Source organism: Lolium rigidum, chromosome 3 (genome assembly GCF_022539505.1).
Source record: "Lolium rigidum isolate FL_2022 chromosome 3, APGP_CSIRO_Lrig_0.1, whole genome shotgun sequence".
In the NCBI taxonomy this organism is placed as follows: domain Eukaryota; kingdom Viridiplantae; phylum Streptophyta; class Magnoliopsida; order Poales; family Poaceae; genus Lolium; species Lolium rigidum.
Genome location: NC_061510.1, coordinates 154,224,069 through 154,296,157, shown reverse-complemented (window position 1 = coordinate 154,296,157; position 72,089 = coordinate 154,224,069). Strand labels below are relative to the sequence as shown.

Here is a 72,089-nt window from a genome sequence, read left to right as displayed (position 1 = left end):
GGATATGTTTCTTTGTTATGGAGGTGACCAAGAGCTCGTTGTAAATGGTTACACCGATGCAAGTTGGAACACTGATCCTGATGACTCTAAGTCACAGCCTGGGTACGTGTTTATATTGAATGGTGCCTGCAGCAAGTCGGGCAAGTTCGAAGCAGTGCACGTGGCGAAGTCTTCAATAGAATCGAGTACATAGCGGCTTCAGAGGCTTCATCAGAAGCGGTATGGATGAAGAGGTTCATTGTAGAGCTCGGTGTGGTTCCTAGTGCATTGGACCCATTAATCATTTACTGTGATAACATGGGTGCCATCGCCAATGCACAAGAGCCAAGGTCACACAAGAGGTCGAAGCATATCAAGCTGCGTTACCACTCGATTCGCGAGTACATCCAAGATGGAGAAGTAAAGATTTGCAAAGTACACACCGATCCGAATGTAGCAGATCCGTTGACTAAAGCTCTCCCTAGGGCAAAGCATGACCAACACCAAAATGCCATGGGTGTTAGGTATATTACAATGTAATCTAGATTATTGACTCTAGTGCAAGTGGGAGACTCGAAGGAGATATGCCCTAGAGGCAATAATAAAGTGGTTATTATTTATATCTCTATGTTTATGATAAATGTTTATATGTCATGCTATAATTGTATTAACCGAAACATTAGTACATGTGTGATATGTAGACAACAAGAAGTCCCTAGTATGCCTCTTAAACTAGCTTGTTGATTAATGGATGATTAGTTTCATAATCATGAACATTGGATGTTATTAATAACAAGGTTATATCATTATATGAATGATATAATGGACACACCCAATTAAGCGTAGCATAAGATCTCGTCATTAAGTTATTTGCTATAAGCTTTCGATACATAGTTACCTAGTCCTTATGACCATGAGATCATGTAAATCACTTATACCGGAAAGGTACTTTGATTACATCAAACACCACCGCGTAAATGGGTGGCTATAAAGGTGGGATTAAGTATCCGGAAAGTATGAGTTGAGGCATATGGATCAACAGTGGGATTTGTCCATCCCGATGACGGATAGATATACTCTGGGCCCTCTCGGTGGAATGTCGTCTAATGTCTTGCAAGCATATGAATGAGTTCATAAGAGACCACATACCACGGTACTAGTAAAGAGTACTTGTCGGAGACGAGGTTGAACAAGGTATGGAGTGATACCGAAGATCAAACCTCGGACAAGTAAAATATCGCGTGACAAAAGGAATTGGTATTGTATGTGAATGGTTCATTCGATCACTAAGTCATCGTTGAATATGTGGGAGCCATTATGGATCTCCGGATCCCGCTATTGGTTATTGGTCGGAGTGAGTACTCAACCATGTCCGCATAGTTCACGAACCGTAGGGTGACACACTTAAAGTTGGATGTTGAAATGGTAGTACTTGAATATGGAATGGAGTTGGAATATTTGTTCGGAGTCCCGGATGAGATCCCGGACATCACGAGGAGTTCGGAATGGTCCGGAGAATAAGATTCATATATAGGATGTCATTTTATGTGAATAAAATGTCGCGGAAGGTTCTATGGAAGGTTCTAGAAGGTTCTAGAAAAGTCCGGAAGAAACCACCAAGGAAGGTGGAGTCCACATGGGACTCCACCTCCATGGCCGGCCAACCCTAGTGGGGGAGGAGTCCCAAGTGGACTCCCCTTAGGGGCCGGCCACCCCCCATATGGGAGGTGGAACTCCCACCTTGGTGGGAGTCCTAGCTAGGCTAGGTTTCCCCTCCCTATGGAAGGTTTTTGGTTCGGGTCTTATTCGAAGACTTGGAAACCAACTCTTGGGGATCCACCTATATAATGAGGGGCATAGGGGAGGGGCCGGACACACCAAAGCCACAACCTGGCCGCCCCCCTTGAGTGGCCGGCCACCCCCTCCCAAACCCTAGCCGCCCCCTCTCCTCCATAGCTCCCGCGTGCTTTAGCGAAGCTCCGCCGGAGTTCTCCACCGCCACCGACACCACGCCGTCGTGCCGTCGGATTCAAGAGGAGCTACTACTTCCGCTGCCCGCTGGAACGGGAGGTGGACGTCGTCTTCATCAACAACCGAACGTGTGACCGAGTACGGAGGTGCTGCCCGTTCGTGGCGCCGGAACCGATCGTGATCAAGATCTTCTACGCGCTTTTGCAAGCGGCAAGTGAACGTCTACCGCAGCAACAAGAGCCTCATCTTGTAGGCTTTGGAATCTCTTCAAGGGTGAGACTCGATACCCCCTCGTTGCTACCGTCTTCTAGATTGCATCTTGGCTTGGATTGCGTGTTCGCGGTAGGAAATTTTTTGTTTTCTATGCAACGTTATCCTACATGTTGGGCCTCCAAGAGCAGAGGTTTGTAGAACAGCAGCAAGTTTCCCTTAAGTGGATCACCCAAGGTTTATCGAACTCAGGGAGGAAGATGTCAAAGATATCCCTCTCATGCAACCCTGCAACCACAAAGCAAGAAGTCTCTTGTGTCCCCAACACACCTAATAGGTGCACTAGTTCGGCGAAGAGATAGTGAAATACAGGTGGTATGAATAAATAGTAGCAGTAGCAACGGTGCCAGAAAAGTGCTTGCTGGCGTGTAGTTGATGGTGGTAATATGGCAGCGAGTAGTAACACAGTAAAACAAGTAAACAAGCAGCGATAGCGATATTTAGGAACAAGGCCTAGGGATCATACTTTCACTAGTGGACACTCTCAACATTGATCGCATAATAAATAACTCTTTCTCATATGTGCTACATACACTCTTTTGTTGGATGACAAACACCGGTCGTTGTGTAGGGCTACAAGAGCACCTCAATGCCGGAGTTAACAAGCTCCACAACATTCGATGTTCATATTTAAATAACCTTAGAGCATAATAGATCATTGCAAAATAAACCAAGAACTAACATAGCGCACACACTCGTCCACATTACACTATGAAGGAGGAATAGATCACATCAATACTATCATAATGATAATTAACTCCACAATCTACAAGAGATCATGATCATAGCCTACGACAAGAACCACACGGTGCACACACAAGTCACCTTTACACCATGCAGGAGGAATAGACTACTTTAATAACATCACATGAGTAGCACACAACTAGTAGCGATACAAAGCTCATCATATGGATCTCAATCATGTAAAGCAGCTCATGAGATCATTGTATTGAAGTACATAGGAGAGAGATTAACCACATAGCTACCGGTACAGCCCCGAGCCTCGATGGAGAACTACTCCCTCCTCATGGGAGACAAGCAGCGTTGATGGAGATGGCGGTGGTGTCGATGGAGGAGCCTTCCGGGGCACTTCCCCGTCCCGGCGGCGTGCCGGAACGGAGACTCCTGTCCCCGCGATCTTGGCTTCGCGATGGCGGCGGCTCTGGAAGGTTTCTCGTACCGTGGCTTTTTCGTATCGAAGTTTTAGGTCGAGGGGCTTCTTATAGGCGAAGAGGCGGCGTCAGAAGGGGTCTGGGGCCACCAGACAATAGGGCGGCGCGGCCAGGGCCTAGGCCGCGCCAGCCCCATGTGTGGGCCCCCTGTGGGTCCACTCTGGCGACTCTCGGGTGTTCTGGATGCTTCCGGGCAAAATAGGAACCTGGGCGTTGATTTCGTCCGATTCCGAGAATATTTCCTTACTAGGATTTACGGAACCAAAAACAGCGAGAAAACGAAACCGGCCCTTCGGCATCTCGTCAATAGGTTAGTTCCGGAAAACGCATAATAATGACATAAAGTATGCATAAAACATGTAGATATCATCAATAATGTGGCATGGAACATAAGAAATTATCGATACGTCGGAGACGTATCATCAACCACAAAAGTAGTTGGAAGATTGTTGTGGGTGTCATTACATCTAGCTTGATCTAGTGGCGGACATCGCAGTGGACAATCGGGATGTCAAGCGAGCGACAGATACCGATATCGAGCAGATAGATAAATTGCGGCGACCTACTCAAGCCAGAGAATTTGGGATTTATTTTGGCTGAAACTGGCGCGGTACGATTTATTTTGGCGAAAGGTTGGGTATTTTCACCGTGGTTTTCGTACTGTTTGGTTATGTTTCGTATCTTTTTTCAGAAAAATCAGCAAAACCATACGTTTGATCAAGTTGGTAAAGTTTAAAGTTTCTTTTGGACCAAATGAAACATTTGGGATCAAAAGTGAACTTGTGTGAAAGTTGAAGGACGAAAAATGGATTTTTTCAACTTCATCAAGCAGTTCCTTTTCCGATAGTTCGGCAATATTTATCCTAGTCTCATGATAACCCACAAGTATAGGGGATCGCGGCAGTCTTCGAGGGAAGTAAAACCCAAATTTATTGATTCGACACAAGGGGAGGTAAAGAATACTTATATGCCTTAACAACTGAGTTGTCAATTCAGCTGCACTGGAAAAGCACTAGTAACAGGGGTGATGTGAAAGCAGCAGTAATATGAGAGCAAGTAGTAACAATAACACAGCAGCGATAGCAGTAATATGAGAGCAATGGCACCGGAAGATAGTTGATACTACTTCCAATGACATGTAGAACGAGTATATAATGATGAAAGATGGACCGGGGTTCCCAGCCTATCTACACTAGTGGCAACTCTCCAATAACAAGTGTTGGGTGAACAAATTACAGTCGGGCAATTGATAGGATTGAAATAGCATTAAGACGAGAATATCAAGATCATTAATCATGTAGGCATGTTTTCCAATTATAGTCGTACGTGCTCGCAATGAGAAACTTGCACAACATCTTTTGTCCTACCAGCCGGTGGCAGCCGGGCCTCAAGGGAATCTACTGGATATTAAGGTACTCCTTTTAATAGAGCACCGGAGCAAAGCATTAACACTCTGTGAAAACATGTGATCCTCACATCAGTACCATCCCCTCCGGTTGTCCCGATTTCTGTCACTTCGGGGCCATTGGTTCCGGACAGCGACATGTGCATACAACTTGTAGATACAATCTAAGCAATAAGTATAGAGCTTAAATCTAAGATCATGCCACTCGGGCCCTAGTGACAAGCATTAAACACAACAAGATTGCAGCAACAATAACTTCATAAACTTTGTAGATAGACAATCATAACGTAACAATCCATCGGATCCCGACAAACACAACACCGATTACACCATATGAATCTCAATCATGTAAGGCAGCTCATGAGATCATTGTATTGAAGTACATGGGGGAGAGAATACCAACTAGCTACAGCTACAACCCGTAGTCCATGGGGGAACTACTCACGGAGCATGGTGGAGGCGATGGCGTTGATGGAGATGGCTTCCGGGGGACTTCCCCGTCCGGCAGGGTGCCGGAACAGAGACTTCTGTCCCCCGAATTGGAGTTTCACGATGGTGGCGGCGCCCCTGGAGTCTTTCTGGAGTTTCGTCAATTGGTATCGCGTTTTAGGTCTCCAGGGCTTAAATAGGCGGAGAGTCGGAGTCGGAGGGGCCACGGGGCCTCATCACACTAGGGTGGCGCGCCCCCCTCCTGGGCCGCGCCGGCCACACGTGTGGGGCCCCTGTGGCTCCCTCTCGGTCCCCCTTTGACTTTCCGGAAGGTTCCGGGAAAAATAGGATGCTCGGGTCTTTGTTTCGTTGAGTTCCGAGAATATTGCCCGAACAGCCTTTCTGGAACCAAAAACAACAGAAAACAGAACTGGCACTGTGGCATCTCGTTAATAGGTTAGTTCCGGAAAATGTATAAAAAAATTATAAAGTGCAAGCAAAACATGTAAGTATTGTCATAAAACAAGCATGGAACATCAGAAATTATAGGTACGTTGGAGACGTATCATCTCATCCTTCGGACCCGAATATAACCACATCGGATGAGCCCTGGCCATGATTGGCTGAACCCGACGCTTCAAAAACACAGCAGCTACCTCTGTGCCTATCATGGTCTGGCAATCGGCTTCTTTGATCCGAAGAAATTTGTCAAATAACTCGTCGACTGCTGGTCTTTCATCGGGAGAAAGGATGTTCTTCCAAGAGTGCTTAGGTTTGGCTTCGAGAACATCGGAAAAGCGAGGAAGCTGGGATTCGATTGTTGAAGAATCCTTAATGTAGAACCACTTTAGTCTCCATCCTTGCACGGATTCTCTCATCGGAAAGTTGAAATAATTGACTTCTGAGAGGGCGACAAACCCGACTCCCCCAATGACAAAGGGTCCGCTACTACTGCTGTATCTCTTTACGAAGAAGATTTTCTTCCACAATCCAAAGTGAGGTTCAATGCCCAAAAATGCTTCGCAAAGGGTGATGAACACAGCAAGGTGAAGGATTGAGTTGGGGGTAAGTTGTCACAGTTGGATCTCGTAAGACCGCAGAAGGTGATGAAGGAACTTGTGGGCAGGGGGTGAGAGACTGATACGTCCCAAACATATCTATAATTTCTTATGTTCCATGCTACTTTTATGATGATACTCACATGTTTTATACACATTATATGTCATTATTATGCATTTTCCGGCACTAACCTATTGACGAGATGCCGAAGAGCCGATTGATGTTTTCTCGCTGTTTTTGGTTTCGAAATCCTAGTAAGGAAATATTCTCGGAATTGGACGAAATCAACGCCCAGGGGCTTATTTTTCCACGAAGCTTCCAGAAGACCGGAGGAGATACGAAGTGGGGCCACGGGGAGCCGCCACACTAGGGCGGCGCGGCCTAGGGGGGGCCCGCACGGCCCTAGCGTGTGGGGCCCCCGTGACTCCTCCTGACCTGCCCTTCCGCCTACTTAAAGCCTTCGTCGCGAAACCCCCAGTACCGAGAGCCACGATACGGAAAACCTTCCAGAGACGCCACCGCCGCCAATCCCATCTCGGGGGATTCAGGAGATCGCCTCCGGCACCCTGCCGGAGAGGGGAATCATCTCCCGGAGGTCTCTTCATCGCCATGATCGCCTCCGGATCGATGTGTGAGTAGTCCACCCCTGGACTATGGGTCCATAGCAGTAGCTAGATGGTTGTCTTCTCCTCATTGTGCTCGATAGTGGGTTCATGCCTCCATTGAATCTGGGACAGTGACAGAAAGTTCTAAGGTTGTGGATGTGCTGTTGCCACTAGGGATAAAACATCAATGCTTTGTGTAAGGATATTTGTGTTGATTACATTACGCACCATACTTAATGCAATTGTCTGTTGTTTGCAACTTAATACTGGAGGGGGTCGGATGATAACCCGAAAGTGGACTTTTTAGGCATAGATGCATGCTTGGATAGCGGTCTATGTACTTTGTCGTAATGCCCCGATTAACTCTCATAGTACTCATCATGATATATGCATGTGCATTGTTATGCCTTCTTTATTTGTCAATTGCCCAACCGTAATTTGTTCACCCAACATCTGTTTATCTTATGGGAGAGACACCACTAGTGAACCGTGGACCCCGGTCCAATTCTTTACATCCGAAATACAATCTACCGCAATTGTTCTTTACTATTCTTCGCAAACAAACATTATCATCCACACTATACATCTAATCCTTTGTTTACGGCAAGCCGGTGAGATTGACAACCTCATCGTTACGTTGGGGCAAAGTACTTTGATTGTGTTGTGCAGGTTCCACGTTGGCGCCGGAATCCCTGGTGTTGCGCCGCACTACACTCCGTCACCAACAACCTTCACGTGATCCTTGACTCCTACTGGTTCGACAAACCTTGGTTTCTTACTGAGGGAAACTTGCTGCTGTACGCATCACACCTTCCACTTGGGATTCCCAACGGGCGTGTGCTTTACGCGTATCAGAGACCTCGATACAAGAATGACAAGAACATCACGGTAAAACCAGCGGGAGGATTAGGCTGAGAAATCGCACCTGGGAGAATTACATTCCCCCTCGTCGGAAGAGATTAGACCAAGGCTTCGAGCCCTCTTTTCATCACGCTTCGTGACGGAGGACGCTAGCCAATCTCCGGGGTTGGTCCCAACCATGGAGCTTGACGGCGCTGGCGGCGCCGGAGCTGGAGGAGGAGCGTCTGGAGCGCTTCTCTTCGGAGGATTTGAAGAAGCCTTGGCGGCAGCACCGCTGCTCATAGAACTGGCGGCGGCGATGGGGTTCTTCTTCTTCACCATCGTTGGATCTGGAGAAGATCTAGAAGCGGCAACGGCGCAACGGTTATGAGAGAAGAAGATGGAAGAAGGAAAGGAGGATGCGATGATGATGTGTGAGAATGGGAAGGACTTGTTCCAAGATATTTTAAGCATGGGGAAACCTGAGGATTGCGTGGGCACGTGTCATTGTTTCCAATTCATTAAGAGGACCCTCTTTTCATCGTTGATTGCGGAAATCGAGGAGGCTTCTTGGTAACTGTACGAAAATAGCGGATATTTCTTAAAAACAGAGCCACGCAGAAGTAGGATGGGCCCAACGGGTCGTGTCTTGTCAGTCAGATAACGTCATCAGTGACGTCGTGAAGACCACCGGAAGCATTCGAAGAAAAATGAAAGAGTATCGGATGGTCGACTTTAGTCTACACACGAATCGCAAGCATCCGCACCTAGACTCGAGGGCTACTCCCATCGGGAGCGCTGGGCGCGCATCCGATAAAACGTGAACTCGAAGTTTGTATCATCCCAAAAATTTCAAAACAAACAAAATGAATTTCTCTAGTTCCAAATTTTGGAACCAACAAAAACTTTTATTAAATTAAGTTTGATACTTAGAGATCTTGTTTAATTCTTGTTCTATTGCCATGATTGCTTGTTTAATTAGATTCTTAAATATTCTTAAACCCTAAAACCTCCCACCCCTTTTTACCATCCAAGTTAAAATAAAATAAAAAGAATTTAAAAAAGAAAGAGACATATGTGCTTATGGCTATTTTTATAAAACTTTACCCTAGGCCTTTCCACTTTGTTTAGAGGTTTGGAAAACCTTCCTAAACCTTATCTAGTACTTATCAAACCCACTCCAAGTTGAAACCAAAGAAACTAAAAATGCCATAGAGGCATATGAGAGTAAAATGCAAATTTGTGAATTTGAGGATCTTGACCCTAAGACTTGTGGTGAATGGTTGGATCACTCCTATATACCATTTCAACACTCAACAATATCTGGGCCAAGAACAATCAAATTAAAAATCAAATGCCACATATGCATAGGGGCATATGTGCCACATAGCCATTTCCCCAAATCTTGACCTATGCACTTCTACCTTGACTAAATGGTGTGAAACCATATCTAAACCTAATCTAACACTAAATTGACCCTAACCCATGCCCAAGTAAAGCAAGGGAGACAATTTACAAAAATAATAAAATTTGACACCTCACCTCTTATGTGTTATGGCCAATTTTGCAAATTCTTAACCTAGACCATTTTGGTTTGCACCATTGGTGGTAAATGAATAATAAACACTTATTAACACTTTTGGAATCAATCAAACTCAATTCAAATCAAATTTGAATCAAATTTGAGCTCACATGTGATTATGGTCATATGTGACAATTTCAGCATGATACCCACTTTGAGCCCCTGGTTTTCAACTTTCTCTTTCTACACTTGGCCAATTCTTTGCACCTCTTCCAAGATCTCATCAAGGACTACAACTTTTCTCAAGGGACCCACCTCTAACTCTGTCTCAAATTCAAATGGCAAGCAAGCAAAGTCAGGACTTTGAAACTATGAGAAGATCTTACCAATTTTGGAATCTCACAAATCTTCACCAAATTGAACCAAACCACCACCATTCTACTCCTTTTGAAATATGTTTACAACCCACCAAAAGGATTTGCAAATTTCGAAATTAATTTTCTTTCGGCCATTTTAACAAACACCTTGTAGGCAGGGATTAAACAAGTGCCCATACTGAAATTTGGGAGAGGACTTGGTCCAACCCTGTCCTCTCTGCAGCCCTGGGGACTCCTTTCACCCCTCAGCACCAGTGCCACGACTTGCCAGCCCTCCACTTGCTAACCTTGACCCTGGCATGGCCATGCCGTGGCATGGCATGATCACACCATGCCATCTCTCTCCCCTCTCACTTCAGCTCTGCACCACCGTGTCCATTAGCCCACCCTCACTCTGCTGAGCACGCTAGACCCAAGCCTCGACGAAAAATCGTATCACAACGTGCAGGACGAGACGCGCCCAGACGTGCCAAGTGACACGCACGCGCACGCCGAACGCGCGCACGGCGAACGCCACGGGCACGCCAGGACTGACGCCGCCCCGACGCTCCACGCCTCCACTTGCCTGCTCCGCTCGCCAGTCGTCGCGCCAGACCACCAGGAGACCCGCAGACATGCCTGTTGGACCGCAGGAGAGCCGTGGCCGTCGTCACCTTCGACGCGACCCGCCATGGACCTGCAAGCTCCCATCAAGCTCACCGTCGCGTCCGTGCCCCGTTTTCCCCACAATCACGTGCTACAGCACCGCCGGGACATCGCCTGCAAGCGAGCGTCATCGCCAGTACCCCTGCACCCCCTACCGCCGACGCCATGGCTGACCTCACCTCAGACCCGCGGCACTGCCTCGCCGCTATAAAAGGAGCACCTCCCGTCTCCAATCCACCACACCAGCACTCTTCCCTCTCACCACTGACCCTCCCCAGCCACTCTCCTCGCCACATTAACCACTGCATCGCCGGAATTGGAAGCTCGCTGCCCGCGGAGGTGCTGAGAAGGCCGCCGCCGTTGCAGTGCACCTCAGGCGTCGCAACTGCTTCCATCTGCTTCACCGTCCTCGACAACCTCTCCGCAACCCCTCTCCGACCATCGCCACGCCGCCGGTGAGTCTCCGACCCCCACCGTCGCCGCGCCTGTGGCCATCTCTCGCCGGAGGCGACGACCCTTGTCGTCCGTCCGATCCTCGCCTAATCCTGCGGCACAGAACGACGCGTACCGTTTCGGCGTGTGAGTCACGCTGACGCGTGGACCCCACGTTGTCAGCTGGCCCGCTGCGTTGCTGGGCCGGCCCAACTCTCTCTCTCTCTGCCTAGCCCGTTAAGATCTCCCGCCAGCCCACAGTTTTTGAATTTAAATTTGAAAAATGGAGAAACACCCCAATCTGATGCAAACTTTGAAATTCAATAGGGACAATTCTACTGGGCCAAAATTTACAAACTTTATATATTTGGAAACCTTAGGAATTTATCTACACCATGCCACTGGTTAGAACCCTAGATCTATTGTAGAATTAAAGTGACAAAATAAACAAGGCAGGGACTTTTCTGCCTTAGAATAATTCTTAAAAATCAACCATAAATGCTTTTCAGTTAATTCCAACTCCTATAATTCACATTTCACTTATACTAATTGTTTATGCAAAAATATGCCATGCTTACTTTGAATGATCATGGCCTAGTTTAATTAAAGGACTTTATGGCTATTTCTAGTCAAAGATATTGTCCAAAACTATTAATAAATCTTATGGGAGTGTTTCTCTCATTTAAATCTTGTCTTGAACAATTCAAAATGAGGTAGAGACTCTGGTCATTTAGGTCTCATATGAATTGTTTGATGATATTAAATCTTTACCATGATTAGGATTAAAAGGTATGAGGTGATCACCTCATTTAAATCATTTTCTTAAATGATAAATGTGAAGAGGTTGACTTTGGTCAACCTAGGTCACATATTATTCATAAGAGAAATTAAATCTTAAGAAGATAATGAGAGGAAATTATTTCTCTAAGTAATTGAAAACTAACACCTAAGTTAGTATGAGAGGAAATTATTTTTCTTAAATAATAAGAAAAACACATCCACCCACTTAATAGTAATGTGTGATGCTAGTTTAAGTGTGTGAACCATGTTTGTGCTTAGTTTAATTAGATAAGTTTGGTGTGATGATTGTGTACCCCGTATTCGTATTTTAGACGCTAGTACCGAGGAGTACCAGGAGGAGGAGGAGGTCTACTTCCAAGGAGAAGAAGACCACTTTGACCAATTCCCCAACCAAGGCAAGATAATACTCTTGCAAAGTGCAAAGCTCACCATGAGAAAGGCATTACCCCATTTACTTTATGCTTATGATCCTATTTTCCCAGTTTTACTTTACAAGCTTTATTTAACTTTGTTTTATCAAAGTACTTTTTGATTCATGATTCACTTGGTTAGTATTGAGTTAGTACAAGAATATCAAACTTAGCCTAGAAGCAAAGCAAGTTACTTAGCACCCCTCATACCTAGATGCTAGTGCTAAATTTAAAAATGACTACTCTAGATGGGAACATGTGTTTATGAAATGATGATGGTAAAAACCTTGGAATGATGAGCCATTTCCATTGAAAGATTTTGAAGGTGAAGATGACATGAATTTGACTTGGTGAATTTGGCTAAAAACTGATGATTGAGTTGGATGCGATACCATTCCAATTTTTGAGTACCCCCACAATACCTGATTATGGGTAAGGCTTAGCTGGAAATTTATGTGTCTTAGTATGGGTTCCCTCTGAACACACATCATAGGGGTTATGCTTGAGGCTGCCTCCGTTGTTGAGAAATGATGTGAACTGAAGGTGAATTGTACGGCCAAGCCCTGTGCAGTTCCCGGGTTAACAGTTGGTTTTCACCGGGAGGCCAAGCTCATGGGGAGAGGTGCCTATACTAGGGTGTGTAAGTGAAAGGTTAACGGTTGATGATCCGCGTACTGAGTTACGATTATTCAGGGTTTTATCCTTGACGGATGTAATCAAATGTTGTGGCACAAGTGTGCAACCTCTGCAGAGTGTAAACCTATTCGAATAGCCGCGTCCGCGGTCATAGACAGTTGGAAAGGCCATACTGTTTCCGTCATCAGGATTTACATCTTTTCGAACTTGAACGGTGACTTTGAATTTGAATCACAACTGAGTTGTGGGAATGACACTAATGTTCCCACTTGAGTTAGTTAGCACATGAGGAGTTGTTTACTAAAATGTTTCTAAACTAAAATTGGCTTTATGCAAATAACCCTAGAGATTAGAACACTTCAATAGCAATTTTAGTACTTACATTAGTATTAGATTGCGAGTACTTAAAGTACTCACGGCTTTGTCCCCGGCTATTCAAATGGCCGGACTATGAAGCCGAGCAGACAGTACGAGGATGACGATCGGCCAGGACGTCTACCACAACTAGGAGCTTCTAACGTCAAGCGTTGGCCTCGTGGACTAGAGAGTCCTTGTATCTTACGCTTCCGCTATGAACTTGTGTTTGTTCGTTGATCAATAGATCAACTGTTCGTGTAATATGGATCATGTGATTCCAAGTTGTAAGACATTATGGTGTGTAATGAATGATGATTGTGATACTTAACTATTATGCCTCGCAACAACAATATTCCTGGGATTGCGATGTATGACATAATAGGCATTCGGACTTAAAAATCCGGGTGTTGACAAGTTGGTATCAGAGCCATTGTTTGACCTTAGGAGACCCTAGTTAGAAATGGACGTTCTGAAAATTAAATTTCAAACATGAATGAAGTATTTCTAAAAATTTAAGTCTCTGTCTTCTCTTTAAGTTCTTTGGAAAATAAGAAGTCATGTTCTTCCTTAGAAATATACTTAAAATTTTGCCACACTTGTTCACTTCTCTAACTTAATCCTTCACTTCACTTTCAGATGGAGCCCGTGAATACGAAGTTCTACCAGCTCGGGAATGGGGGAAGCTTGATCTTCGAGCACGACCTCAACGCCCTGTCCGACCACCTTAGTCGCCCGCACCCGGAGTTCCACGGAGCCCAGATCTCTAACCAGCCAGGAGGCGAACTGCAGTGGATCATCACTGCGGATTTGAGGGGCAAGATGGAGCCTCCCACTTCTGAGAGGATCCTCTTCTCCTTCATGGAGAGCAACCGGCTGGACGGACTTGCCCGCGCCCTTCAGGAGGGACTCGCACGCTTGTGCGGGATGAGCGGGGAGGCACTCAAGCACCCTCGCTTTTCTCACCTCGCGAGGCGTAACTCTGCCTGGAGAGCCCATGGACATGTCATCCCACCCGGAGCCGAAGCACCATGTGGAGCATCTCGACTTCATGCTGTACCACACGCAGCAGGATCTCGACCACTCCCGTGAGTACGCCAACCAGACTCACGCCCGCATCATCGAGCAAGGCGACGCCATCAAGATGCTCGCCAATGACCGCAGGACTCTCCGCCAGCAGCGGACGAAGAGGGATGCCACCATCACTCGCCTCCGCGCGAAGATCGCAGCACTCGAGGCCACTGTCAAGGCCCAGGAGGAGCAGATGAAGAAGATGGAGGAAGATGGAGAAGACATTCAGGGAGGAAGCAACTACCTGAGTGACGACAACGACTTCGAGGAGGATGAGAACACCGAGGGGGAAGACTACGATTTCCTGGACGACGGAGATGATGACCTCACCCCCATCGATGTTGATGAGGATGAGGAGTAGTTCACTTGTGCACTATCGTAGGTGTGAGTTGTATCCCGCCCCATGTATCGTAGCTTGGAGAAGAAGGGTTCTTAAAACCCTTAGTGTGTTAGCTTGTAATGTGTGTTGTTTGTTATGAATGAATGTATGTTTGTGTCATCATAAAAAGACTTCAGGTTTTAAGCTTTTTGAACTTAAACACAAAACAAGCCATAGAAAAATTCCCTCTTATCTCATGATCTATCTCAATGCTCAGATGGCCCCTCCAACTCGCAACGCGAATCAAGACGCTATGATGCAGATGTTGCAAGTTATGCTGGAAGATAGAGAAGCAGAAAGAGCTGAAAGACAAGCCAACATTGCAGCACTCCAACAGCTTGCCAACAACAATCAAGGCCATCATGATCACCCAGGATCAAAGCTCAAGAACTTCCAGAATACCAACCCGCCAGTTTTCAGCAAGACTGAGGAACCCCTGGATGCAGATGATTGGCTCCAAACTATGGAGAACAATCTAGAAGTAGCTGGAGTTGAAGAAAATGAGAAAGTGTTGTTTGCCACACACTACTTAGCAGGACCCGCAAGAGCTTGGTGGACAAGCACCCGTGCCATGAACGCGGGACAGTTCATGACTTGGGCAGATTTCAAGCTCAAATTCAGCAAGTACCATGTGCCCCCGGGTCTGATAAAGAAGATGAGAGATGAATTCCGCGAACTCAAACAAGGAAGGATGTCCGTGGTGGAATACCGCGACAGGTTTCTTACTCTGTCAAGGTATACGCCCCGGATGAGACCGACACCAACGAGAAAAGGAAGGAGAGATTTCTGAACGGACTGCATGATGAAATGCAAACTGTGTTAGTGAACATTCCGTTCGCTGACCTCGAAGCCCTGGTAGACTCAGCCATCCAGATGGAAGGAAAGCTACATCAAGCCAACGAGAACCGCAAGAGAAGGATGATGAACCAGAATGGACCCAACAACGCCGAGAAGTACCGCAACAACTCAACTGGAGGATTTGCCTCAAGATACAAAAAGCCCCCAGCTCAGATCTACCACCCAAGCAACAACAACAACAACCGCAACACCAACAACAACCGCAACATCAACAACAACAACAACAACAACAACAACAACAACAACAACAACAACAACAACAACAACAACAACAACAACAGCAACCAGAACAACGGCAATCGCACCAACAACAACAACCACCCCAATGGCAACAACAACCACCCTAATACGCCTCGTGATCGGGAGTAACGCTCGTTCCCGTCAATCCCAAAGACAAGTCCACCGTCAACTGCTATGAATGTGGAGTTGTGGGTCATTACTCCAATGAGTGCCCCAAGAAGCTTGCCAAGATTGCCGCCAATACCGCAGCACCTGCTCAGCAACAGCGCCGCTTTGCCGGAAGAAGGAATCAGAACAACAACAACGACCGTTTCTACCACATGACTGCCAATGAAGCCTAGGAAGCCCCTCAGGCCATGCCAAGTATGTTCCCCTGTTAATCTCACTGATCAATCTTTCTTAGGAACCTAACTTTTCTTAAAATCTCGGGACGAGATTTGTTTAAGGGGAAGGGTTTGTAACATCCCAAAAATTTCAAAACAAACAAAATGAATTTCTCTAGTTCCAAATTTTGGAACCAACAAAAACTTTTATTAAATTAAGTTTGATACTTAGAGATCTTGTTTAATTCTTGTTCTATTGCCATGATTGCTTGTTTAATTAGATTCTTAAATATTCTTAAACCCTAAAACCACACACCCCTTTTTACCATCCAAGTTAAAATAAAATAAAAAGAATTTAAAAAAGAAAGAGACATATGTGCTTATGGCTATTTTTATAAAACTTTACCCTAGGCCTTTCCACTTTGTTTAGAGGTTTGGAAAACCTTCCTAAACCTTATCTAGTACTTATCAAACCCACTCCAAGTTGAAACCAAAGAAAATAAAAAGAAACTAAAAATGCCATAGAGGCATATGAGAGTAAAATGCAAATTTGTGAATTTGAGGATCTTGACCCTAAGACTTGTGGTGAATGGTTGGATCACTCCTATATACCATTTCAACACTCAACAATATCAAATGGGCCAAGAACAATCAAATTAAAAATCAAATGCCACATATGCATAGGGGCATATGTGCCACATAGCCATTTCCCCAAATCTTGACCTATGCACTTCTACCTTGACTAAATGGTGTGAAACCATATCTAAACCTAATCTAACACTAAATTGACCCTAACCCATGCCCAAGTAAAGCAAGGGAGACAATTTACAAAAATAATAAAATTTGACACCTCACCTCTTATGTGTTATGGCCAATTTTGCAAATTCTTAACCTAGACCATTTTGGTTTGCACCATTGGTGGTAAATGAATAATAAACACTTATTAACACTTTTGGAATCAATCAAACTCAATTCAAATCAAATTTGAATCAAATTTGAGCTCACATGTGATTATGGTCATATGTGACAATTTCAGCATGATACCCACTTTGAGCCCCTGGTTTTCAACTTTCTCTTTCTACACTTGGCCAATTCTTTGCACCTCTTCCAAGATCTCATCAAGGACTACAACTTTGCTCAAGGGACCCACCTCTAACTCTGTCTCAAATTCAAATGGCAAGCAAGCAAAGTCAGGACTTTGAAACTATGAGAAGATCTTACCAATTTTGGAATCTCACAAATCTTCACCAAATTGAACCAAACCACCACCATTCTACTCCTTTTGAAATATGTTTACAACCCACCAAAAGGATTTGCAAATTTCGAAATTAATTTTCTTTCGGCCATTTTAACAAACACCTTGCAAGCGGGGATTAAACAAGTGCCCATACTCGAAATTTGGGAGAGGACTTGGTCCAACCCTGTCCTCTCTGCAGCCCTGGGGACTCCTTTCACCCCTCAGCACCAGTGCCACGACTTGCCAGCCCTCCACTTGCTAACCTTGACCCTGGCATGGCCATGCCGTGGCATGGCATGACCACACCATGCCATCTCTCTCCCCTCTCACTTCAGCTCTGCACCACCGTGTCCATTAGCCCACCCTCACTCTGCTGAGCACGCTAGACCCAAGCCTCGACGAAAAATCGTATCACAACATGCGAGACGAGACGCGCCCGGACGTGCCAAGTGACACGCACGCGCACGCCAGAACGCGCACGGCGAACGCCACGGGCACGCCAGGACTGACGCTGCCCCGACGCTCCACGCCTCCACTTGCCTGCTCCGCTCGCCAGTCGTCGCGCCAGACCACCAGGAGACCCGCAGACATGCCCGTTGGACCGCAGGAGAGCCGTGGCCGTCGTCACCGTCGACGCGACCCGCCATGGACCTGCAAGCTCCCATCAAGCTCACCGTCGCGTCCGTGCCCCGTTTTCCCCGCAATCATGTGCTACATCACCGCCCGGACATCGCCTGCAAGCGAGCATCATCGCCAGTACCCCTGCACCCCCCTACCGCCGACGCCATGGATGACCTCACCTCAGACCCGCGGCACTGCCTCGCCGCTATAAAAGGAGCACCTCCCGTCTCCAATCCACCACACCAGCACTCTTCCCTCTCACCACTGACCCTCCCCAGCCACTCTCCTCGCCACATTAACCACTGCATCGCCGGAATTGGAAGCTCGCTGCCCGCGGAGGTGCTGAGAAGGCCACCGCCGTTGCAGTGCACCTCAGGCGTCGCAACTGCTTCCATCTGCTTCACCGTCCTCGACAACCTCTCCGCAACCCCTCTCCGACCATCGCCACACCGCCGGTGAGTCTCCGACCCCCACCGTCGCCGCGCCTGTGGCCATCTCTCGCCGGAGGCGACGACCCTTGTCGTCCGTCCGATCCTCGCCTAATCTCGCGGCACGTAACGACGCGTACCGTTTCGGCGTGTGAGTCACGCCGACGCGTGGACCCCACGTTGTCAGCTGGCCCGCTGCGTTGCTGGGCCGGCCCAACTCTCTCTCTCTGCCTAGCCCGTTAAGATCTCCCGCCAGCCCACAGTTTTTGAATTTAAATTTGAAAAATGGAGAAACACCCCAATCTGATGCAAACTTTGAAATTCAACAGGGACAATTCTACTGGGCCAAAATTTATAAACTTTATATCTTTGGAAACCTTAGGAATTTATCTACACCATGCCACTGGTTAGAACCCTATATCTATTGTAGAATTAAAGTGACAAAATAAACAAGGCAGTGACTTTTCTGCCTTAGAATAATTCTTAAAAATCAACCATAAATGCTTTTCAGTTAATTCCAACTCCTATAATTCACATTTCACTTATACTAATTGTTTATGCAAAAATATGCCATGCTTACTTTGAATGATCATGGCCTAGTTTAATTAAAGGACTTTATGGCTATTTCTAGTCAAAGATATTGTCCAAAACTATTAATAAATCTTATGGGAGTGTTTCTCTCATTTAAATCTTGTCTTGAACAATTCAAAATGAGGTAGAGACTCTGGTCATTTAGGTCTCATATGAATTGTTTGATGATATTAAATCTTTACCATGATTAGGATTAAAAGGTATGAGGTGATCACCTCATTTAAATCATTTTCTTAAATGATAAATGTGAAGAGGTTGACTTTGGTCAACCTAGGTCACATATTATTCATAAGAGAAATTAAATCTTAAGAAGATAATGAGAGGAAATTATTTCTCTAAGTAATTGAAAACTAACACCTAAGTTAGTATGAGAGGAAATTATTTTTCTTAAATAATAAGAAAAACACATCCACCCACTTAATAGTAATGTGTGATGCTAGTTTAAGTGTGTGAACCATGTTTGTGCTTAGTTTAATTAGATAAGTTTGGTGTGATGATTGTGTACCCCGTATTCGTATTTTAGACGCTAGTACCGAGGAGTACCAGGAGGAGGAGGAGGTATACTTCCAAGGAGAAGAAGACCACTTTGACCAATTCCCCAACCAAGGCAAGATAATACTCTTGCAAAGTGCAAAGCTCACCATGAGCAATGCATTACCCCATTTACTTTATGCTTATGATCCTATTTTCCCAGTTTTACTTTACAAGCTTTATTTAACTTTGTTTTATCAAAGTACTTTTTGATTCATGATTCACTTGGTTAGTATTGAGTTAGTACAAGAATATCAAACTTAGCCTAGAAGCAAAGCAAGTTACTTAGCACCCCTCATACCTAGATGCTAGTGCTAAATTTAAAAATGACTACTCTAGATGGGAACATGTGTTTATGAAATGATGATGGTAAAAACCTTGGAATGATGAGCCATTTCCATTGAAAGATTTTGAAGGTGAAGATGACATGAATTTGACTTGGTGAATTTGGCTAAAAGCTGATGATTGAGTTGGATGCGATACCATTCCAATTTTTGAGTACCCCCACAATACCTGATTATGGGTAAGGCTTAGCTGGAAATTTATGTGTCTTAGTATGGGTTCCTCCGAACACACATCATAGGGGTTATGCTTGAGGCTGCCTCCGTTGTTGAGAAATGATGTGAACTGAAGGTGAATTGTACGGCCAAGCCCTATGCAGTTCCCGGGTTAACAGTTGGTTTTCACCGGGAGGCCAAGCTCATGGGGAGAGGTGCCTATACTAGGGTGTGTAAGTGAAAGGTTAACGGTTGATGATCCGCGTACTGAGTTACGATTATTCAGGGTTTTATCCCTGACGGATGTAATCAAATATTGTGGCACAAGTGTGCAACCTCTGCAGAGTGTAAACCTATTCGAATAGCCGCGTCCGTGGTCATGGACAGTTGGAAAGGCCATACTGTTTCCGTCATCAGGATTTACATCTTTTCGAACTTGAACGGTGACTTTGAATTTGAATCACAACTGAGTTGTGGGAATGACACTAATGTTCCCACTTGAGTTAGTTAGCACATGAGGAGTTGTTTACTAAAATGTTTCTAAACTAAAATTGGCTTTATGCAAATAACCCTAGAGATTAGAACACTTCAATAGCAATTTTAGTACTTACATTAGTATTAGATTGCGAGTACTTAAAGTACTCACGGCTTTGTCCCTGGCTATTCAAATGGCCAGACTATGAAGCCGAGCAGCAGTACGAGGATGACGATCAGCAGGACGTCTACCACAACTAGGAGCTTCTAACGTCAAGCGTTGGCCTGTGGACTATAGAGTCCTTGTATCTTACGCTTCCGCTATGAACTTGTGTTTGTTCGTTGATCAATAGATCAACTGTTCGTGTAATATGGATCATGTGATTCCAAGTTGTAAGACATTATGGTTTGTAATGAATGATGACTGTGATACTTAACTATTATGCCTCGCAACAACAATATTCCTGGGATTGCGATGTATGACATAATAGGCATTCGGACTTAAAAATCCGGGTGTTGACAGATACCCCTTTGAAGAAAAGGATGGAATGCTCAGCTCGAGTCTGCACCCGGCCGCAAGCACCCGTGCCCACACTCGGGGGCTACTCCCATCGGGAGCGCTGAGTGCGCATCCGATAAAACTTTTTTGCACTCCAGGATCATGCCCGGGGACTTGATTCTGTGTAGGGTAACGTTGTTTTGCCATCGGCAGTTAACCAGCAAAAGCTGGGCACGTTACTCAATATCCCTTACGCGTTGAAACCTTGAAGAATACGAGCCCTGGTACAAATGTATCGGATGACCCATGAAGACTTGCAGAAAACTTCGGCAGAAGAAGACGTTCGAGTGGCACAACTTGAGTCTACGCACGGATTGCGAGCATCCGTACCTAGACTCGGGGCTACTCCCATCGGGAGCGCTGGACGCGCACCCGATAGAAGAAGATGATGCTGTTACAAGATGGACAAGAACAATCAAGGAGAAGATCATTTAGTGGAGGCATGCTTTAGTCTCTACCCGAAATATCTTCGGCTAGACACTCGGGGACTACTGACGTGGGCATTACCCTTCGGGTAACCGACATTGCCCTATCCTGTGCGGCCCAACTGGAGGCCCATGAAGATACCTGATGGCAAGGCGGGCCACTGGGATGGTGCAGGAGAAGATCCCTTGAAGAACAAGGCAAGAGGGAAGCCAAACAAGGAAAGTTTAGAGCTAGGTCTTTTGTAAACCTAGTCGGACCCGGACAGATCTCTTGAGACCTGGCCTCCTATATAAAGACCAGTAGAGGGGCTGCCGGGGGACAAAATCAATCATAGCAACTTTAGCCACCAGAAGTCTAGAGCTAGGTCGCCGCAACACTTAGCCTCTCGACGAGATCACATCCGAAACCTTCGGCACCCCATTGTAACCCATTATTCTCATAATCAAGATCAGACAGGCAGGACGTAAGGGTTTTACCTCATCGAGGGCCCCAAACCTGGGTAAATTGATCTCCCCGTTTGTCTGTTTACCGATGTCTCGTGTCAGCCTACAGGATTCATCAACCCTAAGCCCCAATCGGAGGGCATTGCCGAGGAGTACCCTCGACAGCCTTAGTACGGTAACTTCTTGTATGTCTACTACAACAACCTCTACTACGGCAACTTTTGCTCGACTCTGGTGATGGAAGAGCAGGGACTGTGCTAGTATTTGTAGTCATCGCTAGGTGGTTTGAGTACCTATTTATAATTTTAATTATTTTTTGGGGTTATTTGTGCTATTGCTGATGATTATTAATAGCGGCGCGTCGTCGACGAGCTCCATCCTGTCTACTCCGAGCGGTCAACCTCCTCTTCAACCCAGGCCGCTAGGCCCGTATATGCCATCCCAGGGAGGGCCGGATGCGCGCTTTCCCTCCGTGCACGACATCGTCGAATACGTCTAGGCAAGATATCAACCTCAACCGCACGCCCGAGGCCGGGCAATCATCATCGGCAGGGGAGAAGAAACAACGGGGAATCTCTGCCGCCAGTCAACATGTTCGACGGAATGAATTGCGAGGTACCGTTGGTGAAGACGGTAATTTGTTGTCCATTTCTCGTAACTCTTTCGCATTACTACTTGGTCCTGCACGCGGCTTGTCATGGCCACTATGAGTGTAGAAACTTATGGAGGACATGATAACGACATGATCAACGATGGCGCCGATGAGGAAGGCGGGACTACGCTCAATATGACGACACTCAGTATAATGAGGTTCATCAGGGCTACTCCATTGACAACCAGCCCTTGTTTGGCAACGACGGCTTCACCCAAGCCATGACACGGACGTCACCTAGGACATGGCCGAGGAAATCACCCAAGCCACAGCCGCGAAACTAGCCGCGTCACTTTTCGCGACGGTTCCCGATGGCAAGAAGTTCAACCAAAGGATGGCGAGCTACACCATCGAAGAGGACAAGATGCTATGCAATGCATGGATAGAGATTTCACAAGATCCACTTTGCGGTGCCGAGCAAAAGGAATTTGCCTATTGGATCTGAGTGGGCAAGTACCTCCATGAGCATAGGAAAAAATATCTCTCCCTTGTAACAAGGTGGGGCTTCATCCATGCCGAGTGTAGTCGGTTTGAAGACTCATTCGACACGGTGAAGAGAAGGTGTAAGGGTATATTGCCCCCATGTGTTGTTTTGGTAATAAATGACAACCCCTATGGACTAATGTTTTCATCGAGTTCATATGAAGGAATATTCCATAGGTACTACTTGTAATCCATATGTAGGATTCAAGTATGGATGCCATGAAGATAAACATATACCTTGAGTATTGGCATCATATACCTTGAGTATTGGCATCAAGATCATCGATTTGAAGATATACATGTGATATGATCAAGAAGAAGAAATGAAGATAGAGTTCTTATGTGGAACTCAATATTAGCCATGCTCTAGCTTATGTGATAAGCAATGAATGATCAAGATCTTGAGTGCTTGATGCCAAGTGAACAATTAAAGTTATGGCTCTAGGTCGGTGTCATGATAGTCTTATAAGTTGAGCTATGGTTGACTAATATTTAGAGCATGCAAACAAATGAAGAATTCTATATACACCTCAAGATAGTATGATAGAGCATAAGAAGATACAAGGTTGACCAATATAAATGGTGAAGAATAGATACAAGTTTGGTCAACACATGAAGCATGAAGAATGTGCCACGTGAAGTCATGTGGTATGGTAAGCCTTGTCAATTATGCTTTATGAACTAACCCATCATATATGTGCCCTTTTGTTGTCTATGTGGGTTAGGTATGTTTCCATGGGCATGCATCAAAAGTGAGATCTCATATAGTCCATGAGAGGATGACATCAAGTGGTGATCGTCATCGAAGTTGAGTTGGGCAAGTTCAAGTCGAGCATCTCAAGAGGATCATATGCTTGATGCTTGTCGTCCATTTGGTGATGATGGACATGTGAAGATGTGCATCAATGGAGCTATCCCATCATGGTGTATGGGGAGCATTTGTGAGTCTTCACGAAGCAACAATGACCAAGTAAGGCATTCCGGCTTGAGTGGAGCTTGAAGAGTTATCATCAAGATCAAGCGGGATGCGCAAGGCAAAGATATGACCTTGCTAGGTTTTCCTTTTACCGGTCTCAAGGTGGTTATTTGGAGACCGGGTTATAGGATACATAGCCGCACTATCAAGAGGGGCTTTCAGTTGGGTAACTTGATCACATCGTCTTAGGGAGCTCAACCCTTTGCATGCTTTGCATTCCATAAATCTTGTTTCTTCTTGGTGTTTCTCTGTGTTAGGTTCTTGAGATTTTTGCTAGCTTTACAACAAGCCCTAGTTCATCGAAAACGGAATCCATATGCATCTTCTATTGCGTTTTCATGTTTAAAGGTTTTAGCGGTTTGATGTTTTATAGATAGGCCAAACCTTTTATATTATTTTTCTTACTCAATGGTTGAACTATGATGTTTCTATGCATAATGTTGTAGAGCTCATTGTCGTGATTCCAACGAGCCCAAGATCATCGAAATCGAAGTCCGTATGCAAAAGTTATCGCAGTTTCAGCGTGTGGCTCGGCATGCCGAGTGCTGCTGCCGGGTAGGTCGGCAGCCAGCTCGGCAGGGCCGGGTCCAGTGCCGGGTGGCTCGATTCTGCCCCCAAATGGTCATATTTTGATGGGCTATAAAAGGACCTTCTTCCCCATTGTTCTTAGGGTTCTTAGGTACTTTTTTGACCACCATTGTTGATCTTCTTGGGCTTGCTTCCTCTCTTGATTCCCACATAATTCTTGCTCATTCTTGTGGGATCTAAGAGAGGAGATCTAGATCTACAATCCCCACCAATCCGTTTCTCCTCTAAGTGAGGGGAACCCTTTGGATCTAGATCTTGGAGTCATTTGTTGCTCCTTGTTCTTCCTCTCTAATCTCATCCTAGCATTTATTGCTTTGGTGGGTTTTGAGTGTGAAGGATTTGAACACATCTAGCGTTCTTACTTTTGCATCATTGCATAGTGTTGAGCTCTCCACCACGATTAGTTCGAGTGAGAGACCGTGAGCTTGTTACTCTTGGAGGGTGACCTCCTAGTTGGCTTGGTTGGTGTCCCGGTGACCTCTTCGTGGAAGATTGTGAAGGGGCCCGGGCTTCTCCTTAGTGGACCTTGTGAAGTGGTTGTGGAGCTTTCCATCTCCGGAGTGGAGTAAAAGCTAGCCATAAGGAAATGACTATTCCTTCGTGGGATAGGCTCGGAGAATAAGGTGAGCCTTCGTGACGTTGGGAAATCCTTCGTGGGATCCCCACCTCTCCAAACGTGATGTACCTTCTTGCAAAGGAAAGGAACACGGGAATACATCTTCGTCTCCGCGTGCCTCGGTTATTTCCATGCCCGAGCTTACTTTTCTTGTGATAGCCATCGAATTTGAAGTACTTATTATATCTTGTTATCACTTGTTATTAATATATATATTTCTCCTATCTTGCTTAGCTCTACTTGTTGTTGTTACACTTAGTTGAGCCTAGCATATTTAGGGTTTGTGCTTATAAAATAAACGTTAGTTTAATTCCGCATTCTTACAAGCCAAATCCATAAGGGTTTTTAAAATGCCTATTCACCCCCTCTAGGCGACATCTCGTCCTTTCAATTGGTATCAGAAGGTCTCTTCTTGTTTAAGGCTTCACCGCCTTGAGAGTAAAGATGTCGACTAGTAATATAGTGCACAATGACACAATTATCTTTGATGGCACAAATTATCTTTTATGGAGAAATCACTTGCTTTGTAATCTTCGGACCTTGTGTCCAAATATTGAGCGATTTCTAGATGTAGTTTTTTCTCCTTCGATGGGGAACCCTTTGGATCTAGATATTGGAGTTATTTGTTGATTTTCTCCTTGTTCTTCCTCAATAATCTCATCCTAGCATTTGTTGCTTTTGTGGGAATTGAGTGTGAAGGATTTGAACACCTCTAGTGTTCTTGCTTTGCATCATTGCATAGTGTTGAGCTCTCCACCACGATTAGTTTGAGTGAGAGACCGTGAGCTTGTTACTCTTCGAGGGTCACCTCCTAGTTGGCATGGTTGGTGTCCCCGTGACCTCTTTGTGGAAGATTGTGAAGGGGCCGGGGCTTCTCCTTCGTGGAGCTTGTGAAGTGGTTGTGGAGTTTTCCATCTCCGAAGTGGAGGAAAAGCTAGCCATAAGGAAAAGGCTATTCCTTTGTGGGATAGGCTCGGAGAATAATGTGAGTCTTCGTGTCGTTGGGAAATCCTTCGTGGGATTCCCACATCTCCAAACTTGACGTACCTTTTGCATAGGAAGGGAAGACAGGAATACATCTTCGTCTCCGCGTGCCTCGGTTATTTCTATACCCGAGCTTACTTTCCTTGTGATAGCTATCGAGTTTGAAGTACTTATTATATCTTGCCATCAATTGTTAATATATATATTATGCCTATCTTGCTTAGCTCTACTTGTTGTTGTTGCACTTAGTTGAGCCTAGCATATTTAAGATTTGTGCTTGTAAAATAAACGTTAGTTTAATTCCGCATTCTCACAAGCCAAATCCATAAGGGTTTTTAAAACACCTATTCACCTCCTCTCTAGGCGACATCTCGTCCTTTCAGAAGGGCAATAAGAGGTGTCTCAGCCGTTGACATGGAAAACCTCTACCCCTCTTCTCAATGTTGCTACCACATATGTGAGCATATATAATTGATTGTTGTGCGTCTGTGTAGGTTGTTTATGTTTTGGAGCACTTCAAGTGCACCTACGACAACCAAGGTCTTCACATTGAGCCATTGTTGGAGGTTGCTAAAGGACACCAAGAATGGGAAAATAAGCTATGCCCTTTGGAGGAAACTCGAGAACGTGAAGAAGCAGGGCAATGACAATTCGTCAATGGACGGTACCATCGATCTTGATTACAATGGGTAAATCCTAGGCGCCGATACAACCCAAGAGGGAGGCGGTGGCGGCCGTGCCAAACTGCCAATTGGCCACAAGGCAACCGAGACCGGCATGCACCATCAAGCTTCCTCATTAGCGTTTCCAAGAGACCTTGAGGGAGTTGATGGTTAAGAAGAAAGAGGCCATCACCGAGAGGGAATAGAGGCAACACAAAGAAAAAGAGGCATCCGCGAAGAGCTTTGTTGATCTTCAACCGAGAGCTCTTGAGGTGGAAGAGGCCCGTGCGAATATAGTCTCATCGATGCCGAAGCCAAGGCAAGGCTCATGGATGCCGATGCCAGGTCTTGGAGGCGAAGTCAAGATCATGGCCAAGGAGAACCGGATCCCGTGCAAAGGACTTGGATTGAGAAGAAGCATAAGATGATTCTTGCTCGCGATGCTTGAAGCGCATCAGCATAGATTAATGTCATTTGGGTGAAAGTAGCCACATTTTTGGTGAAACTTGCCATTTTTGAACAAATTGTAAGATATTGTCTTATTTTATACATTTGAGAGAAACATGCCACTAGTTGGCACTGCCTCGAGGGTAATGATACATTTTTGTCATATTATTTGCTTACCAATTGCTATGTTTTTGTGTTGCAATTTAAAATAAAATGGCCAAGCCAGCAGACCGGATGGGTCGTGCTGCTGCGTGCACTATCCTTGCACGCAGAAAGCCACTACCAATCTGTCCGCATGCCGACTTAAACAGAAATAGACGTTTGGATCGACCCGGTGGAGATGCACCGACACTAAAAAAAAAACACACCCGCTCACCTCACCTGACCGTCGACTGGACTCGACTCGACTGGGGAAGGCGAGACGGAACGGGCAGCTCCGGATAGTTGGATGGTTGGTGGGCAAGTTGGACTTGGCGCGTATGTTAAGGTTAAAAATCTATACCTAATAATAAAGGAGCTAACGTTTCCGTGGTTTGGTCCGTCACTTTACGCTTTCGTCCATCCCACTTTACGTCTTCTATATCCCATCCCACCAATCCTTCTTTCGTTTGTCCCGTTCTGGCTACGACCGGCAGTAGAGTTTTGCTCCAACACGCTAGATGCTATCCTCAACAAACTATGGTAGGTTGAGGCCACACGCGGAAACAGAGTCCATCTAGAACGTGATCTATACTGGCATCATATAAGTAACCACGTCTTGATCGATCAGACACCCGGCCGGCCGTAGCCAGGACGAGAAAGAGTAGGGATTGGGCAGGCCCACGCTGTGATCGATCATACGCCGGGCCGGTGGCAGCGTAGACCAGAAAGAGTCGGGATTGGGGAAGGAAAAGTACGATGTCGATCTGGTCGACGAGGCCACGCCGGCGGCGGACGATAGACAGGCCACGGACAAGGACGAGGAGGGACTTCCTTTAGCAAGCGACAACGAGTGTTACAACTACTACAGAGAAGATGAGGAGGACAACAGGCAGGCCACGCCGCCGCCAACTCTTCATAGCCAAGACGAGGAGGAACAGAAGCTGGTGACGGCCGACGGCTGCTAAAGTTCAGACAAGAGGACGACGTCGGGCGCCAGGAGATGGACGGCGGTGCCGTGGGACCTGTCCAGGACGGCCTCCGGCTGGTAGCAGGACAGGATCTCCTGTCTCTGCGTGCACTCGAGCGGATTCTGCCCACGCGCGCCCGTTGGTTTCCGATGTACTGCCGTGCTGAACTCGGCCGAGAGGGGCGAGCGACAGGGTAGGGCGGGAGTGGCCAGTGGTGGCGGACGAGTTCGTGTCGGGGAGATGGCGCAGGTGCTGGACGTGGTGGTGTTCGCGTGACCGACAATCAACAATGGGGACACAACCGATCGCGCCGGTGTCGCAAGAGAGCATCGAGGAGCTTGGTCCGAGGAACGCTCTGTACAAGTTGCGGGACGCCGCTTACGAGCTACAGATCGACCGGGCACTCTGGCCTCAGGCGGCGGCGCGGTTGCAGCCAAGCCGCTCCACTCTGCGTCCGGCTTCCGCCCCATCGTCCGCCCAGCGAAACGCCGCCGGCGAACTAAGGCACGGCAGCCAGCTCTACCATGATCAGCGCTAATCACTCTTCAAATCTACTACTACTGCAGCGTTGATTGTTTGGGCTTGTTTGCTTTCTCAGTTTTTCTTCTTCACTGCAGGTCATTGATTGATTTTTCCTCATGGCGAGCATTCTGACGTTTTAAAAGAACTACAATCTGGGCAGAACAGTCTAGGGTACATTCAGTTTTTTTAAGCTGAAGGATACATTTAGTTTTGATGCTAAAGAGGAAAGATCGCCTTCCATTGTGCTTTCTGTTGGTAATATTAGCAGCTGGAATATTTTATAGGCTAAATGGCTCATCGTATTTGTGTTTCTTATATCTTCTCTTCCATCAAAGAGAGAAATAAAGACTTATGATTCAGCTTTTCCATCTACCCCAATATCATCCGGATTTATCAGGTCATTTACACACATAGAGATTTTTTTTTTTTTTTGCTGGTATAGAGATGTGTTTGTTCTGGTGGAATATTGCAAGTATAGCAAGCTACTCGACTGCATTTCCATAGTCATTGGCTTAATTGCATTTTGACTATTTTTTAAGGTCATGTGCCTTGCTTCTGCATCTGTCTCTCCAGCAATGAGATGGAGGAACCCGACGCCGTGCGCATGGCATGGACTTATCAGGGTTAGGGGAGCACCGTCATTGTAGATGCCATAGGCGGAGGTGACACAAAAAAAAAGTTTCCTGGGCTTCATTCCCATCTCTAGGTCATCCACGGTGGAGACGAGGAGATCGATGGATTCACCCGTCGCAACGCACGGGCAAATTTCCTAGTGAGTTAAAAGGGAACAGGGTAACCAACTAATGTCATATAATCCCACCTTGCATAGGATCCAAGTTTGGTCCAATGATATGATAGTGTTGAATACTCTCGAGCAATGTCCTCACTGAGGTAAACAGAACTCATGATTTTAGCTGCATAGATCACCGTCAGACTTGAAGGTAATTTCAATTGCTACAGCAGATGCAGTTACAACAAATTAGAAGCATAGCATGAAGCTTTTCTTGGCTAGAAAGAAATCATCCCATGGCCTCATGTTTACTGTAATAAGTAAATAACCAAACAATGTGAAGCATAACAAATAGTAAAGGAGGGGTGTTGGAAGGGGTTCTCCATATTCACCTGACATAATTATTTCACGAATACTTCCACGAAATAAAGGAAGCAACGCAGCCTCTGCAGCTCCATTCTTTCTTCTCCCTCGTTCCTCTCGTTCCTGGCGCCGCTGAAGAAATCGTGCGCGGCGGTCGAGCTTGCACGCGGCGGCGGAGCAAGTAGAGGCGAAGGCAGGAAAGAAGACTTTAGGGGCTGCGGCGGCAGTGAACGAAGCAGGGCCTCTCTCCAGATCGTGTGGTATCCGTGTACGTTTACTCTGTCCATTCCGATTCCGTGAGGAGAAAATCAATCTTGTAGTTTTTTTTTTTTGCTTTGTTAATCACATCCCTGCCATATTTTTTTGTATCGGGCTGATAAGCCCAATTCCAATTAAATTTGCTAAAAGCCTTCCAATACTTTATTTATTACCTAGGGTGGAAAGCGCCTAATAGCCCTAGCCAGACGCGTCGGCCCCCGTGTTTCTTTTTCGGCCAGCGCCGGGACCAGCAGGCGTGCGTCTTCTTCTCGTCGTCTCCGTTCGCCAGATCTGATACCTCCTCTCCGGCGGCCGTCGCGGTGAGCCCTCATCCTCTTCTCCTCCTCCTCCGTTCTTTCGTTTCCACCGCGTGAATGATCTGTTCACGTGCCCCCGGCTGCTGGCGCGGTGAGCTCCAGCCGGAGATAACCCGTCAATATACGCGAGGTCTAATCCATCTAGTCTGTTGCGGACTTGTTTGCTGCCCGGTCGAGTAGTGTTGCTGGAAGCAGTTATCTTGCATATAAATTCGTGTTCAACTGTAGTTAGGTCTGCCCCTAGTCTTGATGGGGAAGTTCTTTGGTTCGGTTCCTTTAGATGTAGCTCCGCGAAGTGAAGGTTAGAGCGGTTATTTTGGCCTTCGTTGCACAAGTCTGGCGCTCTATAACAATATTATGTCCTGTAGATGAAGAGTATATGCTTGTATGCGCCTGACCGGAATAGTTGTGTTTAGGTTTTTCTAGAAAGATGTTTCTTCAGTTGGTGGTAAGCTGTCCACAAAGAGGTTGACCTAATTGGTTAGGGAAGTGTGGATGGGTTCATAGCCCAGTGGCTAGAGCGCAGCAGTGTCTCAACTCTGATCCGAGTTTGAATCCTGCGGACAGAATAATTTGTCTGATTTGCTTCGCCGTTCCGGCTTGGTGTCTCACACCTTCCACCTTAGTTAAAATACCGCGAGGCTCCTTCCCTGTTGGTCTTGTAATTGGCTGGGGAAATTCCAATTCTGGATTGAAGAGACCGAAATTCGTTATCTTCTTTGCGGTAACGGATGTTTTTGTCTTCGGAGATGTTATCTAAACGGTTGTCCTCTAGTCCGAAGCATGTAACTAGTTTTCGTATTCGATTTGGTAAGAGTTTATAACTGCGAGTGTTGTTGCTATGTGCATTTATTAAGCGTTGATGGCAATCCCCAATAGCCCTCAAATCTACCTTCTGGATTTTAACGGTTGCTCCATGTTTAGTGGTCTGAACATGGGCACACAACAGATGTAGGTACAGGCAATGCATCTGGTACCAGAGAGTCATAGCTGCTGCCTGGTAGTTGGATTTTGATGTAAAAAGGCTGTATGAAACATAAAAGCTTTCCCTCAATTATATTTGTACGACATGACATGCTATGCTATTATTGGCACTGCAGATTGGTATTTACGTTTGTATTTATTTGCGGTGGTATTCTATGTTGCTGAAATGCTGAATTTTCTACCTCTGCTTTTAGATCATGGTTGGGCCTGGGCACCGCAACATTCATGGAAAGCGGCACTCGGATTATGCTGAAAATGGGGGTGGCAAAAGAAGAAATCCTGGTGATGATACCTATGCTCCTGGTCCAGATGATACTGTCTATCGCTACCTCTGCGTGTCTAGGAAAATTGGGAGTATAATTGGGAGGGTGGTGAAATTGCCAAGCAGTTGAGGAATGAAACTCAAGCTAAGATTAGGATTGGTGAGAGTGTCCCTGGCTGCGAAGAGCGAGTCATAACAATATTTAGCCCAAGCGGGGAGACTAATACCATTGAAGATACTGAAGATAAGGTTTGCCCTGCTCAAGATGCTCTCTTCAGGGTTCATGAGAAGCTGGCCACTGATGATGGTCCTGTGAACGAGGAAAATGAAGAAGGTTTAGGTCAGGTTACAGTTCGCTTGCTTGTGCCAACTGATCAGATTGGATGCATTATTGGAAAAGGTGGGCATATCATCCAGGGAATCCGCAGTGACACTGGTTCAAAAATACGTGTGCTTAGTAAAGAACATCTCCCCGCATGTGCTATTAGTGGTGATGAGCTTCTCCAGGTTTGTTGATAGTAACTTCTCCCACCTATTTCCTGCAATACATGTACACATATTACTATAGGCACATGGTGTTCCCTACCCTGTTCTTTATGTTACACGTGATATCTCTATCTCTCTCTGTAAATTTCTAAGTTAGTGCAATAAGCATGCAGTGCTACAGATTAAGAAAACACTTGCAATATGTTTAGGATGATTGTCTGTCGTACATGTCAAATCAGTCAATTCATAATCATTGCCATGTCAAAACTTTGTACCAAATCTGACATGTAGTGTAAGTGGATGGACTGCCTTCTCCAGTTTTATATCTTTATAGGAGAGTTTATATCTAAGTACACAGGACAGGATATCTCTATCTGTAGTTTACCAAATTTTTACTAAAAATAAATCTTCACTTGTTTATCTGCAGTTGGCATTTCTTGTGCTTCTATCTGTAAATTATTAACTTACTATAACCATGCAATGTGTTTAGGAAGGTTGTTTGTCGTTAATGCCAAATCAGGTAATCTATAACTATTGCCACGTCAAAATTTTGTGCCAAAATCTAACATGTAGTGTAGGTGGACGGTCTGCCTTCTCCAATTTGTATCTTTATAGTAGTAAATCTAAGTTAAATATGGAAATTGAGTGTCCACTAAATCAACGGAAAAGTTTTCTTAGTGTTTAGTTTAATATTATATTGGATTGTTTTGTACTGTCAACTGTGAATCATAAATATTAATCATGTTTTCATCATTTCAAAACTAGATATCTGGGGATACAATGGTAGTCAGAAAAGCTCTTCTCCAAGTCTCATCTCGCCTCCATGACAACCCATCTAGGTCACAGCAGCATCTTGCATCCAGCTTGACCCAGCCCCTTCCAGTGGGCTCCCGCCTTGGTAGTTCCTCTAATGCACCAGTTGTTGGGATTACTTCTATGGTTAGTCCTTATGGAGGATACAAAGGCGATATGGTGGGAGATTGGCCTTCTATATACCAACCACGGAGGGAGGAGAGCTCTGCAAAAGAGTTCAGCTTGCGTTTGCTTTGTGCCCCAGCAAATGTTGGAGGTGTAATTGGAAAAGGAGGTGGAATTATCAAACAGCTTAGGCAGGAGTCTGGAGCTTCTATCCAAGTCAATAGTTCAGGTGCCGAAGATGACTGCATCATTACAGTTTCGGCAAAAGAGGTATGTTCTTTCTCCTATCCTGAGCAATAACTCTCATGTTCATATTTAGTTATAGGTCCTGATTAATTCTGATTTTCGTTGTTATGCAGTTCTTTGAAGATCCTGTCTCTCCAACAATTGATGCTGCAGTTCGCTTACAGCCAAAATGCAGTGAGAAAATTGATGCAGAATCAGGGGAGCCATCATACACAACACGTTTGTTGGTGTCGACATCACGGATAGGGTGCCTGATCGGCAAAGGTGGTTCAATCATTACAGAGATACGAAGATCATCAAGCGCAAACATACGTATCTTTTCAAAGGAGAATGTTCCAAAAGTAGCATCTGAAGATGAAGAGATGGTCCAGGTAACAATTTGACTTCTGATCTTCATCTTCACGACTACTTGTTGCTACAGCAAATATTCACTGTTGCAATTGTCTTGTATTTCAGATAAGTGGTGACCTTGATGTCGCAAGACATGCTCTTGTGCAAATAACTACAAGGCTGAAAGCCAACTTCTTTGAAAGAGAGGGTGCTTTATCAGGTTTTCCACCTGTGATCCCGTATCATCCTTTGCCTGCTAGTGTTTCTGATGAGCCTAGGTATTTAGGCAGAGACAATAGGCCTGTCGGGCACGACTATCTATATTCTAGTGGGTATCATGCATCAGACGATATGCCTCCTCTTGACCGTTACGCAAATTATGGAAGCTCCCAGGTATAGCTTGCCTTTTATTTATATTAATTGCAAATCCTGCAAGAAGGTTGTCAGGTTTCATATCTGATAATATAATCGAACCCTTCTATAGGTTTCTGGAGGCGGCTATGGTGCTTACAGTGGATACAGTGGCCGTTCTGGCAGCAGCGGGTAAGGATGACAATGTTTGTTGAAGTCACCATTATGTTGCTCTACACTAGGTCTAGAATCGGTTTGTGCAAGCTTTAGTGAATGCCAAGTCTACTTAATGCTTCATTGATCTTTGTTAGTATGGTTATCCTTTATTTCATATATAACTTGCTCACATGGCATTATTTGCAATGTTTTTAATTAGGTTATCTGGTTCTACCTATCTTTCATCTGGAAAGCGCTATGGTTATTGAAGTGCAGGTTGTCGAATACAACAGGTATGGTTCCTTGTCCATGTTTTGACATGTGTTTAGTGATTGGATGATCAATACTTGCTTCTAACAACATCTCCCTTTGAAACACATTTAACCCAGCTCAGCTCTCTTCTGATGAACCAGTCCGCTTCACCTTTCCCCCCTGCCCAATCCCTTAATGAAAACAGCCAAGACAAATGAAGTTTGGAGCCTTCTTATTGGAGCCCCTACCCAAACCAGATGACATAGAGTATGGCCCAACCTGGAAGCTTTGCTTAAGAGGACCTGTCTGGATGCCATAATCCATCTTATCTTCCCAGTAGAATACTTTTGTATTTTCCTATGGGCTTGTGTGAGGCCCTGCCGTAAATGTTCTGAACCTATGTATTGAAAGTCACATATGAGACTGTATTTCTTGTCTGTCTTGAAACCTGCTTAGTAGTTTGTGTGAGAGACTTCTCCTATTTGCCATCCAAAAATCAGAAGATGCTACTGGCCCTTGCTTGAAAAGTGTGTGTTCCTTCATCACTGATACATATTGTCTTTCTTAGAAGTAGTAGTTCACAGTATCCCAAGACTTGTGTCCTATCTGGAATAGTGATCAGGCGATACCACCCACAACTTGGAATCCTGAATATTCTCAACGAGCTCAATTTTTTTTACTATAAAATCTAATTTACCTAGTATATAACTATGCTCTGAAGTATCAGCTTTAGCTTGTATCACTTATTAGATGATTAGCTGTCAACTGGCTTAACAGGCCATAGATAGCACACATGATCATAATGTGCCCTTTGACATACATGCAAGCTGATGCTTAGTCGAGTATTGTCAAGTTGCAAATTTGTGATTATGCATTATCATGTTGGGTATATTGTGCTGGATTTTGTCTGAGGCCTCTGTGTTCTAAGTTTTTAGTTTCTTCGTGTTTGGAGTCTTCTCTTTATTCTTGTTAACCAGGAAGGTGCAGGAGCATACACAATACCTGGAGTACAGACCGTTGCTGACCTACTTTGCAGCGTTTAAGATATTTTTAGTATCTTTCTTTGAAATAGGCATTAGCGGGCAACTACCGTGACTCTGATGTTTGTACTGCACCGTGCCTCAGATGTTTGTACTGCTCTTAGTTGTGCATAGAATTAGTTGTACTCAACTTGATCGCTTGGGCAAACGGTGAAGCTGAACATTCTTTATTTTTGTTCTATTTTATCACTCGGGGAAGCTGAACATTCTTTTGTAATGGAGCACACTATGTTGATGTTAATTTTGGCGATCGTTTTGTTATTGGGATTTAGCTATTTCGGTCATGTCTTGGTATAAGCGATGCAAAGGAAAATCTTCTATCTTGCAACGAAAACACGATCCAACCGTGGTTGACAAGTTGGCCATGGCCCGTCATAGCCATTGGTGATATTTCCGAAGTTGATAATCTTTACATGGTATGAAAACATCGGACTCTCGTTATTTGTTTTGTTTGTTCAGACTACAACTACTCAAGCTGATCCAGTTAAAACCTTTAAATAATCGTTGTTTTCAGAACCTTTAAATAGCTGCTATCAGAACCTTTGAATAACAGCTATTTTCAAAATCTTCAAATAACCGACATAGTATGGTTTTGGACCGAAAAAAAGAAAGAAGTCCAAATACCCCCCTAACTTTGAGGATCCGGACGCTAACCACCCTTAACTTTAAACTGGGGCAAATCACCCCCCTAAATATAAAAAACCGGGCAAATTACTCCCCTAGAAACTAATTAGCTGTTTTGTGCCAGGATTTGCATACGTGGACAGGTAAGCCGGATGCACTCTTCCCTTCCTCGAGCCGGACGAACACCTCGTCCCCAAATCACCAGACCACTCCTCGTCTCCACCTCATCCCCAAATCCCGCTGCCAGCCTCCAGCACGCCCCCATGTCCGGCCGGCTGCCTCCAGCACGTCCCCATGTCCGGCCGTGAGCGTCCACCTCGTCCCAAATCTCGCCGCCAGCCTCCACATCGTCCGCCTTGTCCGGTCGCGAGCGTCCACCTCGTCCCGAAATTCCGCCGCTAGCCTCCAGCTCGTCCCCAAGCCCGGCCGTGAGCGTCCTCCTCGTCTCCAAATTCGGCCACCAACCGCCTCCTCCTCCCCAAATCCGACCGCATGGAGGCTGAGGGATCTTAGGTCCTGGGGAGGTGGTACCTGATGCCAGCGATGAAAGAAGCGGCGGAAATCGAAGAAGCGGCGGCGGTGTTGCTGGACCTTGCAGGGGAGGAGAAGCAGCAGCTATTTGCGCCTCGACCCCGGCTGGATATGCAGCGTCTGGGTGTGGAGTGCAGGCGCAGGGGAACCGAGCTAGCAACTGCCTGGATGCAAGGAGAAGTAAATGGCAAGGAAAAGTAGTTTCCAGTGATCAGCTTTTGGTGATGGTTGGAGTGAGTAGGAGTAGTGCAGTTTGTAGGTATGTATTAGGAAAGTACTATCTAATGATCAGCTTTTGGAGATGGTTGAGGTAGATTAGCAGATGAGTAGTGTAGTTAGTAGCATTGCTCATCTCTCTTTTGTGAATGAACCAAAGTTCTACTCTGTAATTAGACTAGCAATGTAAATGTTGTCACCTTTTGGTGTGAATATATGTCACAGCTTTATCCAAATCGATATGTGAGATATAAATTTGGTCATGCTTCATTGGATGTGTGAATATATGTCAGCAGGTTCCTATTCCGGTGGTGATGGCACTGCCAGCAGCGTTTGTGTCGCGGAGATGCCAGCAGCGTCTGTGTCGCTGAGGTCTCCTACAACCATCGGAATTTTTCTATCAGGTACTGTCTATTTACCTTGGACTGCTCAATGTATATACTTCGAATTTGTATATACTGCTCAATGTCTGCTAGTTGGTATTTAGAGGAACTGCATGAAATGTATATACTGTAACTCAATGTATATACTGCGAATTTAGAGGAACTGTAACTCAATGTAAGCTTCATGTATGCTAGTTGGTATTTAGAGGAACTGTAACTCAATGTATGCTTCATGACTCATTACTCTTGTGCAAATGATGATGTGCTAAGGTCAGCAAAAGTAGTTCTTCCTTCATTTCTTCCAAAATATCCCTAATACACTGGAACCAAAGTTGATACTATAATTATTTTTACAAGATATGGATCCTGGCAGCCTGCAACTATATGCCGAGTAAACAAAAAGTCAAGAACAACAGGTGATAGTAGTGGCAAGGAGTGGTTCTGTGGTTGTTTCTTCTGGTTCACGACATGTACCAACTCCGATACCTAAATAATTAACATAGTCCATGGACCAATCAGTTTGTAGGACATAAAGCCTTGTTTGACAATTCCAGAAGTGTGCAGGCCAAACCATGTACCAGGCCTTTGTTTTTGTTTGCTTTCTCTTAGCACTCCTGGCTGCTTTTTTCTGGTGTGCATGCTCCCTAACAACATCTGGGTTACCTGTGCACTTTCTTTTGTTATGGTTTAAACCTCCACATGCCGAGCATTTAATTACGCAACCTTTCCTCGACAATTTATCACCCTTTGGTTTTTCTTGCTCTTCTCTTCTTCTCTCAGTTTGTGGTCGTCCAGGCATTTTTTTTTTCTGCGGTGGAAAAGGCCTAGGATTTGGAGCTAACGGCCATTGAGCTTTGCCCTCTACAGGTTGCAACACATGGCTGTACACCTGCTCATACAGCTCGATATTGTAACAAGGTGCAATAAACTCATCAACCTCTTTTCCAAGACAGTAAATAGCACTGATAGCGTGGCAACAAGGCAATCCAGATAGGTCCCAATATCTGCAGCTGCAAGTTCTTCTGTCCAAGTTGACAGTAAACCTTCTGTGAGTCCCTTCTGCAACCTCAAATCCTTCATCTCCATTGTATAAAACATTGCATATGTTGGATCTCTTGATATTTAACTTCAGTTTCTTGAATATGTTGGGACATATTGTACCATGCCAGTCTTGCGACTTGTAACAAGCTTATTGTTTCTCCTTTCTACACAGCGATGCACATTGTTGTACCTACTGACTTTGAACCACTGTGACCTGCTGGGTACAAGTGATCCATATATTCTCCATGGACAACCGACCCAACTGCATTCCGCAAGAACTCTTGTCCTCTCATCTTTTGGAAATCTCAAATGATGGTGCTCCTTCAATCCATAATTGATAAGTGCTTGTTTGAACTGTCTACTATCAGTGAAGCTTTGCCCAACTTCAAACTCTTTCACCTGAGCACTCTCATCATATACTCTGTGTTTGGTCTTCCTTGTTCTCACTTCTCCATCACTATCTTCATCGAACGAAAGGTCATCATCCGTGTCAAAGCACTCACTTCCCTCTTCTTGTTCTTCTTTAATATTCTCTGGAACAATGATCTCTTCTTTCACTTTAGCCCTGTCCTCTCCAAGCATTTGCCTTCTGACACTCTCCTTCAATTCTTCTACATACTTCCTGTAGAATATGGCCTCATCATCGTCGGCACTACTATCTCCACTGTCTACTTCATGAACATTCTCGTAGTCACTATCTGATCTGTCCTCAGCATCCTCTCCTTCATGTGCACTCTCAATTTGGATTCCTTTGCCTTTGTCCTGCTGATTCATTGGTGCCCTCACAACTGGCATTTTTTTGCTACATTTGGAACAAATTGGTTAAGTAATTGCTGGTCAAGTTGCTCAATTTGCCTCTCATACTCAACTTGGTGCGCATGCTCCAATTTAATCTGTAGTCATGCTCAACTTTCTCATCTTCTATCTGCTCTTTTGTCACTGCTCCTTGCTCCTCAAATCCACCTTCTTCGTCTGAACTAGCAAATGCAGTTTTTTCTGGACTAACTGCAAATATGTCAACATAACCATCTGCAACTCTATTCACATGCCGAACCATGTTTATGACATTTGTGCTGTCAACAAGGCTGCACATGAAATTCAAATTTCTCTCCTTTTCAATCAGTCTCCAACTTAGAGTGGTCTCTTCCAAATCTTCATGAGAAATTGCCATATAATCATGTAGATGCCTCTTGAGGGCTTCTATCGACAGGTTTGTAATGGGCACGGATGAGCAGCCACTCTTTCCTCCAATATAGGCCATGGGGGTGGCGCAAAGACGAAGCAGGAGCGATGCAAGGGTTGAGGATGGGCAATGGCTGGCCGGAGACGCTGCTGTGTAGGCTACGGTTGGGAAAAAAGAGCAAAGGGGAAAACAAGAAAGAAGATATACCGATTTTACGGGATCTATTCTACCAGAGAGGTTGTCTGGTTGTCTCTGATACGCCAAAATCATTTGAAGCTAAACCATAAACCGCTTTTACAGTAAACGTTTTTTTATGGAATATGCTAGAGATACTCTTATCATGTGATATTTGCATTGAGCACCAAGCACCATCGAGTTGGCACCCACACTCGTTAGATGTAATGGGACTAACATAGAAACCTAGAAGTATATATACTTTCACAGCATGGATTTTTAGCAAATGCATAAGAAGAGCATGGTAAAAACCTCGAAATAGGCTTTCGCCCCGCTATATTAATATAGCACACCACCGATACAACAAAGGATCCATTGCTGGGGCAAACAACACAAAGCAAGCCCAAAAGAAAACATAAAAGAAAGAGAAGAGAAACTAATGCCGAAGGGGTCGGATCAACGAAAACGGAGATGCCTCGCAACCGCTGCGCCCGCCGGATAATTCCCACCATGCTCCTAGCACTCTGAAGTTCCGCGTACCAAGCAACACCTTCAAGAAGGGGTGCGACGACGACGCCACTGCTGCCTGGAGAAGTCCTAGGGTTTCCCCCAGTACGCGCAAGGACAAGGAAACATGGCTTCACCCAACGCCCTTCAAGAAGGAAGAATGGCGCCCGCGGGCGTCACCGCGTCGGTGCCGGCAAAGCCGACAGGGATTTCTCCCGACCCTCGCAACCTCGCCTTGGACACTCCATCGTGCTCCACCACACTCGCTACCCGCCACCATGCGCCATCACGGCCTTGCAAGCACTACCGCTGTCTCACCGTGGCCAACGAAGCGGGGTCATCACGAACATGACGAGCCAATCAGGAGCGAGAGGCAGCATGTCAGCAGCCACGCCGGAGGTACCACCTCCACCGCCACCTGCGGACACCGACCGGACGCGGCGACCGGAACACACCAGGCCCACCTGCCCCGGCCGAGCCCGAGCGGGCTCGTGAAGTTCCTGTCTATGCGTTGCAGTGTACGCCCGCCGACATCGCCACCCCGAGCTCCGGCCTTCCCTCCATCCGCCTAGAGGAGCAACGCAAGGCAGGGAGCCGGCCCGCCCGAACCCAGATGGGGCCCAAAGGGCCCAGATCTGGGCCAGGCAGGTGGAGCCCCGAGCCACCGCGTCGCCCTGCGGCCAAGGAGCCACGCCTCCGCCTCGTTGCCACCCGCCTCTTAGCATGGTGAAAACAACACTTGCAAAGGTGTTTTGGTTTGTAAATTTTGTGCCAATGGGATTTTTTTTTTTATTGGTGGTTTGATACATTGGCATTTGAGGTGAGAACAAAGATGCTGACATAAGGAGTGCACCACCAAATCTCATGCTTAGCGTTACACGTTTGATAATTCTCAACTTCACCTTATCTCTTTTTCCTAGGTTTGAGTTTACGCACTAATTTGATATATAAGGTCCAATATATTGTATGATCGCAAAGGCCTATTAGCTCAGCTGGTTAGAGCGTCGTGCTAATAACGCGAAGGTCGCAGGTTCGAGACCTGCATGGGCCAATGATTTTTGAATTCGTGTCCCACATTTTTTTATTTTCTTCCGAAACTGCCCCATTGCCCGTTCTTTGTTTGCCTGAAATGTAGGTGCTCTTTCCGCGTTCCTTGTTTGCCTGAAATGTAGGTACTCTGTTATTTTCCAAAAGCTCGCTGGCGTAGTTGTTTACACTCATTTCTTATTTTCATTTTTAGATATGTAAAAATATGTCAGAGATTTATCTGAATTTGAATGAAAATAAAATTGGTGAGCAGTACTATTTAATGAAATGATGGGTCCCTCCTCCCAGCCGCCCCCTTCCTCCTCCCGGGTCGCCCATGTGGGGGCGGCTCTGGAGGGCACCATCCTCAGCACAAGACCTCCCTCCCATGACTTCCTTGGTCACTACTAGCACCGGTGGTGGTGGCGGCGCCCGTCCGCTTTGGCGAACGACTAGGAGGCGCATCGCGTTGATCCTCTTCGCGCGGAGGTGAAGCTCCAGTGGGTGCGCTGTGGTGGCACTCTCAGCGACGGACGCATGTGATGGGTTGGCGATATCCTCTTTTTTTACCTCTCACCATTTTCTTGTAACCCTCTCTAGTGCGTCCGAAGCAAAAACTATTGTAAAACTAGATGACCTGTTGCGCTATCGTGCAATGACGGAGGCTAATCATAGGGTTTCACTTATTTTAGTACCGAAGGTTGGAGCAGAGCTCTTCCATCGAGTACAATAGTATCCGACGTGCGTGTTATCGCATTACTCGACGACCCTTGTACTTTCATGTGGGTAATGCTCTCGATATCTCTTCCACTTTCCTTTGCGTAATCCACTTGCTATCACAGGAATATTATGGTTAAGTGGTTGCGATTTCTTATTTCATCACTTGCACATTTGTCTTCCATCGCAATGTTTAAGTGTACATATGCACGGCATTTTAATAACTTTCAAATAATACCCGTTGCGCTATCGCGCAAATGGCGGAGACTAACCATAGGGTTTGGCTTATTTTAGTACCGAGGGTTGGAGCAGAGCTCTTGCATCGAGTACAATAGTATCCGACGGGCGTGTTACCGCGTTGCTCATCGTAACCGTTTGTTTATTTCAATACCGGAGGCTCGGGAGCGTGTAGCTCTTTCGATGGCCATCCCATGGTGAGCTATAGTAGTATTCAGCGTGTTTCGTTGGAGGAAACGCCCTCGACGGCCCTTGTACTCTCATTTGGGTAATGCTCTCGATGTCTCTTCCACTTTCCTTTAGGTAATGCAGTTGCCATCACCGGAAAGTGGCTGCGATTTCTTATTTCGTTACTTGCACATTTGTCTCTCATCGCAATGTTTAAGTGTACCTATGCACGGCGTTTTAATAAGTTTGAAATAATTTCTAGGAATAGACGCTGCTTTAATAAGTTGCCCACGTACTCTCAGAAAAAAAAATCGCTTACGCGCACGCAGTTTGGTGTCACTATTCGCTCCCTCTAGATAGATAACGGTTCCGAGTTCCTCAACAAGACTGTTGATAATCTCCTCACCACCCACGGCACCGCCCTGCGACTATTATGCCCATGCACTTCCCAGCAGAACAGTAAAGTTGAGCGTGCCATTCGTACCATTAATGATACTATGCGCACCCTTATGTTCCAGGCTCACATTCCAGCTCCTCTCTCGGCCGACGCTCTGGCTACTGCCACATACCTGCTTAATCGTTGTCCTAGTACAACCATAAAGTCCCATGTTCCGTACACATGCCTCCACGGTCGTTCTCCCTCATACATTGATCTTCGTGTCTTCGGTTGTCTTTGTTATCCTAAAATCGCGTCCACTGCTCCTAGTGCTCGTTCCATGGCATGTGTCTTTCTTGGGTATCCCTCTAACCATCGGAGTTACCGCTGCTTTAACCCTGTCACTGGAAGAATACTCGTCTCGCGACATGTTGTCTTCGATGAGAAGGTTTTTCCTGTTCAGCATGCAACTTCGTCATCCGCGCTTGCGCCTCCTGCGCCGCGCGGACTCGACGACCTCTTCGGCACGCCGCCCGTGCCGCCAACGCGAGCTCTTGCACCGGCCCCGCGCACCCTAGCACCAGCCCCAAGTGCGCCCGCCCTGGCCTCGAGCGTCCCGCCTCGACACCGCCTCGCCCAGCCGGGTCCTCTGCCGCGGCAGAGAATTAGGCGTTTCCTCTGCCGCGGCAGGCTGCCACGGCAGGAATTCCGGCAGTTTGTCTGCCGCGGCAGGCAGCCACAACAGGAACTCCTGCCGCACCTCGCGCTCGGCCCGCCGCCGCATGCCCTGCCCCTGCCACAGCTGCTGCTGCCGCCGCCCCGACGGCCTCCTTGAGTGGGGCCTCCGACCTTCGGCCTACGCTCGTCTCCTCCCAATCTTGTCGCGAGGGGGAGGATGCCGGCGCTCTATGGTGCAATTTCAGGAAATCATAGCCGCAAAATAGCACATAACCATAAGTTTTAATCGGCTAATGTTAGGTCTTTGAGACCCCTTCGACCTGGTGCTCCCCGGCACAAATGGCAAAAGGCAATATTCAAGCCATGTGTAATAATATAATATATCCGATGCACGGGGAGGCTTCTTTTATGGTGTCGGTCACAGAATCTAATTATGGGCAAGTTTAACCGAATAAAAGCCATGATCAGGTTACAAAATCATAAACCAAACACCTTGTTAGCATCCAGATGCGTGGTGGCCATCTACATTAACACATTACCGCAAGTTGGATATAAAACCATTGAACACTAAATGATACATAGCCCAAATACAACTTCAAGAATGAAACAAATTACATAACGATTATAGTCAATTTCCCGCTTTTTTACAAAAAAATTGTACAGAAGAACTATAATTCCATTAACCACAGGCCCAGTAGCTGGCCACCCTAACTGATACAGAGTCAGCAATACTCTGAAGTTGCTGGCTCCCATAGGTATTTGCATATAAACTGCGCAGCCAGCTGTGGGGCAAAATGAACACCTTGAAAATAATCAACGGCAGAAAGACTTCGCATCACTCCAAGCTCAGCTCCTAAGCGGGCGTATCAGGAACCAGGAATCAAAAGTTTCAATTTCAACATGGAGCATTTCCCAGCTCACCAGTCTTCATGCCGTGGAGATGGGTTTCTGTTCTCTTTGCAGTGCCCTGCTTGATATTTGATGAGAAAAACCATACATGAATCTGAAAAATGTTTTGAAACTGGAATTAAGAAAGGTGCACGGGACTGCATGATAATTCACTGCCTATATTCTCGAAAACATAATTCATTGCCTGAGCTTGATGCATGTTTCATACGGTAGTGGCTGTTAAATTATTATGAGAGTGATTGTAAAGGGGTATTTCCTCTTTTCTTCTTAAATGCATTGCCGAGCAAGAGATTTTACTGACAAAGAAAAGCAGAGACTTGACTCACAAGTTATCATGACAATGCAACTACTTGGAAGGCAATGTAAACCTTCTTGGTTAGATAGCCATAATACTGGAAAATACTACATATATGCTAAATAGTAAAAAACTCGCGAACGCAAAATAATAAATCACCATGACCTCTCGTCGCCATACAAGTGTAGAAACATATGCCTCCTAAAGAAGCTAGTCATTCAACGCAAAAAATTTAAGGCATCCCACCGTTGCAAAATATTTCAGCATTACTGGAGGCTCTAAAGGGAAGACAATAGATCTTCCCTTTGCAAAAAAAAAAAAATACAATTGAGAGAATACCAGACTAACCTGCACCATTATGGGTTAGACCGTCAAACGAAGAATATCCTCAGTTCCAAGCCTCGGTGATGGAAATGGCTCACCAGAACTTAGGAGCTTTGACCTAGCCATGGAAAGTCATGTCAATGTCCTAAGCACTGCGTGCAGCCACCTCCTCCAGCCCGGTGGCTTCCCTTCCTAATTAAAAACATAGAGGATAAATCAAATGCTAATACTCCCTCCGGTTCATATTAATTGACTCTAATATGGATGTATCTAGAACTAAAATGTGTCTAGATACATCCATATTGAAGTCAATTAATATGAATCAGAGGGAGTAGATGAAGCTCTCTAGTCTTCTTCTAGCCCATGAACCAACGTACTGAACTAAAACCATAGAGAATAAATGAAATGCCAGTAGATGAAGCTCCCTTTTCTTCAAGGCCATAATTCATTATATCAGGGCACAACCACATGAAGTGAAAATCAAATGCTAATACTCCCTCCGGTTCATATTAATTGACTCTAATATGGATGTATCTAGAACTAAAATGTGTCTAGATACATCCATATTGAAGTCAATTAATATGAATCGGAGGGAGTAGATGAAGCTCTCTAGTCTTCTTCTAGCCCATGAACCAACGTACTGAACTAAAACCATAGAGAATAAATGAAATGCCAGTAGATGAAGCTCCCTTTTCTTCAAGGCCATAATTCATTATATCAGGGCACAACCACATGAAGTGAAAATCGATGTTGGGGATACTGAAATAGCAGTTGAGTAAAGTAAAATTAAGCAAGTGCAAGGAAGAAAACATCATGGAACTAAGGAACCTTCCAGAGAAGCTGCAATGCACAGACAGATAGGGCTGCAAGATTCGAAGCGAAACAAGCAGAACAACAAAGTAGAATTAGTAGGCAGACATTCAAAGCACAAGGAAAGAAAGCACGAATAACACAAATGAAATAAGACCAGCCAGATCGTACAAGCATAAATGAATGTGGAAGAAGCGTAGGAGCAACAGACACGCAGTCCAAGGAAAACAGAAGATTCTACTGAAATAATTAAGAGTAAGAAGAAGGAAAAGAATGGCAAGATAATGCTGCAGAGAAGCAAGGCAAACTCCACCTCAGCTAAGTGCCAGTAGCAGCAAGAAACAACCCAAGATACATTGAGAAGAGAGGCATATATAGCAGTAGCAGCAGCTCCATGCACAGGCAGTGAGGCGGAGACCGCTCCAGCCCGCACCATCTTGGACATGGACTGTAGTATATATGTATATGTCAGATGCAAAAAAGTTGAGAAGAACATAATTGAACTCTAAAATTAATTATTCCTTTAGTCCAGACTCTCTAGTTTCCATTCATCAGTTGTCGTTTTCGTAATTGAACTCAGATCAACTATTACATACTAAAGGGATTTACTGAAAGAATAGGTAAAATGGTAAATATACCAGTCAATGATACTGTCTACTGGCTACAACATCTAATGTGGAGACGTTCAAATAAGACATCTATGGTGACAGTCATTGCAGAGCCTTGTACAAAACTAACCAGTAATATATGATATTAAGGATTGCCTATTTCATACCTTTCTTCATATTTTTCACCATTCTTAAGTGTCTCGTCTGAACCCAAAGGCTGTAAACAATTTCACCATGTTAGTTCTTCAGTTTTAAGCAGATAAATTAACACATATTATGATCTATGCCACAGAAATAGTTTCAGTAGAAGTCATGAAGTTAACAAAATAGCCTGTAAGTTTTCTGTATGTAGGTTGCCATCACTTCAATATTGCTGGCGTGTGAGGGTTCTGAGCCATGTACCACAGAATATTTCTCAGACAGTGATGATATTTATGGCATTGTCCTCATCTAAAATAGATTAATACCAGATTTCCCATCGTAGTCGCGAGATACAGCTGCTATGCTCAATAAATAAATAAAGTCTGGCAACCTATCACCGTCATTTCTGATGTATTACTTCAAATTGCAATATCAAGCAATACCGAACTTAAGAGTGTAAAGCTTGTTTCTACTCACCTTAATTTTCCATCTCACTTTATGGCTAGAGTACACATATATAGATCGGCTACACTAAATAATTTCATTTTATTTTTATTTCTATGATTATCTCCCTTGGCAAACAAAGTGTTTGGTTGCTGAATGCCTTAGCATTGGACTGAACAAAACTTACTACTTCGAGGATTGATTGTCTAGAAGATTGCATTCTTTTCATTGAAGGAGAACAAACATATCCGTATGATGTTTGTTTCACATATAAAGGGCATGATCGATCGGAACAATCATCTAACATACAAGCACAATAATCTGATTTCTAGAGACCATAAGTTCCACCAAAGAATTATTAACCGTGGCATGCACTTTACGATGGTATATCATGGAAATCTTATACCTATTGTTTAAAAGATGAGAGTGAGATAACAAGTCTTGCCATCACGAGAACTGGAACGAATCATCTTACCTCGACTTCCTACCAAGGATCTCTTCTTTTATGGCCCTAGACCTAGCACTTCTTTGCACCCCATAGATTATTGAAGCCATCCTAAGAAGCCATGTGAGAATTAATGTCCGACGTAATTTGATGATGTGGTTGCCATTCCGACGTAAAAAGAAACAATCAGCCAAAACCAGGTCATAAAGCAGTGCAACACCAAGTGAAAGCATATCGTAAAATTTTGTACATCAAGAACGGCATACCAGGAGATGTATATAGCAGAACATGGAGCCAATGGAAAGCACTACATGGATCTGCACAAAAAATACAGTAACAACCCCCACCTTAATAATGGAAAGCAACCACCAAATACTACCATGACATGTAAAGGAGGAGAGGTAAATTACCTTGATTAAGGCCATACATGCCACAACTAAAGCAAACCGCTTGAATTATATCTATGTAGTTCTCATAGGCACTTAGGTAGAACAAAAAAATCCTAGAACAATTAGCATCAATCTACAGGAGCCAAAAAAAAGAGGATACCAAGAATAAAAGGAAAATGAAGAGAGTTCTCACATATTAAGCCATTTACAAAACTATCTCATTGCAGTGAATGTCCCAAAGCTCGTTCATTGGCAAATCCTAGATAAGAAAGCATTAACAATTATTTTCACAAGTTCTTCAAATTAGGGTGTATTATTTTGAATCCTATTTGTTGTTCTGATACATCCCGAGCTGAGTTGATATTATCATTCTTCTTCCCAACTTTGATCTGATTTAAAAGGATGGACATAAACGAAGACCAACAACATGTGCTTCTCTAGAACAAATCAATCCCTATGAAGTCATTTAGTTCTCGCACGGATTTTTTAACAAAAGAAATAGTAGGATAAGAAACTATTTAATGCCTACGTAGGAAAATCTAAAGAAAAATCAAACAAAAATCATAAAACTAAACAAGTGCATTGGTTTCATCTTGTCAAGTAGGCCATCCAACTGAAACTCTACTGGGCTGCATATTAAGAAATTCCAACATAATTTTAGTACAAATACACAACTACTTCAAGCTCACTGTGATAATATGTATAACCAAACTGGTCCATTACAGATTGATACTCTTAGGAATTAAGAGTAGATGTAGGATGTCTGAACAATTATTCCCAAAGCAAATTAATGGATCATTTTCTTATCAATTTAACTATCTTCAACAGATACCATTAGTGTTCAAGTGCAGAAATAAGCACAGCAGGTTTACGAGAACTACTTTTACCGCAGTTCCTACACACACTGCAGTGAATAATTTGAGCAGCATATGGACAGAACTAAAAGTTTGTTCAAGGGAATGAACTCTTTGGGCTCATGGTGATGAGGAAGCGGTTGGACTTCTTCACTGTCATCCATGTACCATGCTTGGATGACCTCCTCCTTGCCATCCTAATTTAGTAATGGTCACTTCAGCAATATATTCAGAAAATCCCATTTACTTAATCACCAAAAAATAGATTAAACTTGACGAATTATTTCAGAGAAGCATATGTAGTTTAGTTGCCTATATTCAAGTTTCAGCAAAAGAATCAAGGTCCAACATCCAAGGAACTAGGAGAAGAGATGCCACTGCCTGCAGGTATAAAAGAAATTCCAGTTGAGTCAAGAATTAAAACAAACATGTTGTGGGAAACCAGAGTGAGACCACCTCATCTTAGCAAGAAGAAACCAGATCCTGAGATTAAAAAAAGAACAAATTCACAAAGTAACTAACCATTAAGAAATAGAGAGAAGGGGAGGTACCGATTGCCTACCTTCCCGCTGACCACCTCGCCTGGCCGATAGGGAGGAAGAAGCTGGCGCCGGCCGTGTAAACACAAATACTTTCAGGTAATTATCCCACCAAGCAAACATGTGCAGACATGTGCAGACATTGCATCAGACCTTAAATAATAATTAATCTGCAAGTATGATAGCAAGAAATGGTTTAAAAAAAACCTAGCATAAAGGAGCCAAAGCACGAAATATATTCCAAAGCAGGATATAAAAATATGTAACAACCACTTGTGCCAAATGTAAAATATATAACAGCCACTTCTCCATTCTGATCTCCATGGATCCACAAGAATAAGTAGGTTAAATTCTAGGGTACACCGAAAGAAGCAGAAAATAAAAGTGCCCTACAATTTCTGTCCAGTCAATTAAACTGTATCTCTTCTCAACTGAAAAGGAATGCTACTGCCAGGCTACAATTCGACTATATTTCTAAAAGATGTAGCATTCTTCTACAAAATGCATTTTCAAAAATTAAAAAAGAAAGACACAAAATCTTTGTTTGTTGTGGATAAGAGAAGAGCATAAATGCACAACATATACTGCAACCTATGTGTATTCTTCTATCTGACCATAATAAGATCCTTACAAAACCATGTTAGCAACCATGGGTTGGAGAAACAATCATACAACGAACACCGAGGTTGTGCATAGCAGGTTTAAAACTGTAGGGTTGAAGCCGAAGCGAGTAGGCAAAAGAGAGATATGAAAGAGTTAAAATACTAATAATTAGATGGATAAGTGAAGATCATCTACTATAAATGGTGATAATCCTATGACACAACCAGGAAAGTTTCAGGTAATAATCCGATGATCCCAAGGGATTGAAACCCTCCGGTTCGAGCCTACAAATTAACAAAAAGATGCATTCTCCAAATTTAATAAATCAATTAAATACCTGTGCAATTAGCACAACTAATGAAACTGTAAGGATTAAGCAGTCCATACCTGAAGTAAGTTGTTGACCCTCTCTAGTGGCGCTACCGCAATCTTTGCAAATGCACCAGCATCATCTTCAACAATAAGCTTCTTAGCATAGATCAGTCATTGTAATTCCAGCAGATTCACCTGTGTGGCTGTTGAGGCTGAATAAAATGCCACAACCAAGTATGTCAGAAATAATATACAATGCAGTATAGCTAGCGTCAAATTAGGGAAGTCAAACTAAGAAGTGAAGCCAGAAACATACTTGTACCATACAATAGAAGCAGACCAAGGAAAATAACCTGATGACCCCAGAGATGGAGCATATACGGCCCCAATTCCAACACTATCATCTTCACTGAAAACTCATTTTAGTGTTCAGAGCAAAAAATTATAGAGAAAGTGATGCAAACATTGTAGATTAACTGCACGGTGCTGCTTATGTGCAAGTACACAATAACTGATAGCATAATCAGCAAGTTGGTACGAAGAAGATACAATACGTGACATTACATAGTTGATGTGACATACTTTATGACAGACCAAGGGGCATTAGCAGTTGCGTGCCTAAGTGAAATGTACACCAAAACAAACATAGCCACCGGCGTTGTGCCTCCCCCTCCCAGCTCCCCATAGGTCTTGATTTTTTCTCTGTTTTTGCCTCTTTAGCCTCTTCTCATCGTCTCCTACTACTCTGGCTTATGCAAATGCTCTGATCAGTGATACAGTGCCAGCATCAAGATCGAATTCATGTCCCTATGCAACTGAAGCAAAAGAGCACTGGAATGGAGTGCAGCTTGTCCTCATGTTCAAACTATTAGGTAATCAAGCAATAACTTAATCAACTATCGATGTCTCATTTAATGCTCTAATTTCTTTAACGTATACCTAGCTAGATTCAGTACAAATTTCTGAAAGTTCTATGGTACAATTTCCAGTCATATTGAATATTTCAAAGAATTTAATGCAGTATTACTGATGGCAAAGGGATTATGAAAAATTAAATACATCACAAGAAAATAGAAGAACTCCATACCCACTTCAGTTTCGCGATAACATGATTCCCTGTCAGGTTGTTGAGGGAAAGCTTCGAGTTAACCGGTACAGTAGCCTACACGAAGTAAAAATCTATTAGGAAGTGGATCACGATGTCATGTTTTACTGCAGATGGAAAGATGTGACTGCGACATATGAACATTTCATTATGTTGACTTCTTCATTATAAGTAAATTCCATTTATCAACTCTGGTATTTTTCCACACAAACTACATACCAAGAAACATTGTTTTCCATGTGGAGGGAGGAGGGGGAAGAAAACCTGAGCGAACCCGCGTCTCCTAGGCATGTCGGCGAGCCTCCACCACTGCCTTCAGGAGCGGAAGAATTGGGGGAGGAGGAGAGGAGGTGGCCTCCACCACCACCTATATCACCTCCGTTGCAGCCCTCGCGCCCTGGCCGGCTGTGGACGATCTTCTCGAGCTCGCAGCGCCGGGCAGCCGCCACTCTCCGCGTTGATGGCGTCCTCCTCCATGAACGCTCCTCCGGGCCACCATCGCGGCCGTCCCCATCCGGTTGCCGCATCCGGCCGACCCCATCGCTCGCCGCTGCCGCGTCCAACCGCCCTCGTGCGATCCCTTGGTCCTTGCCGCCGATGTGGCCGCGTCAAGGCACCCCCGTCGCTCGGTAACCGGCGGTGACTGGCGCTCCACGCAGCAGCGCCCCGCGGCCGTTCTCCGGCGGCGCCCAAGTTCACGTCGGCTGCGTCCTGCTTGGGAGGTTGAGAAGAGGCGGCGCGGGTTGGGGGAGGAGGAAGGAGGTGAATGATTGGAGGATGGGAGCGGAGGTGGGGGACGGCATTTCTCGATCTAGGTTTTCACCTCACGCGCGTAGGGAAATGACGACGATGAAAGGTACGCAAACGAGCACCCAAGCTGCCTCCGTTGCTGCCTCTGCCTGTCGGTCCCTCACGAGGCTGGTCCCAGCCGTCACTGACTCATTCAAAGAGACCACCGGTGCAAAACAAAACTACTACATCCGACGGTTGCTATGAAAAGTGGGACTCAAAAATTACTGTTGCATGTGGATTGGACGACCCAGATTTGTTTGCCCCTTCAGACCCCCTGGTTGAGAGGGTAGTCTTTGAACATTTATAGAAGTAATTGGCGAGCAGTACTATTTAACGAAATGATGGGTCCCTCCTCCCAGCCGCCCCCTCCATCCTCCCGGGTCGCCCATGTGGGGGCGGCTCTGGAGGGCACCATCCTCAGCACAAGACCTCCCTCCCGTGACTTCCTTGGCCACTACCAGCACCGGTGGTGGTGGCGGCGCCCGTCCGCTTTGGCGGACGGCTAGGAGGCGCATCACGTTGATCCTCTTCGCGCGGAGGTGAAGCTCCAGTGGGTGCGCTGTGGTGGCACTCTCAGCGACGGACGCATGTGATGGGTTGGCTATATCCTCTTTTTTTTACCTCTCACCATTTTCTTGTAACCCTCTCTAGTGCGTCCGAAGCAAAAAACTATTGTAAATGAACCAGCATTAGCGAAATCACGACCACTGGCTAAAGAACCACCACTAACCAAAGCACCACCAAACTCCTGCCTTCTCTGTTGCACGATGTCAATTTTTTTGAACTCCCGAAACTCTCTATCCAACGCTTCCATCCCACTCGGATCCATCATCATGATCTGGTTCCCGTCAGCCATGATGTCGACCCTCACCTTGTTCGTCTTGAGAGGATTTTTCGCTCCTCGTAGGCGTCCTTGCATTTCTCGTCTTCTTGGATTTCATGCCACTTTGCCTCCTTTTGTTATTGCTTATTCTTGCCATCACCATTTTGGCGTCCAATTATTTAGCCATAAATGTTTTCATTGACTTCATCAACTCATAGTTGCTCTCTAAAGCTTGTGGCTTCGACTTTAATTTTCAACTTATCCTTCTCCATCTTCCTTCCATCATATTTTTGATCCCTCAATCTCCAATTCTCACTATGTTTAAGCAGTTTCCAACAATGTTGGATCACAAATAGTTTTCCTTCGGATGCTGACATTTGCTTGTACCTTTCAAGTGCAATAATGCAATCATACATTCAAAAGTTGCAAGTGTGAGCACATTCATAGTAAACAACATCACAAATATTTGAGACATATTGACATAAACACTAAATTTACGTAGTCACCAATAATGCCACCACTTGGAGGTGCATTCCTTGCTTAATCCAAACAACCACCCGAATGACTACAACATTGCTTGATCACATCATGATGGCGTTGGAGTGATCTCAATGTGTGGCTTGATTAGGTCATCTGACTAAACTTGTCCTCGATTCGTGGCCAATATTTGTTGCTGGCAACCGAATCGAGTTACACGCCATCTCATTCCCTCTTCAAAGCAATGTCAATCTATGTGTAGTTTCACTTCTCTTTCTCTCCCACTCGGCTGCGAAGCATCAAACACCTCCTCAATCTCTTCCACTACATTCTCACCAACATCCTCGACTTTTGCTTCCATGATTACAAGTTCACATACAATGTAGTTATTCGATTCAAATTGAAGCTACACAATTGAAAAACCAAAGGAAATAAGAGTATGATCCAATTCGACACACATTTAGAGAAAGAGCAAAATTTTACCTCTTTGACGTTTCCTTGAACACATGCTGGGCACCGACGTTGTCAGGCATCCCTGTCGATGTAGGTAGTGGACAAAATGTAGGCCCTTGGTCCATTGTTGCCTTCTTCGGCTTCTTGGGCCAGTAGATAACGATTTCGATCGGGCTTGTCCTTGAGACGACCACCGCCGTAGCCGAGAGGGATCCCGAAGGACAAGACAACCGACTCCTTGGAGAGGGTGGTTTTCCTCCATTTCCGCTTCGTTGTGATGGTGTAAGGATTGGTGGCACAACGAGCCTCTAGTTGCGGGAGGCGCAAAATCTCGGGGAGGCTACGATTGGGGTAGCGCGTGAGCGGGAAAGTTGGGGCTACGAGATTGTATTTGGGATTTCGCGACCCATTTTCTGCACTCTTACAAAAATTTTGAGCACCATTTTAGGGTATTGTGGTGACCCTGCATACCGCTGCACATTGTAGTATGCCAGTCGTTGATATAACATTCACGAAGTACCAATTCGCAAATATTACATCCCTCAGAGTAGTACAACAGAACATAGCTGGTCCATAACTCATTCATGCATTATTACAAACCAAATATATACATCATCTTGGAGCTCCTACTGGGTCCAGAGAGGAATACTCCTGGTTTCGAGGTGAACCCGGCTTAGCTTACAATATAGAAGTTTTAGCAGGTTATACATTTATTCTCCTCGAGCAGCTAAGTACTAAAGTGTTCATGCTGCTCGGATACTACTACTACAATACTAGCCTATGCTTGTTCTCCTTCGGAACCCTCCCCGGCTCCGTAGACGATGAGGTAATCCACTCCCTCTACCCCTCCGGAGAGGTCTGGCTCTTCATAGCAGATCCCATCTGCTCCTTCTTGGCCATCGGCGTCCTCCTCAAGATGATTCAGGCAATCTAAGCAGGGGATTTAAGAGTGGTATGAGTACAAGCGTACTCAACAAGTTCATATTAGGAAAGGGGTGTTTAATGCACTAGCTACGATATTAGACCATAAAGAATAATACCAATGCATGTTTTAATAATCATTTCTTCAAAAGATTGCTTTTATTAAGAAGAACTATGTCCGTCAGTCTTCACCAGTTTACTAGAACTTCATGGAGTTCCTTTCCGGCAGTGTTCGTAGTTCCAAAACCCGGAACAGGGAGTGACATGTCACGATTCATTACACTCTGCAGAGGTGTGTTGCTTTACCCATAAGACATCTTAACCTTGGTGCCAACCGGACAGCTTTCCCGTCCACACTTCCATTGGTGTGAGGCCCGGTATAAGGTCTTAGCCAATTATACTCCTCCGCTACCTTGCACACCCACCCTTTGTTGCAATCCCCGACCCTAGGTCCACGCCGGTGAATTTATACCAATAATGGATAGCCCCCGACCACGACGACAATTTAGGGCTATCTACCATAAATTCCTTCGTCGGTAGATGCAACCCATCATAGACCGCATTACCGTGGGGACTTAGGGCTCCCCAACCACTCCACTTGTCCCTCGGGATCCAAGTGACTACGGTAAGCGCATCCGTTGATGTACAAGAGGTGGAAGTACAATTGACTACTCCGTCCCACTCCAGATCTTATTGTTAACACGAGTTTTACGGCACAAGAATCACTGGACGACACTTGTTGTTTAATCCTAGATGGATATAAACCCTTTGCAATGGAACCTCCACCATATCAACACATACCATGGTTCCATTGCCCACCACATAGTCATATTCATAGTTATGAAAGTAGTACTTTTGCTTTTCATGCAAGAGTGATAAGTATAGTACTTTCCAAGTAATTTGGTAAAAATACTGAAATGACATGAGCAAGCGATGAACTTGCCTGAAGACTGCAAAGTGTTGCAGTTCGATGGTGTGGACTGACCCTTGTCCTCTGTTGCTGAAAGATAGCATCATTGTCCGATAAGGGCAATGATTAAAGAAGCAATTATGCATGCTTTCAGCTTTTAAGGTTTGTTCCCCCCTTCCCGATGCTTTATTATTTCATGTAAGAGGTGTTTACTAAGAATAATTTAGGGATACTCTGTTTAAGGTAAAATACTACCTTGAAATGTTACCAAGGTGTTTTTAAAGTCCAAAAGGTGTCATGGACTTATTTTTATCATTAAAAATATGAGGATTATTTTTAATGATTATAATATTCATTAAATTATGACTTAATTTTATTTGTCTCAAAAATTCCATTTCGTATTTTATTATGATAAATAATTTTATGCTGAGTGGTTTTCATATTGTTATTTTTTTAGAGTTATATTTATTTTATAAAATTCTGGGAAAGTTCTGGTTAAATGGTCATTTTGGAAATGACCAAAATGCCCTCGGGTCCCATCTGTCAGGCGGCCCGAGCTGGTTAGGTTGGACCAGCCCCTTGGGCTCGGGCCAACCGACCCAGTCGCTCGCGTCGCCTCCTTCCTCCTTCCTCCTAACCCTAATCCCCTCGCACGCTCCTGCGACCCGTGGTCGCCGCCTCCGTTGCCGCTTTGTTCTGGCCGCCTCCGGCCATCTCCGGCGACGAGATCGGTCACATCTGGCTCACCTCTCGACGCGCGCACCTGGTGGTCCGCGTCGATCTATGATTGGAGGTCGCCTCCGTTCGCCCCCAACCCTACTACATCTAGGGTTGCATGGGTTCGCGGCGATTCGCCGCTCGCCGGCGTCCCTGGCGTTGCGGTGCTTGCTGATACGTCTCCAACGTATTTGTAATTTCTGATGTTCCATGCTAGTTTTATGACAATACCTACATGTTTTGCTCACACTTGATAATGATTTTATGCATTTTCCGGGACTAACCTATTAACAAGATGCCGAGGTGCCAGTTCCTATTTTCTGCTATGTTTGGTTCCAGAAAAGCTGTTCGGGCAATATTCTCGGAATTCGACGAAACAAAAGCCAAACCTTCTATTTCTCCGAGGGACACACGGAGCTAGAAGGGAAAGCCAGGGGGAGGCCCACAGCCTCCAGACCATAGGGCGGCGCGGCCAAGGAGGGGGGCGCGCCGCCATATGGGGTGGGTCCCCCGGGCACCCCCTCGCGCCGCCCTTTCTCCTATATATTCCCTCGCGACGCGAAAACCCTACATCAACAGATCATACTCCAGAAAGACTCCCGAGGCGCCGCCGCCATCGCGAAACCTAGTTTCGGGGGTCAGAAGTTCCTGTTTCGGCACCCTGCCGGGACGGGGATCGACCCCCCGGAGCCTTCTCCATCGACGCCACCGCCTCCATCATGCTCAGTGAGTAGTTCCCCCATGGACTACGGGTTCTAGCAGTAGCTAGTTGGTACTCTCTCTCCCATGTACTTCAATACAATGATCTCATGAGCTGCCTTACATGATTGAGATTCATCCGATGTAATCGGTGTTGTGTTTGTTGGGATCCGATGAATTGTTACATTATGATCGGTCTATCTATAAAGTTTGTGAAGTTATTGTTGCTGCAATCTTGTTGTGTTTAATGCTTGTCACTAGTGCACGAGTGGCATGATCTTAGATTTAAGCTCTATAATTATTGCTTAGATTGTATCTACAAGTTGATTGCACATGTCTATGTCTGGAACCCGAGGCCCCAGAGTGACAACAACTGGGATAACTGGAGGGGATGGCTTAGATATGAGGATCACATGTTTTCACCAAGTGGTAATGGTTTGCTCCGGTGCTCTATTAAAAGGAGTACCTTAATTACCAGTAGATTCCCTTGAGGCCCGGCTGCCACCGGCTGGTAGGACAAAAGATGTTATGCAAGTTTCTCATTGCGAGCACGTATGACTATATATGGACAACATGCCTATATGATTAATAAACTTGATGTTCTGTCTTAATGCTATTTCAATCCTATCAATTGCCCAACTGTAATTTGTTCACCCAAAAATTGTCACTTGTTATTGGAGAGTTACCACTAGTGTAGATAGCTGGGAACTCAGGTCCATCTTTCATCATCAAATACTCACTCGGTCCTATATGCCATTAGAAGTAGTATCAACTATTTTCTGGTGGCATTGCCTCTGTGTTACTGCTACTGCTGCTGTGTTACTGTTACTATTGCTCTCATATTACTGCTACTTTCACATCACCCCTATTACTAGTGCTTTTCCAGGTGCAGCTGAATTGACAACTCAGTTGTTAAGGCTTATAAGTATTCTTTGTCTTCCCTTGTGTCGAATCAATAAATTTGGGTTTTACTTCTCTCGAAGACGGTTGCGATCCCCTATACTTGTGGGTTATCACTTGCCGTGGCCTCGCCGTGGTGGTGCTGGGCGTTGCGGTGCTTGTCGTGGCGTGGCTTGGCCTGGCCTGGCGCCGCCGTGCGCCCGGCGTGTGCCACCATGGCCGCCATGGCCGTGACTGCTGTCTGCTCGCCTAGGTATGTGCTCCACCCTCTCTCTCTCTCTCTCTCTCGTTTGTTCTTCCTCCTCCCCCACCACTGGATGCCTTGGCATCCATGGTGCTGTGCTGCTGTTGAGTGCTGCTGCTATTGTCCGCTGCTATTGCTCATGTGTACCCTAAAGTGCCATGCTATTGCTTCTGTGACAATGCCTGTGCTGCTGCTCTGCTTATGCTGCTGCTCTCTCCATTCCCTAGCCTATGCTGCTCCACCCTACTTGTTGTGCATGGGTCTGTGCAATTCCTAGATGCTGCTGGCTTGCTTATGCCTGTATATCTTGTTTGCAACTACTCCTATGCTTGTGTTCATGCTGTTATTACTGTTGTGGCACTCATGCATTTGCTCATGAGCATGCTGTGATGCTCATGGCTTGCCATGTTGCTCCAGCTGCTGTTGCTGCTACTGGATGGTCCTGTGTATTCTCCATCCTTGTCCCTGGCTTGATTACTTGAAGTAATCCTTGCTTATGCAAGGGCCAGTGCCACTTGGGTGATGCTCATTGAGATCTAGCTCATGGTAAAGCTCTACTAGGCTTGACTGTTATCTAGATGCATCATTTCCTTGCTGATGTGCTTCTGGATACAATTATAAAATTGTTTATATGATTTTCTGTGATGCAATTGTTGCTTAACTGTAGCTATTTCATTAACTGGTCTATGTATTGATGCTAGGATTGACTCTAGCATGCCCTAGCATGCTCTAGCAAGCTCTGATGATCATGTGATCATCAACTGCTTGTTGGTTGCTTGCTAACCTACTGTCTGTGCCTGTCTGGTGCTTATCCTTGTGTTTGTGTAGCACCATATCTTGTGCTGGTGCATGCTTTTGCTTGATCAAGTATCTGTTGATGCTTGCAGTGATCCACTCGATCATTTGCAAGTGTCTATACCACTGGTTGCTTGTGTATTTCAATTATCTGTCTAGTTTGGCTTGATCAAATGGATAAATGGGATGAACTGTGATACAGTGATGATTCTTTTAATTGATTGTCTTGAGCTAGAGGGATGCCAACCATTTGTTGGGGACCCTAGCTCCCTTTGAACCCTTCTGGGTAATGATATGCTATTTGGCTTGATGATTTTGTGGTTGAGGTGGCCCTAGCAGTAGTTACTTGCTGTTCTAGGGTAGCTCCCCTCTCCGTGGCTTGTTGTGGCTTGGTGAATGCTTGATGGTGATCCTATTTGATTACCAGAAGCTTTTGATGTTGAAAATGCTTGCAAAAAACATATATCTCTGCATAACTGATGGTTTTAAATGGGCTAGAGTAGTCTGGGTGTATATAGGTAAAAGTCTGGGATGGTTTTCTTCCTATTTCCATTTGGAAATATGCTACCACTTGTCTGGTTGGCATAACCATGGTCATAGGCTTTGATTGATCCCTGATCTTTGCCATTTCCACTAGGTTACTCTTGGTCTATGACCAAGTGATGATCAATACTCGTTTATTCCACCCTTTTGTGTGTTTGTGTATTCATGGTTGTGCAAATAGTGAACAAAACCATCTGGTTTGTTCATGATAATGGTATACCTCACTCCAGCTCCTAGAAAATGGTGTTGGTGTAGAGGTTTTGCTTCTGGATGGTTTCTGTGCTTGCCCTGCTCCTCCTGGCTAGCTGGTGCTTGATCTACTCCATGATTTGTTGCTCAACAGTAAGCAGTTCTTGGTGGAACTGTTTCTGGATGGTTTTGCTGGCTATGTGTTCTTCCTGTTCTTGTGTTCTTACTCCGGTGAAGCTGTTGTCGATGAGCTGCTAGGGTTTGGCTTGAAAAAGGTTATATATGGCCCTCTCCTTGCTCTCTTGGTCGACAGCAGAGCCTGACACCATTTTGGTAACTCCCCTGGCTGTGTGTGCTGGTGTGCATGCACACAGCCTTGTGAGCTACCTGTGTGGTTCCATGTTGGGACTTGGTCCTTTTGGTGGATCAACTCGGCTGATCTTGATAATACCATCTCAATTCCCTTTATTTGCTAACCTGCCAAGTGGCATTGCCACTTGGCTTAATACTTCTTTTGTTTCTCTGTTTGTGTACGCAGGTTTGAAAAGATGATCAAGTGAAGATCATTCAAGTGGTGATCAAGCAATCCAAGAAGAGTTATTTATCTAGTTTAGCCATTTACATTATCTTGTAATTTTTATTTTCTATTTTTCCATTTATTCAATTTCTGTAATGTATTGTAATATTCATAATCCAATTGGAATATTGTAAAAATGACAATGTATATTGTGTGGTAATCAATAAATCTCAAGGTTTTCTCTAATGAGCTTTACTTATAATTTCTATTGTTTCAATTTCTTATTTATTTAATTGTTTATTGAATTATCCATAATTGAATTATAATATTCTTATTTAATGTTTGAATGTTGAAATTCAAACACAACATGTTACAATTCAATCATACAACCTAAGTTGAGATGGAATTTGTTCCCCTCTCTTCTCGAAAACCCTAATTGAGTTATTTGAGGTCCAAGTTTATCGCACTCTCGAAACCCTAACCCTGTATGGTGTCGAAAGAGAAACTTGTCCCCCTTTGATGCAATTTTTCTTTAAAAGCGCGAAATTTCCCCAGATTTTCTGATGCAATGCACATCCCTTTCTAAATTCTACCCCTCGATCGTCTCTAAACCTGGGATATTACAAGTATCTTCAGGGGTTATTTTTCAGACAAAAACCAAAAACAACGGTTAATTTTGCGGGGACAAGCATTTTAAATATTTGATAGTGATACTCTTTGAACTCAGATGAAGACCGTTTTGCTCTGCCTCTTGGATCTCTTGCGCTCGTGACTCTATAGGCATCAAAACCCAACAAGCCCATACTCTTTCACCTGGTCATCGCTGCAGACGGTGGCGGTTCCTGACTGTCAAAGGGCGGTGGGACTAGAGCCCCCCACACGGGCCTCCTTCACGCAGAGGAGAGGCGTCAAGTGGGTGGCGTGTGGCGGTGGAGGGGAAGGGCATGGTGGGGAGACACCGTGGAGCGATAGATCTCTTCTGGGAGGCGAGAGGGATGTACATGATGGTTGTGGCGAGCTTCTAGCGTGGCGGCACGAGATATCGAGGAGGAAGCAGTGTGGTCTCACGGGTTGCTGCTGCATCATTGTATGCCTAGAGTGGGCGACTGTCATCGTGGTATTGCAGTCCCTCGGGTGTGTGGGAGAAGGAAGACGAACCGAGGCTATGTTCTCTAGGGGTACTAGTGGTGGAAGATGCGATTCATGATCTCGGTGTGCGGTTGTTAGTGGACTTGCCCCAATCCAGTGGGCAGGGCTATAGGTGTGCGACATCCGGATGAAAATCCAGCCCATCTTCGGTAGGTACTGGCGATGATGATGCATGTGGGTGTCGCTCCCCTCCTTGGAGGTGTCGCCAAGTTGTGTCGTCATATATGTTACTCTCAGTTGTTGTTGGAAGTTGTCTCCGGACGAAAGCTGGCTCTGAAGTTGAATCGACACGATGGCGGTGTCCTCGATGTCGACCCTCTGCTTGGAGTGTCGTATTTAGGGGTACGACTTGGAGGTTCTATTTTGCGTTCTTTGATGCTCGTCGGTGACATAGGCATCCCCAATGGGCCTGCCGAAGATGGTACCCGGGGTTTACTGAAGGCCCACGACTCGAAGGATAAGAGGAATCGGAAGCCCAAGTTACTATTAAGGAAAGCTAGAGTTGTATTAGGAAATAATACTTGTAATCTTGCGGGATGGGATTGGAAACCCTCCCGGACTCTGTAACTTGTGTATTACGAATCCCTCGGCTCCGCCTCCTATATAAGGGGGAGTCGAGGGACAAAGAGAGCATCGATTCATTGTCTCACAAAACCCTAGTTTTCATACCGTCGAGCACTTTTTGGCTGAAACCTTCGAGATCTACTTGCCCTCTACTTCCGACTAAAACCCTAGTCTACAACATGTAGGCATTGATAAGTTAATCCCTTGTCAATTGGCGCCGTCTGTGGGAATTAGAGGTGTCAAGGAGCTGATCTCGATGGCACGTTCAAGATCGTCGACTTCATCAACTGGAAGCAACGCAATGGACAGAGGAACCCATGGAGATGACGTTTGGAAAGTTCTACTTCCGCGTCGAGAAAGAAGGAGCGTATCGTCTCGAAATTCCGATCTCGTCGGGATTATCAGCGGTCGATCCCGATTTTTCAAGTTCAGCATCATCAATCGAGTCGGGCGACGAGAAAACTTCATCGCCACGCTTCATCAGTTCCAGGGCAAGTGAAAAACTCGCCAAAATCTTCAGTGACATGTCTTTCGAGTCATCTGCGGACTCCTATATAAGCGATGACTCGAGCGACATCGACTGCTTCAACTTCGTCGACAGATCCGTCACTGTTGGCAAGGTCTTCACCAATCTCTGTGATGGTGTCACCAAACCCGACAAAGTTCGGAATTCAAAATATCATCAGATCTACGCAATTGGAGAACCAAGCCGTCCAGAACCGGCGACGTCAGAGGCTTTCGACGATGCGGGAAATCCGTATGTCGATCCCGCAGATCTCGCGCGAGGTTTGGGAACAAAATATATCGGAACAGGAACACGAGAGATGGTGTGATTTCCGCAGGCAGTATGGGATCGAGTCGCAAGAGCTATTGATGGTACGGAACCAATGACCATTACGGCAACACCCGAGGAGTCACAAGCGTACCAATATAGGCTTGCACGTATCGGGAGAGAGCTCGAGAAACAGAAAATCGAGTTGGACAGGAGGCGAGAAGTAGCCTCCGCATCAAGCGTGCGAAGGGCAGAGCTAAGCCGACATTCAGGAACTTCGGGAGATAGTTATAGAGAAGCTCGGAGGAGAGCAAGATCTCGCCTGCAAAATATACCTGAAGCAGAGAGAGAAAACTTGGTTCAAAACCTCGACATGTCTTTCATGTCAATCGACACGAGGGGGAATATTATTCCCAAAACACCGGAAGCGGGGTATATGGCAACACAAGCTTTCATCCTAGCGTCCAGGCCACCTCCCGGAGATCCGAGAGAAGCGTTGTATAACATGGCCATGGCAGGGTGTGGAGCCATGGGAGCAGCATTCGCAGCTACACCTCCCGAAGGATCAGCAAGGCAAAAAAGTCCACGACCCACTGCAGCAGCACCAGGTCCCGAAAGAACAAGTGGAGAAGAAGACACAGCGGCACAAGCACGGGTGGACAGAGCACGATGATACGTCCAATTTGCATCACTATTTTATATCATAATTTGCTGTTATTCATTGATATATTTCATATTGGGACACAATACTTATGTTATTTCATCTATTTTGCATGTTTCATGATTATTTGGAGATCGAGCACCGGAGCCATGATTCTGCTGGAAAAAGCACCGTCAGGATGCAATATTTCGGAAGATCAACTGTGGAAGGAAATTTTACCAAAAATCCTATTTTTCCAGATGACGAAGGAAGCCAGAAGGGGGAGCCAGCTGGACCCAAGGTGGGCGCACACCATAGGGCTGCGCGGCCCATGGCCTGGCCGCGCCACCATGTGGTGTGGGGCCCCCACAGCCCCTTTCGCCTCCTTTTCTTCGCGAAACCCTTCGTCCCGAAGACCTAAGCCACAGAGGAATCCTCACGAAGGGTTACAGCCGCCTCTGCGGGGCGGAGAACACCAGAGAGAAAAGAGCTCTCCGGCGGTGTGACGCCCCGGAACCGGTATCCTGAGGATTCCAGCGAACCCACCGAAATCCGCACGATATCGATTCAGAGACGCCCTCCAACACGACGTGCACGACGAATCACACACGTGATGCCAGAGGAATTAACACGAGCGGTAACATTACAACAGGGTTACAATAGATCCCACAAGATACATATATTACAACAACGACTCCAACGAGTCAAGATACAAATATACAATACAAAGATCCAACTCATACAGAAGATCGAATACGTCCGAGTACGGACAAGATACAAATTGGACTAAGAGTCCTGCAGATAAACGATGGCGTCCATAACCCTGCCCAGGCCAAGCCGGAAGGGTAACCTTGCTAACGTCGGCATCTCGTACCTATCAAAGTCGGGCCATCGGTTGCCGACAAAAAGGAGGAAGCAAAAGAGAAAGGGAAAAGGCGAGAGTAAGTACCAAGGAACGAACTCCGGCACGTACTTAGCGAGACTAGAAATGGCTATGCTCGCCGGGCGAGTATATATATATATCGCCTGGGGCTATATGGTAGTTTAGCGGCAGCAAAACTATAACCAATAGAGACACACTACAACATCCGTCTACTCAGATATGATAAGTGAGCGCATAAGGTAACAGGTAAAATACTACACAAACATAACCCAGCCGATTACACATATCCCCTTCAACAAAGCGAAGAGGCAATGTAAAAGGCACTCAACGGTGGGCGAGTTTTATTAGGTAGCCGTTATAGTAATGCTATATTACTACGCAAGTTATTAGCAAATTATTAGCAACAAGATAACGGTGTAAGTTGTTCTATGATCAAGCTATACAATTCCAAATCGTCCATAACCGCGGACACAGCTTATCGATAAGATGTACACCCTGCAGGGGTTGCCCAAATGTAACCATACGCATGCTCGACCCACTTACGACAGGTGGATATCTCACAACAAGACCGTTCCCAGTTCAACAAGAAAGTCTAGGGGGGCCACCCGACTAAGCTACCCGTAACGAAGTCCGGCCGTACTCCGAAACGGACTCAGGGTTTGCGACGGCGGCTAGGCGTGCGAACCACACGCTTTCGCTAAACGTCCCGCGGGGTACAGTACAGAATATAAACACCCGAAGGCAACAGGGTAAACACCCGAAGGCAACAGTAAGTAAAGCATGGCATACATGGCATAGGCAAATAAAACCAAGGTTGTGGCCCCCTTTTCAACTGACTTGAGAAAAGGTAATGGGTGAGGGGGGGTCCAAATAATCGTCCCCACGCATGGGTAGAGCGCTCAATCTCGGAACAGATAACAAGAACTCGGGTCCTAGGGGACATTAGCGAGTCAAAGTTTCGATGCTTTCGCAAAGGGGCTCACAGATGCCTCTGCTTACAATTTTAGTTGTTAACAAATAAGTAAAGCATGTGTATCTCCAACAAACTAATATAGCATGTGATAACCTCCCAAGAAACCAACATATCCCGATAACAGATCGAGATAAACAACAGAGCCTAAACACGCCTACGACTCGCAAGGCTCAAGCATCAAGCAACGGCTATGGGTAAGGAATGATACATATAGGATTATTATGGTAAACAAGTGGAATAGGACACGTGACTCAATAAAGAAGCGCAACATAAGGATAGCAATGCGAGGGAGAGAGTAAAATAGGTGAAGAGAGAGGGCTCGCCTGTGAAAAGCTGCAGAAGAACTTGTCGGAGAACTCGTCGTATCTCACATCAACACTTCGTGATCCTAATCCGAGAAGAAGCAAATGCTACAACAAACATCGGATGCACATCTTACAACTACGGATAAAGAAGATCCAGCATGATCATGATATGATATGCATGACATGGCAAGGATGATGCGGCGGTGCAACTTATCCATATTAATCGGAGTCGGAACCCCGGACAAACAAATTAGAGTTGGAGTTTCTTTTCCTACCGGCAAAGTTAAGGGTGGATTAGCATAGCAAACATGGCAGGGGTGAGCTATATCAAAGTTAAATGGAACCGAGACAACATTTATATAGTATCTCACATATTCCATATGTTCCATATTAGATGATAATGCAAACTATCACGAGATTGTATGATGCATTATGCAAAAGCAAGTATGGATGGCATAATCATGTTCCTCTCATTTTTCTGATCAATTTTCATATACAACACTTTTAATTTGGAGTTACCAATTAAAAGTTATTAACAATTTGGTTTTTATTAATTAAAATAGGAAAAACAGATTTATTTTTAATTGAAAAGGATCCAGAAACAATTTTATTCGGGGGGAAGGACCCCGGGTTTATTTAGAAAGGTGCAGGGGGTTATCAGCAAAACTATCCGCGCCAGGGACTGCGGGTTGATAGAATAAAAGATGCAGGGGCCTAAACACAAAAGATGCAGATCTGGATCTGGGGAAGTTTTCTCACCAAGAGGGATCTGAGCCGGAGAGGATGACGGGTGGGGTCGGTGCCACGTCGGACGCCAGCGTGGCAAACCTTGGCCGACGCGCGGGGTGCCGCTTGCGTTCTCCAGGGAGGTGGTCACCGCGGTCGGCACGGTTGCGCGCGGGCGACGCAGGGCGTCCCAGGAAGCGAGGCTTGGCGCAGACGACGCGTCTTGTCGGCGCGGATGAGCACATGGCGACGCCGCCGGTTGGAGATCGTCGGAGGGGCGCCAGCGACGGACGTCTGCGGAGGGAGGTGGCGATCAACATGGTGAAGAGGCAAAACATGACGAAAGGAAGAGGAGAAGGTATCCAGGGGGTGCACGAGCTCACCCAGAAGCTCTGCGTGCAGACGACGGGGCCGGAGGAGGAAGGGGCTCGCCCGAATTCGGAAAATTTGCCGCCGGACTCGGAGAAGGGAACGACGAAGTGTGCTCGATTGGAGGGCTCCCAGAGCGATTCCTTGTACCAGCAGATGCGCGACGACGAGGCGCACATAACGGCGCCGGCGGCGAGGCTTGGGGCGGACGGAGGCGACGACACGGTCAAATTTTCTGCGCGGCGGCGCTCGGTGGTTTTGTAGGGAAAAAAAGGGGGAGGCTTGGCGGCGCCAGGGAGGGAGAAGAGGAGGCAAGCTAGGGTTTCTGCGGAGCTTGGAGAGGGATTAAAAGGGGGAGGAGAAAAGGGAGCAGGTGGAGGTGGGGCGCGGTGGTGAGGGAGGACCACGCTCACGCGCCCCTCGTGCTCTCTCTGGCGAGAAAGACGACAAGGAAAAAGACGAAGGGGTACTGGGCCGGAAGAAGAGGAGAGGGAAAGGTGGGCTCGGGCCTGGAGGAGAGGGAGGGCCCAGGGGGAGAGAGGAAAAACCAGGGGAGAGGGGAAAAGAGTTGGGCCGAAAGGAGGAGGGGGCCCAGGGGTTAGGGGGTTTTGTTTACTATTTTTATTTTATAACTTTTGAATTCAAAATATCTTCTATTTTGAATCTAAGGCAAAGGTGCGAGACTTATTCAAAATGTAGTTTTCAAAATATTTACTTTGTTTGTTATCCAAAACAAAACACCATTGTAAACAAAATTTTATTTGTTGGAAAACTTAATTACAAAATAAGAGATATGAGAGAGATATAGGTTAGGGTTTAAAATAAAAGACAAGGGAGGTTTATAAAAATAATTTTATCTTGTTAGAAACATTGATGAGATGATGCTTGATGTCATGATGATGCATAAAAGAAAGGAGCAACAAAAATCTATAGGATCCTACCCGGGGCCGTTACAGGCGGGCAGGAATCCGCCGGGGAAATTCCCTCCCGGAGGGGGAAATCGACGCCATCGTCACCGCCATCGAGCTGGACATCATCTCCATCACCATCATCATCATCTCCACCATCATCACCGCCATCTCCACCGCTGGACATCGTCACCGCTGTAGCAATTTGGGTTTGATCTTGATTGTTTGATAGGGGAAACTCTCCCGGTATTGATTTCTACTTGTTATTGATGCTATTGAGTGAAACCATTGAACCAAGGTTTATGTTTAGATTGTTATTCATCATCATATCATCTCTGATCATGTTCCATATGATGTCTCGTGAGTAGTTCGTTTAGTTCTTGAGGACATGGGTGAAGTCTAAATGTTAGTAGTGAACTATGGTTGAGTAATATTCAATGTTATGATATTTAAGTTGTGGTCTTATTCTTCTAGTGGTGTCGTGTGAACGTCGACTACACGACACTTCACCATTTATGGGCCTAGGGGAATGCATCTTGTACTCGTTTGCCAATTGCGGGGTTGCCGGAGTGACGTAAACCTAAACCCCCGTTGGTATATCGATGCAGGAGGGATCACAGGATCTCAGAGTTTAAGGTTGTGGTTAGATTTATCTTAATTACTTTCTTGTAGTTGCGGATGCTTGCAAGAGGTATAATCACAAGTATGTATTAGTCCTAGGAAGGGCAGTACATTAGCATAGGTTCACCCACACAACACTTATCAAAACAATGAAGATTAATCGGCTGTATGTAGCGAAAGCACTAGACTAAAATCCCGTGTGTCCTCGAGAACGTTTGGTCATTATAAGTAAACAAACCGGCTTGTCCTTTGTGCTAAAAAGGATTGGGCCACTCGCTGCAATTATTTCTCTCGCATTTTACTTACTTGTACTTTATTCATCCGTTACATCAAAACCCCCGAATACTTGTCTCGTGAGCATTACGGTGAATCCTTCATCGAAACTGCTTGTCAACACCTTCGCTCCTCGTTGGGTTTGACACTCTTATTTATCAAAAGTACTACGATACACCCCCTATACTTGTGGGTCATCAAGACTATTTTCCGGCGCCGTTGCCGGGGAGTGAAGCGCTATTGGTAAGTGGAATTGGTAAGGAAAACCTTTACTCGTTTGTGCTGATTTTATTTCTGCTCGTCTGCTATAAGTCATTATGGAGAGATCTTCTCTTCAATTTCTATTTGGGAAATCTACTACTACCGCAACGGTAGTGGATGAGGCGCCAGGTGAGGAAGTAATACCATATAAAATACCTACGAAAATTATTGAACATGTTATGGATAACCGCTATGAAGGGGATGGAACCGTCCATCCTGGTGATCATTTATTGTTTTTGCATGAATTATGCGGGTTATTCAAATGTGCAGGTATTGCTATGAATGAAGTTAGAAAGAAACTATTCTCTATATCGTCTGTCCGGTAAAGCGGCGCATTGGTATAAATTGCTGAAGAATGGTGATTCTCTTGATTGGGAGGACATTGTGCCTTTATTTTATTCCAAATTCTATCCTCCAAGTGAAATTCACAAAGATCGGAATCGCATATATAATTTCTGGCCTCATGATGGAGAGAGTATTGCCCAAGCTTGGGGGAGATTGAAGTCTTTAATGCTCAAATGCCCCATTCATGAGCTTCCTGGTAATGTTATTATTGATAATTTCTATGCAAGACTTTCTTTTCAAGACAAGACCTTGCTGGATACTTCTTGTTCTGGATCATTTACACGCAATAAAGAAGAGTTTAAAAGGGACCTTCTTGATCGGATCCAAGAAAATACTGAAGGTTGGGAGAACGACAAGGATAGAGAATCAGGTATAATTTATGATTATGAATGCATTGAAGCTTTTATGGATACTGATAAATTTCGTAATATGAGTGCTACATATGGTCTTGATTCTCAAGTCGCTGCAAATCTTTATAAAGCTTTTGCCTCTCATTATGAATTGCCTAAGAAGAATTTTGACAAGTATCATGAACCGTATAAAGATAAAATTGATTCATCTATTAATAAATGTGTTGTAGTTGAAACTGCTGATCGTGTTATTCCTGAAGCTTATATTGAAAAAACTCCTTTTCCTCGCTAAAATGAAAGAGTACTCGTTATAAATAGTGCGGTTCATAAAAGTGAAAAGAAACCTATAGAACCCGAAGAAGAAATAAAAGTTGAACTCGCTTGTTGCAATAGTTAAAGATCTTGTGACTGAAAATGTGGAGGATGGTCATATTATTTTTTGTGAAGATGCTTCTAATATTGTTTCACATCCTAATAAACCCAAACAAGCTAGTGTTCCTATGCTATCTGTTAGAATTGGTGATCATTGCTATTATGGTTTATGTGATATTGGTGCAAGTGTTAGTGCTATACCTTATGAGCTTTACACGGAGATTATGCACGAAATTGATTCTTGTGAACTTGAAGATATTGATGTGGTTATTCGGCTGGCTAATAGAGAAACTATTTCTCCAATTGGTATTGTTCGAGATGTGGAAGTTCTATGTGGAAAGATTAAATATCCTGCTGACTTTTTGGTACTTGGTTCTGCTGCTAGTGATTATTGTCCTATCATTTTTGGTAGACCTTTTCTAAATACTTGTGGAGCTATTATAGATTGCAAGAAAGAGAAAATTTTGACTAAATTTGTTGGTGAATCTTATGAGTTTAACTTCTCTAAATTTACCAAAACTCCTTATAAAGCTGATTTGCCTAGTAATGATTTTAAAATGGAGCAAGTGTGCATCTATTGTTCTTGTTCCTAATAATCCTTTGCAGCAACATCTGGAGAATAGCGAGAGTGAAGTTTTTAGGAAAGAAAGAGATGAGCTTGAGGAGATTTTTCTTCACCAACCTATTCTCAAGCATGATTTACCGGTGGAAGATTTGGGTACAACACCGCCACCAAAGGAAGATCCTGTTTTTGATTTAAAGCCTTTGCCTGATAATCTTAAATATGCTCATATTGATGATAAGAAAATATATCCTGTTATTATTAGTTCTAAGCTTACAGAGTTTGAAGAAGAAAGATTATTGCAAATATTGAAGAAACACCGAGGTGCTATTGGCTATACTCTTGCTGACTTGAAGGGGATTTCAACCTCTATTTGCCAACACGCCATTAATATGGAAGATGATGCAAAGCCTGTTGTTGAACCTCAGCGTCGTCTAATTCCTAAGATGAAGGATGTGGTAAGAAATGAGGTATTACGACTTCTTGAAGCTGGTATTATATATCCTATTGCTGATAGTAGATGGGTTAGTCCTGTGCATTGCGTTCCTAAGAAAGGAGGAATGACTCGTTGTGCCTAATGATAATGATGAGCTCATACCTCAAAGAGTAGTTGTAGGGTATAGAATGTGCATTGATTATCGAAAAGTTAATAAGGTTACTAAAAAAGATCATTACCCTTTACCATTTATTGATCAAATGCTAGAAAGGTTATCTAAAAATACTCATTTTTTGTTTTCTTGATGGTTATTTGATGGCGTGTATTTCACACGTTCGTTGGGCAACCCCAAGAGGAAGGTATGATGCGCACAGCAGCAAGTTTTCCCTCAGAAAGAAACCAAGGTTTATCGAACCAGGAGGAGCCAAGAAGCACGTTGAAGGTTGATGGCGGCGGGATGTAGTGCGGCGCAACACCGGAGATTCCGGCGCCAACGTGGAACCCGCACAACACAACCAAAGTACTTTGCCCCAACGAAACAGAGTGAGGTTGTCAATCTCACCGGCTTGCTGTAACAAAGGATTAACCGTATTGTGTGGAAGATGATTGTTTGCAGAGAAAATAGTAAAAACAAGTATTGTAGCAGATTTGTATTTCAAGTATTAAAGAATGGACCGGGGTCCACAGTTCACTAGAGGTGTCTCTCCCATAAGATAAAAGCATGTTGGGTGAACAAATTACAGTCGGGCAATTGACAAATAGAGAGGGCATAACAATGCACATACATGACATGATAAGTATAGTGAGATTTAATTGGGCATTACGACAAAGTACATAGACCGCCATCCAACCGCATCTATGCCTAAAAAGTCCACCTTCGAGTTATCATCCGAACCCCTCCAGTATTAAGTTGCTAACAACGGACAATTGCATTAAGTATGGTGCGTAATGTAATCAACAACTACATCCTCGGACATAGCGCCAATGTTTTATCCCTAGTGGCAACAAGCACAACACAACCTTAGAACTTTCCGTCACTCGTCCCGAGTGTCAATGCAGGCATGAACCCACTATCGAGCATAAGTACTCCCTCTTGGAGTTAAAAGTAAAAACTTGGCCAGAGCCTCTACTAATAACGGAGAGCATGCAAGATCATAAACAACACATATGTAATAACTTGATAATTAACATGACATGGTATTCTCTATCCATCGGATCCCGACAAACACAACATATAGAATTACGGATAGATGATCTTGATCATGTTAGGCAGCTCACAAGATCCAACAATGAAGCACAATGAGGAGAAGACAACCATCTAGCTACCGCTATGGACCCATAGTCCAGGGGTGAACTACTCACTCATCACTCCGGAGGCGACCATGGCGGTGTAGAGTCCTCCGGGAGATGAATCCCCTCTCCGGCAGGGTGCCGGAGGAGATCTCCGTAATCCCCCGAGATGGGATCGGCGGCGGCGGCGTCTCGGCAAGGTTTTCCGTATCGTGGTTTTTTCGCATCGGGGTTTCGCGACGGAGGCTTTAAGTAGGCGGAAGGGCGAGTCGGGGGCCGGACGAGGGGGCCACACCATAGGGCGGCGCGGGCCCCCCGGGCCGCGCCGCCTTGTGGTGTCGCCACCTCGTGGCC

At 45.1% G+C, this 72,089-nt stretch overlaps 1 long non-coding RNA gene, 1 other non-coding gene and 1 pseudogene across 2 annotated transcripts; all 3 read left to right on the top strand.

The window, feature by feature from the left end:
- The first annotated feature begins 30,163 nt into the window (after positions 1-30,163).
- On the top strand, positions 30,164-35,588 carry LOC124702529 (annotated as a pseudogene).
- A 1,414-nt stretch (positions 35,589-37,002) lies between these two features.
- Positions 37,003-39,603, top strand: LOC124698453. Its single transcript, XR_007000967.1, has 3 exons — positions 37,003-37,092; positions 37,939-38,119; positions 38,285-39,603. It is a non-coding gene; the product is annotated as an uncharacterized LOC124698453 (long non-coding RNA).
- A 1,350-nt stretch (positions 39,604-40,953) lies between these two features.
- TRNAI-AAU lies at positions 40,954-41,027 on the top strand. The gene has a single exon. It is a non-coding gene; the product is annotated as a tRNA-Ile (tRNA).
- Positions 41,028-72,089: the final 31,062 nt, after the last annotated feature.